The sequence below is a fragment of the Rhinoderma darwinii genome, chromosome 4, assembly GCF_050947455.1.
Source record: "Rhinoderma darwinii isolate aRhiDar2 chromosome 4, aRhiDar2.hap1, whole genome shotgun sequence".
NCBI classification, from domain to species: domain Eukaryota; kingdom Metazoa; phylum Chordata; class Amphibia; order Anura; family Rhinodermatidae; genus Rhinoderma; species Rhinoderma darwinii.
The window spans coordinates 328,173,535-328,245,623 of NC_134690.1; the positions used below are offsets into that span (position 1 = coordinate 328,173,535).

Sequence of the window (72,089 nt, forward strand, 5' to 3'; positions counted from 1 at the left end):
CGACGGTCCGCAGCTTTCAGCTGCATCGCTGGGTCTCCTAAGTGACCCAACAATGCAGCACTAGCAGCCGGGGGCGTCACTAAGGCTGGGTTCACACACCCTATTTACGGACGTAATTCGGGCGTTTTAGCATTGAATTCCGTCCGAAAATGCGTCTCAAAAGCGTTGGCAAACATCTGCCCATTCATTTGAATCGGTCTTACGATGTTCTGTGCCGATGGTTATTTTTTTACGCGCCGCTGTCAAAAGGCGGCGCGTAAAAAAGACCCCGCGTCAAAGAAGTGCCTGTTACTTCTTCAGACGTAAATGGAGCCGTTTTCCATGGACTCCATAGAAAAACAGCTCCAATTACGTCCGTAATGGACGCAGCGAAAGACGCCTGCACATGCCATTACGGCTGAAATTACGGTGCTGTTTTCTCCTGAAACCGTAATTTCAGCCGTAATGGACGCTGCTGTGTGAACATACCCTCAGGGCTTAAAATGTCAGGGAAATAGCTCCAAAACATGTGTCCGCCCAAAAAAAAGTGTGTGTATAGGAGACAGCATAGCATATCTATAGCACTACGACCCTATAAACTATGGATAGGATTAGATACAGTGGCTCAGCAGACAGTATCACACATGATAGGATTAGATACAGCAGCTCAGCAGACAGTATCACACATGATAGGATTAGATACAGCGGCTCAGCGGACAGTATCACACATGATAGGATTAGATACAGTGGCTCAGAAGGCAGTATCACACATGATAGGATTAGATACAGTGGCCCAGCAGACAGTATCACACATGATAGGATTAGATACAGTGGCTCAGCAGACAGTACCACACATGATATGATTAGATACAGTGGCTCAGCAGACAGTACCACACATGATAGGATTAGATACAGTGGCTCAGAAGGCAGTATCACACATGATAGGATTAGATACAGTGGCTCAGCAGACAGTATCACACATGATCGGATTAGATATAGGGTCCAGCAGACAGTATCACACAAGATACGATTAGATACATGGCCCAGCAGACAGTATCACACATGATTGGATTAGATACACAGCTCAGCAGACAGTATCACACATGATAGGATTAGATACAGCGGCCCAGCAGACAGTATCACACATGATTGGATTAGATACAGGGCCCAGCTCGCTCTCATTGCGTCTCCAGCGCTGGACCCAGGAAAGGTAAGAATAATAATTTTGCTTCTTTATGTGTTACTGATTATTTTTGCGTGTTTGTGTTTTTTTACAGGTTCGGTTGTTGGACTTCAGATTCGAGGACTTCAATGATGGCGTTTTTTTAATTCTCAATAAAATGGTTAATGGGGGTTGTGTTTTTTTATTTCAATAAAATATTTTTTCTATGTGCTTGTATCTTTTTCAACTTTATTATCACCGCCTTAGTAATGGCCGCGGGCTGATTGACAACCTCCATTACTAAGGCGGGGCTTAATGTTAGCCGGTGCAGAGGCTACACTAACCCCCATTATTACCACGGTACCCACCGCCACCAGTACTGGGAAGAGCCGGGTACGAACCAGTACCCGACCATCTGTAGTGACGGGCAGGCACCGGGGCGGCCGCAGGCTGGTAGTATTAGGCTGGGGAAGGCCAAAAACAGTGGCCCTTCCCACCCTTGTAATGCTGCCTGCTGCTGCTGTGTTGTATCTGGCTGGTTATGAAAATTGGGGGGGACCCCACATCGTTCTTTACAATTATAATTTATTTTTTTAAAATGACGTGGGGTCCCCCCCACTTTTCATAACCAGCCAGATACAATAAAGCAGCAGCAGCCTAGCATCACCAGGGTGGGAAGGGCCACTGTATCTGGTCTTTCCCCTCCTGATAATACCAGCCTGCGGCCACCCCAGTGGCCGACCATCGCTACAGATGGTCGGGTAGTGGATGGTACCCGGCTCTTCCCAGCAGGGTATTAGGGGTACTAGTATAGGGGGCCCGGCCAAACTTAATTGAAAGGGGGGCCCGGCAACTGCCGCGACTTGCCTTTGGTAGAAAAAAACAGGCCCCTGCCCCTTTTCACCAAAACAATGTCGTGAGCTGCGGGCCCCCCTCTCATCACCGCTGCGAAACACCGCTTGCGCGCGCGCGAACCACCACAAGCGCGCACCCGCGCACGCATGACCGCAAGCGCGCACGCATGACCGAAAGCGCGCACCCGCGCGCGAACGACCAGGCGCGCCGCCGAGAGGGAGGCGGTGCGCCCGCAACACAAGTCCGATCTACGGGGAAGGACAGCAGCGGCGCACAGTTTACTTACCTGCTGGCCCGCCTCCTCGTCCTCCTCCGCCTCCTCCTCCTTCTCCAGAGCGTAGCTGCGTAAGGAGAGGGGGAGGAGTTCAGTTCTTGCGCGGCGGCAGGAGTTCGTCGATCAATTTTCTGGAGCCTGGAGGTGAAGGACGACATCTGGACCGAAGACATCGCCTGACGAGGACTGGAGTGGGAGCAGTTCTTCTGACACAGTGAGTAAAGTGTCTCAAAGTGCTGATTATGTATGGCCCTGTTCACACAGAGTATTTTGCAGGCAGAAAAAAAATCTGCCTCAAAATTCCTTAAAGAATTTTGAGGCAGATTTTGACCTGCCCACACTATCTTGCCGCGTTTTTTTTGCTGCATTTTTTGCCTGCGGCGATTGAGGACAGCAGACAAGAAACGCAGCGAAAAATGCATTTTCTGCCTCCCATTGATTTAGATGGGAGGTCAGAGGCAGAACCGCGGCAAGAAAGGACATGCTGCTTTTTCTTTTTTCCGCGACTGGCTCCCATTGATTTCAGATTAAATCAATGGGAGGCGGTTTTGGAAGTTGTTTGGTGCTGATACTGACGCCATCATTATGACACTCTGTTTGTAGCACGTGGTGCTTTTCTGTTGTCATTCATAGTTTATACTGCTGCGGAAGTGCTGGGCGTGATTTTCACGCACCCATTGACTTCAATGGGTGCGTGATGCGCCAACAATGCACAAATATTGGACATGTCGTGAGTTTTACGCAGCGGACACACGCTGCGTGAAAATCACTGACCGTCCGCACGGCCCCATAGAGTAACATAGGTCCGTGCGAGACGCGTGAAAATCACGCATGTTGCACGGATGTATTACACGTTCGTCTGAATAAGCCCTAACAATAAGGCCCAGTTCACAGAGTTTTTGGGCCTTGATATTGACTCGGACACTGCGTCAGAATCAGAACCAAAGAACTTCCAAAACCGCCTCCCATTGATTTAATCTGAAATCAATGGGAGCCAGTCGCGGAAAAAAGAAAAAGCAGCACGTCCTTTCTTGCCGCGGCTCTGCCTCTGACCTCCCATCTAAATCAATGGGAGGCAGAAAATGCATTTTTCGCTGCGTTTTTTGTCTGCTGTCCTCAATCGCCGCGGGCAAAAAAACGCAGCAAAAAAACGCGGCAAGATAGTGTGGGCAGGTCAAAATCTGCCTCAAAATTCGGTGCGCGGTTCCAGGCGGTCGCGGGTGCGCGGAAGTTTGCGGGTGCGCGCGATCGGTCGCACGGGCGGCAGTGTTTGACGGCCCCCATGCTACCCAGGGCCGCCATCAGGGGGGGTATTATGGGTACTGATGTGAGTGGCCCGGCCAAACCTAATTGAAAGGGGGGCCCGCAGCTCACGACATTCTTTTGGTGAAAAAAACAGGCCCCATTGCAGGGGCCTGTTTTTTTTCTACCAAAGGCAAGTCGCGGCAGTTGCCGGGCCCCCCTTTCAATTAGGTTTGGCCGGGCCTCTCACATCAGTACCCATAATACCCCCCCCTGATGGCGGCCCTGGGTACCATGATATAGTGCTGGACGGAGTACCGTTAACAGGCGGTGCCACGGTAGGGGGGCCCAGAAAATTTAGCTGTAGGGGGCCCTGAAATTCATGATGGCGGCCCTGGCGGTGGGTACCGGGGTAATAAAGGGGGTTAGTGTTAGCCTCTGCAGCGGCTAACATTAAGCCCCGCCTTAGCAATGGATGCTGTCAATCAGCCGGCGGCCATTACTAAGGCGGTAGTAATATAGTTTAAAAAGAAACAGAAAGACATAGAAAAAATATTTTATTGAAATAAAAAAAAAAAACACACAACCCTCATTAACCATTTTATTGATAATAAAAAAAAAAGCTGTCATCGAAGTAGTCCTGGAATCCAACGTAGTCCAACGACCGAACCTGTAAGAAAACACACAAAAAAAACGATTAGTAACACATGTGTTAGGGGGGATTCACACGAGCGTGTATTCGGTCCGTGCGGGCCGCGTGGTTTTCACGCGGCACGCATGGACCAATACAAATCTATGGGTCAGTACAGACAGTCCGTGCTTTTTGCGCAGCGTTTGTCTGCTGCGCAAAAAGCGCGACAGGTTCAATAACTCTGCGTATTTCGCGCATCACGCACCCATTGAAGTCAATGGGTGCGTAAAAATCACGTGCACCACACGGAAGCACTTTCGTGGGACGAGCGTGATTCGCGCAACAACAGTGAAAAGGATGAATGAAAACAGAAAAGCACCACGTGCTTTTCTGTTTCCGAACATCCAAACGGAGTGTCTTTGCGATGGGCGAAGTCGGACAAGCGAACCGAACTTCACCGGGTTCGGCCGAACTCGTTTTGGCCGAACCCGGCAAAAAAATTATCGGTACGCGACGTCAGGAGATAGTCACTGTCCATGGTGCTGAAAGAGTTAAACTGTTTCAGCACCATGGACCGTGACTTCCGATCCCAATATACATGAAAAAAAAACGAAGTTCTGACTTACCGCTAACTCCCGGCTTCTTCCTCCAGTCTGACCTCCCGGGATGACAATTAAGTCCAAGTGACAGCTCCAGCCAATCACAGGCCAAGCACAGGCTGCAGCGGTCACATGGACTGGCGCGTCATCCAGGGAGGTGGGGCCCGATGTCAAGAGAGGCGCGTCACCAAGGACGCGTCACCAAGGACGCGTCACCAAGGCAACGACCGGGAAGTTCTCGGTAAGTACGAACTTTTTCTTTTTTTTCTACAGGTTTTGCAATATTGTGTTCGGCATTCACTGTCGAGGATGCTGAAAGAGTTAGCTCTTTCAGCACCTTGGACAGTGACGGCCGTTGAATAGCCTCATCTCTATGATGGCGGCTGAGCGAAAATCACGCAGCCGCGCATCAGACACGGATGACACACGCAGCTGTCAAATGTTTTTTGCGCAACGTTCGTCTGTATCTGCCCTTAGGCTTAGATACAGGGCCCATGTGTGATACTGTCTGTGGGACCCTGTATCTAAGCCTACCACAACGTAGGCTTAGATACAGGGTCCAGCAGACAGTAATCTTATACAGTATAAGATTACTGTGTGCTGGGGCCCTGTATCTAAACCTAGTGTGGTAGGCTTATATACAGGGCCCATCAGACAGGATCACACATGGGCCATGTATCTAAGCCTACCATGTGATTGGCTTAGATACAGGCCCCAGCAGACAGGATCACGCATGGGCCATGTATCTAAGCCTACAATGGGATTGGCTTAGATACAGGGCCCAGCAGACAGGATCACACAATCTGTGATCCTGTCTCATGGGCCCCCTAAGCCTGCTACATCGTAGGCTTTGGGGTTGTACAGTCCCTAAACATTGATGGCCTATCCTCAGGATACGCCATCAATAGCTGATGTGTCTCCCGGGACCCGCAAATCAGCTGTTTTGAAGGGGCCGCAGCACTCGTACGAGAGCTGCTTCCCCTTCATTTCACTACTCGCCCACACTGTGAATCGCCGACACGGATTCACAGTGTGACCGGAATGAAGGGGAGCAGTTCTCGTACGAGTGCTGCGGCCCCTACAAAACAGCTGATTGGCGGGTCCCGGGAGTCGGACCCCGTCAGTCAGGACTAACCTTACCTTCCTCTTTGGCCGCGGCGGGAGTTCTGTCGTCTCGATGCTGTGCGCGGCGCATAACGCTGTGACGTCATGCGCTGCGCACAGCGCTTGACGTCAGGACCTCCACTGCGATCCGGAACCAGTATTGATGTGGTGCGGGGGGCCGTGGGCCCCCCTGGCTTCGGGGCCCGGTCGCAATTGCGACCGCTGCGACCCCTATAGCTACGCCAGTGCGTTCAACGAATGGACACGGAATAACCGGATCTGAGAGGAGGAGGGGGGTGGGGGCACGATGTACCAATATGATCCGCTTCATTATTACTAATAGTCGTGGGTTCAACCCGTACACGACAAAACCTGATTCTGCCGCTTCACAATAGAGACAAGACGATACTGCGCTGCCTGCTGGACTGTTCTCTATCCATACGCCTATAATCAATATATTACATAATCTTGTTCTCTGCGGGGCCGGCCTCATATATGGGATTTGGATTCCCATCATTCACACAAGGATTTAATATGTGGGAACTTTCATATAATAAAAAATAAAACTACAACAACCAGGTCATGTGACGTCTGTATAAAAATAAAGACGAGTCACGTCACGCGGCGCACGTGATGTAAATACACTGAAATTCCCTTAATCCGGCTTCCGATAATCCAGAAAATCTGATAATTCAGCACTTGTTTCCAGAACAGTCTTTTATATTCACAAGACGCCTCAGGGACGCAGCAATGTTACATGACTCTGTAGTGCACAACGTATGGAAAATTCCTTTAATCTGGCATCAATGGGACTTTATAGGTGCCAGATTATCAGACGACACACAAAGGTATATGAAACTGACTTGTAAGCAGAGTCATAACTTGAAGCTCCCAATGTAAATCTGTATCAGGGACCCCCAATTATCATGTCCATGTATAGTACTGGAGTCCTCTAATGTGGCATGTCGGCCCCCCACTCTTCAGGGCCCAGCTTCACCCCCCCCCCCCCCCCGATTATTTCAGAACAACATTTCCTTAGAGGAATTTCTTCATTGGTTCCACATTATACAGATTTGTGCTGGAAACAAGAGTCAGATCATCAGACTTTCTGGATTATCAAATTCCGGATTATATTACAATGGATTTTAGTGAGTGAAAAGTCGACTAGCAAACACTATGTGCAATACATCTTCTTACACTGAGCCCAGATCTCCAACATATTCTAAAAGACACTTAAAGGCTCTGTCACCACATTATAAGTGGCATCTCTTGTACATGATGTGATCCGCGCTGTAATGTAGATTACAGCAGTGTTTTTTTATTTAGAAAAACGATTATTTTTGACGGAGTGATGACCTATTTTAGATTTATGCTAATGAGTTTCTTAATAGACAACTGGGCGTGTTTTACTTTTTAGCCAAGTGGGCGTTGTGGAGAAAAGTGTATGACGCTGACCAATCAGCGTCATACACTTCTCTCCATTCATTTACTCTGCACATAGTGATCTTACTAGATCACTATGTGCAGCCACATACACACACATTAACGTTACTGAAGTGTCTTGAGAGCTAATAGACATCACCTCCAGCCAGGACGTGATGTCTATTCAGAATCCTGACACTTCGCTAATGTTTGTGTGGGATTTACAGCACAGCACAACGAGATCTCGCTGTAAATGACAGCCCAGCGTGATCTCGATGAGTTGTGTTGTAAGTCAAACTCAAACGTTACTGAAGTGTCGGGATTGTGAATAGACATCACGTCCTGGCTGGTAGTGATGTCTATTCACTGTCAGGACACTTGGGTAACAGTGTGTGTATGTGTCTACACATAGTGATCTAGTAAGATCAAGATGTGCTGTGTAAATGAATAGAGAGAAGTGTATGACGCTGATTGGTCACTGATTGGTCAGCGTCATACACTTCTCTCCACAACGCCCACTTGGTCATATAGTAAAAAACGGCCAGATGTCCATTGAGAAACTCGTTAGCATAAAGCTAAAATAGGTCATAACTCCGTCAAAAATGATCGTTTTTCTAAATAAAAAACTGCTGTAATCTACATTACAGCGCCAATCACATTATGTACAAGATAGGGCACTTATAATGCGGTGACAGAGCCTCTTTAAAGGAATAGTCCACCAAGGCTCTCTTTTTAGCTGAAAACGTTTTGCACGCCCCTTTCTGAGTGGCCAGCAAAGTCCTTGAATAACAGATGCCCTTTTATACAGTATAGCAGTCACTGATCCCCTTAAAGGGGCAGTCCACTATTAGCAAATAAATCTTATCCCTTGTATAGTCATTTCTCCATACAGTGGCATAACTATAGGGGTCGCAGCGGTCACAATTGCCCGCGGCCCCCCGCACCACGTCTATAAAATGTTACTATAGTACCTCCTGGGGCCTATGAAATAAACTACACGGGCCCGTTACTATAGTAACTGACAATATACTGATCCTCCTCGTTCCGAGCGCAGGGGAGATCCTGGCGTCTCTTCACTTCATGATGTCGCATCGCTGTGCGCAACATCCTGACTCTGGATGGAGTCAGGACCTCCGCTGCGGCCGGAGCTGAAGAGGAGGGTAAGTATACTATTACTGCCTGCTGGGGTTGTCCAGTCCCTAAAAATGTATGGCCTATTCCAAGGATAGGCTATCAATAGCTGATGGGCCGGGACCCCCGCCAATCAGCTGTTTTGAAGGGGGTGCAGCGCTCTCACTGCGGTGTGACGGCGATTCAGAAGTGACCGGAATGAAGGGGAAGCAGCGCTCTCACTATTGCTGCACCCCCTCCAATACAGCTGATTGGCGGAGGTCCCGGCAATGATGGCCGGTACCGGGGCGGCCGCAGTCTGGTAAAGTACAAAAACAGTGGCCCTTCCCACCCTGGTAATGCTTGGCTGCTGGTCTGTTGTATCTGGCTGGCTATAAAAATGTGGGAGGGAGGGGCCCATGTCGATCTAAAAAAATTATAATTGGAAAAATCGATGTGGGGTTCCCCCATTTTTCATAACTGTTACCCCCCTCTCCTAGCTACGCCCCTGCCCAATATTCTAAAACATCTCCATTTAATTCAAGGACAACTCTGATAAGACGGGCAGGACCTCCTGCCACCCTAAGCACCCCGGTGCTTACGCCAGCGAGCAGCAGCTTTAGGTTGTCTAAATTGTTCTGTACAATAAAGTTTATTGAATAAAGAAAAAATGGCCAGCAGCTATTGGCCAGCTATAGGTTCCGCCCCGTTTCCTAAGTAACAGCAGAGAGCGGACTGGACGTGGTCGGATGTTTAGATTCAAATTGAAGAAAAAAACGTGAGACCAAGCGGCCGCGGACAGTGACACCTGCAGGACCGGCGTGAGGTATTACCCGAGAGGAGAGGCGGTTTTCTCGTGTGCTCCGCTGACAGGACGCGCTCTTTCCGGTAATGACGTTCAGTAGTGGTCTGCTCAGTGGCGTAACTACCGCCGTAGCAGCAGTAGCGGCTGCTACGGGGCATGAGGGGGCCCGTGTCGCCCGCCGGCACGGGCCCCCACCATGGCCGGAGGCTCCGCTAGCAGCCGCTATGGCTGCTACAGCGGGACGCCACTGAACACTACGGCAGAGCGGGGAGGTATCTCCCCGCTCTGCCATTAACTGGTTCCCGGCCGCTGGCTGTATTTTTACGGCCAGCGGTCAGGGTCCTTAAAAACCGAGCCATAGCGGCTCGGGTTTTAACTTGCTGCCCGCGCGATCGGGCAGCTGAATGTCGGGTCTCCGGCTGTCAGTGACTGCCGGGGACCCTGAGGAGAAGATAGAAGCAGCTTTCGCTGCTTCTGTCTTCTCTGATCACTTGTACACAGCGCTGAATGCGCGCAGTGTACAGGAATAGAGACAGCAGCAGCGGCGCTGTCTCTATTCCTCCCGGTGATCATGTGACTGGTCACATGATCGCCGGGTGCCGTTAGTGGCAGACTGCTGCTGGGTCTTACTAGACCCAGCACAGCCCTATTAGTGACAATCGTCACTATGAGAGGGCTGATTTCCCCTGTAACTGGGGCTGCTGTGCAGCTCCAGTTACAGGGGAAAATATGGTGTAAAAGAAAGAAAAAAAATATATAAAGTTCCCCAAAGGTCTTCTTTGACCTTTTGGGGGACAGACCATAGTAATAAAAAAATAATAAAGTGCAAAAAAAATGTAAATAATAAACACACATAAAATACCCACCCCAAAAAAAAAACGTCCCCGTCCCCCCGCCAGTCATTGTTGTAACGCTAGCGCTGACCCAATTACCCTAATATAGACATGTAATATATTAAAATTTACAGTAGACAATGATGATCACAAATAAAAGGTCTATTTTAGGGTAAAAATATGTTATTACCAAAAAAAATAGCTGAAAAGTAAAAAAAGCTTATTTTTTTACTATTATTTTCAAACTTTATGAATAAAAATTCTAAAATAGCAAAAAAGGATGTGTATAAAAACGATAAAAAAAGAAACCTGCATTGTCTATGGAAAAAACGTCACAAAAATCATATCGTTAGCCCAACAAATAAAAAAGTTATAGCCATTTAACTAACACGTGCTAAAAATAGCTAAACGGTGTCTGGTCCTGAAGGCGCAAAATAGAGCAAAAGACATGTATCCCCTCTCCACAGGACATGTATCCCCCCCTTCTCCACAGGACATGTATCCCCTCTCCACAGGATCTCCACAGGACATGTATCCCCTCTCCTCAGGATCTCCACAGGACAGGGGATACATGTGTGATCGCTGGCAGTGATAGGGAGAACGGGGGACTGAAACTCCCCTGAAGTTCTCCATCACAAACCTTGGACTTCCGGGGTCTGTGTCGGCAGCTCCGTAGAAATGAATGGAGCGCCGGTCGTGCTTGTTTGCATGCGTGACCAGCGCTCCTTTCATTTTTATTGAGCTGCGCAGACGCCGGAAGTCAGAGGTTTGTCATGGAGAAGTTCAGGGGGACTTTCAGTCCCCCGTTCTCCCTATCGCTGCCAGCGATCACACATGTATCCCCTATCCTGTGGAGAGGGGATACATGTATTTTGTAGGACACACTGTAGGTCGCATTTTTTTGGGAGGGGGGACGCTGTATGGCGCTCCCTACAGGGGGGGGAACGCTGTATGGCGTTCCCTACAGGGGGGGGGGAACGCTGTATGGCGCTCCCTACAGGGGGGGGAACGCTGTATGGCGTTCCCTACAGGGGGGGTGGCTGTATGGCGTTCCCTACAGGGGGGGTGGCTGTATGGCGTTCCCTACAGGGGGGGTGGCTGTATGGCGTTCCCTACAGGGGGGGTGGCTGTATGGCGTTCCCTACAGGGGGGGTGGCTGTATGACGTTCCCTACAGGGGGGGTGGCTGTATGGCGTTCCCTACAGGGGGGGTGGCTGTATGGCGTTCCCTACAGGGGGGGTGGCTGTATGGCGTTCCCTACAGGGGGGGTGGCTGTATGGCGTTCCCTACAGGGGGGGTGGCTGTATGGCGTTCCCTACAGGGGGGGTGGCTGTATGGCGTTCCCTACAGGGGGGGTGGCTGTATGGCGTTCCCTACAGGGGGGGAGCTGTATGGCGTTCTCTACAGGGAGGGCTGTATGGCGTTCTCTACAGGGGGGGCTGTATGGCGTTCTCTACAGGGGGGGCTGTATGGCGTTCTCTGCAGGGGGCTGTATGGCGTTCTCTGCAGGGGGCTGTATGGCGTTCTCTGCAGGGGGCTGTATGGCGTTCTCTGCAGGGGGCTGTATGGCGTTCTCTGCAGGGGGCTGTATGGCGTTCTCTGCAGGGGGCTGTATGGCGTTCTCTGCAGGGGGCTGTATGGCGTTCTCTGCAGGGGGCTGTATGGCGTTCTCTGCAGGGGGCTGTATGGCGTTCTCTGCAGGGGGCTGTATGGCGTTCTCTGCAGGGGGCTGTATGGCGTTCTCTGCAGGGGGCTGTATGGCGTTCTCTGCAGGGGGCTGTATGGCGTTCTCTGCAGGGGGCTGTATGGCGTTCTCTGCAGGGGGCTGTATGGCGTTCTTTACAGGAGGATGTATAGCGCTATCTACAGAGGGGGGGCTGTATAGCGTTATCTAAAGGGGGGGGGGGGGCTGTAAAAAAGGCACTATCTACAAGGGGGGGGGTTGTGTGACACCCAGGGGAGGGCGGGCCCCAGTCAAATGTTTGCTATGGGGCCCAGTCTTTCCAAGTTACGCCCCTGGGTCTGCTGCTATGTGGTACTATAACGCCCAGCATGTCTCTAGTCGCAGGTTGTTTATTCAGCAGTCTCTATGGCCGACTATTAGCGGGTGCATCAGTCGCCACTACGGGGGGCTCACTGCATACATGTGCGTACAGCTCCATTAACGTCAGTTAGCACAATATAAATACATTTGCAGTAGCTCCCCCTAGTGGCGACTGCTGGTAGCTTTCCACTGAAGTGTCATAACTAGGACATGAGTCTAAAATGTTCTTTACACAGGACGATTATCGGGCAGACGTTCATATAACGCTCGTTGCTGATAATTGCGCTGTGTAAAAAGGGCAGCGATCCGCAGATGACCGAACACCCAATCATCTGCTGGTCGTATTGTTTTAAAAAAGTGAAATATTATTGTTGTCGGCAGCACATCTCCCTGTGTAAACAGAGAAACGCGCTGCCGACATGATAACGTATAGGGACGAGCGATCAGTAACGACCGCTCGCCCTCATCCATAGCTCCGTGTCGTCCACTGCTCCGTGTCGTCCACTGCTCCGTGTCGTCCACTGCTCCGTGTCGTCCACTGCTCCGTGTCGTCCACTGCTCCGTGTCGTCCACTGCTCCGTGTCGTCCACTGCTCCGTGTCGTCCACTGCTCCGTGTCGTCCACTGCTCCGTGTCGTCCACTGCTCCGTGTCATCTACAGCTCCGTGTGACCGGAGCAAACAAGCGGATATGTCATAAATGTCAGAGAGATTGGGGTCCCACCTCTGGGACCCGGATTTACTACTATGGGAGTTACGGAAACAGATCAGACAAAGCCCGAGGTGGGACCCTCATCTATCTGACATCCTATGGATACGTCATAAATGTGTCTGATGGGAAGACCCCTTTAATGAGTATATCAGTAATAGTATCACTAGCAAGTACCAGCCGCTACCCCTCCCCCTCATTGCAACACCAAGTAAGGCCCCATGCACACGACCGTATTTTCATCTATCCCGAAATACTGTCCATATTGCATCGGTATATACGGATCCGTAAAAAAAAAGAGGGAGGATGCAAATGATGTCATCAGTATGTTGCAGAGTACGGATGCGTATCCATAGCCGCCCGTATTTACGGAAGCGCCCATAGACTTCTATGGGAGAGTCCCTGCTGTAATTACTGATGAATAATACGGTCACGTGCGTGGGGCATAAGAAACTGCAGTTGCATCCCCCTCCTCCCTGTTAACAGTTTTTCACTAGATGGAACTTGCACGATCAACGATGTATCCAGTGAGTCCCATCCTGGAACCCAGGGATATAAACAGGCTTTTCTTTACAGCTCGAGGTCTTGATGACGTCATTGAGACCGCGCGGTGATCGTGTAATTATTATAGATTGTGGGAGATGAAACATCAGGATATAGTTTTGTTGGCTTTAGCGATGGTTTGAACATTTGGTGTACTTCTTCTATTAGCCACAAGGGGCGATACATAACCTGGAAGAGCGCAGTGCGGGAGCCTTTTGGTTTTTCTTGGCTTTTATATTGTGGGGTTATTATATAATCTATACCAGTGGTTCCCAACCGGGGTACCGAGAGCTGTTCAGGGGTGCCGCAGCTCATCCACGGCAAAAAAAATAAAAATAATTAGCCATTTTTTTTGCTACAAGCTCCGCCCCTGATGTTGTAGCAGACGCGATGCGCGGACGTCTCTTACAAGCACCGCCCACCGCTTCCCACTAGAAGCCTGACGGAGGGAGAGGAGCCATTAACGCTGGGCAGGGTAAGTGGGTTTTTTCTTTACTTTCTTAGCAGTTGTGTGAGAAATGGAGCCAGGATAATGTGGGTAGTTGTAGTCCTCTCCTCTTATACCTCCTCACTGTAATGTCCTCTGATATCCCATAATAACAGTCTGGACATGCTGGTAGTTGTAGTTCTCTCCTCTTATACCTCCTCCCTGTAATATCCTCTGATATCCCATAATGACAGTCTGGACATGCTGGGAGTTGTAGTTCTCTCCTCTTATCCCTCCTCCCTGTAATGTCCTCTGATATCCCATAATGACAGTCTGGACATGCTGGGAGTTGTAGTTCTCTCCTCTTATACCTCCTCACTGTAATGTCCTCTGATATCCCATAATAACAGTCTGGACATGCTGGGAGTTGTAGTCCTCTCCTCTTATACCTCCTCACTGTAATGTCCTCTGATATCCCATAATAACAGCCTGGACATGCTGGGAGTTGTAGTCCTCTCCTCTTATACCTCCTCACTGTAATGTCCTCTGATATCCCATAATAACAGCCTGGACATGCTGGGAGTTGTAGTTCTCTCCTCTTATACCTCCACCCTGTAATGTCCTCTGATATCCCATAATAACAGTCTGGACATGCTTGGAGTTGTAGTCCTCTCCTCTTATACCTCCTCACTGTAATGTCCTCTGATATCCCATAGTAACAGCCTGGACATGCTGGGAGTTGTAGTCTTCTTCTCTTATACCTCCTCCCTGTAATGTCCTCTGATATCCCATAATAACAGCCTGGACATGCTGGGAGTTGTAGTTCTCTCCTCTTATACCTCCTCCCTGTAATGTCCTCTGATATCCCATAATAACGTCCTGGACATGCTGGGAGTTGTAGTCTTCTCCTCTTATACCTCCTCCCTGTAATGTCCTCTGATATCCCATAATAACAGCCTGGACATGCTGGTAGTTGTAGTCCTCTCCTCTTATATCTCCTCCCTGTAATGTCCACTGATATCCCATAATAACAGCCTGGACATGCTTGGAGTTGTAGTCCTCTCCTCTTATACCTCCTCCCTGTAATGTCCTCTGATATTCCATAATAACGTCCTGGACATGCTGGGAGTTTTAGTTCTCTCCTCTTATACCTCCTCCCTGTAATGTCCTCTGATATCCCATAGTAACAGTCTGGGCATGCTAGGAGTTGTAGTGCTCTCCTCTTGTACCTCCTCCTCCTGTAAACTTTCTCTATCACATAAGAGCCTGGACATGCTGGGAGTTGTTGTTCTTATACCTCCTTATTTATTCCTTCCCCAGGGGTAAGCACACTTTCTGTCTGTGATGGTCACTTTACTAGAGGGGCAGATGGTCATTTTATCGGGTGGGCGGGGGAACTGAGGCTGATGGTGGCTTTACTGGAGGGGGCTAATGGTCACTTTACTGAGGGGTCATTATACTGTGAATGGGGGCCTGATGGTCATTACTGTGAGTGGGGGCCTGATGGTCATTACTGTGAGTGGGGGCCTGATGGTCATTACTGTGAGTGGGGGCCTGATGGTCATTACTGTGAGTGGGGGGCCTGATGGTCATTACTGTGAGTGGGGGGCCGATGGTCATTACTGTGAGTGGGGGGCCGATGGCCATTACTGTGAGTGGGGGGCCGATGGCCATTACTGTGAGTGGGGGGCCGATGGCCATTACTGTGAGTGGGGGGCCGATGGCCATTACTGTGAGTGGGGGGCCGATGGCCATTACTGTGAGTGGGGGGCCGAAGGCCATTACTGTGAGTGGGGGGCCGACGGCCATTACTGTGAGTGGGGGGCCGACGGCCATTACTGTGAGTGGGGGGCCGACGGCCATTACTGTGAGTGGGGGGCCGACGGCCATTACTGTGAGTGGGGGGGCCGACGGCCATTACTGTGAGTGGGGGGGCCGACGGCCATTACTGTGAGTGGGGGGGCCGACGGCCATTACTGGGAGTGGGGGGGCCGACGGCCATTACTGGGAGTGGGGGGGCCGACGGTCATTACTGGGAGTGGGGGGGGGGCCGACTGTCATTACTGGGAGTGGGGGGGGCCGACTGTCATTACTGGGAGTGGGGGGGGGGCGACGGTCATTACTGGGAGTGGGGGGGGGGCCGACGGTCATTACTGGGAGTGGGGGGGGGGCCGACGGTCATTACTGGGAGTGGGGGGGGGCCGACGGTCATTACTGGGAGTGGGGGGGGGGCCGACGGTCATTACTGGGAGTGGGGGGGGGCCGACGGTCATTACTGGGAGTGGGGGGGGCCGACGGTCATTACTGGGAGTGGGGGGGGCCGACGGTCATTACTGGGAGTGGGGGGGGGCCGACGGTCATGAGTGGGGGGGGGCGACGGTCATTACTGGGAGTGGGGGGGGCCGACGGTCATTACTGGGAGTGGGGGGGGCCGACGGTCATTACTGGGAGTGGGGGGGCCCGACGGTCATTACTGGGAGTGGGGGGGCCCGACGGTCATTACTGGGAGTGGGGGGGGAGCCCGACGGTCATTACTGGGAGTGGGGGGGGGGCCGACGGTCATTACTGGGAGTGGGGGGGGGGCCGACGGTCATTACTGGGAGTGGGGGGGGGGCGACGTTCATTACTGGGAGTGGGGGGGGGCCGACGGTCATTACTGGGAGTGGGGGGGGGGCGACGGTCTTCAAGTGGTTTCCGTCTCTGACCTCCCATTGAAATTAATAGGAGGCAGAAAAAACCAGCGGCGCTCGTTTGGTGCTTTTTTGTCTGCGACTTTTGCATTCGCTTCAACGGCTTAAAAAAAATGTGGGCAAAAAAAAAAGTCAAACAACGCTGTCAATTCAAAATCTGCCTCAAAATTCGTAAATGAATTTGGAGGCAGATTTTTAGTTTCTGCCTTACAAAGAAACGCTGTGTGAACATACCCTAAGAGTGTACTGCTTGTTTTTAGCCATTTTTTGTCGTTTTGTAAACAATTTTTGGTAGGGGTGCCCTGAGAATTATTTTTTTCCTTGGGGTGCCTCGAGCCTGAAAAGGTTGGGAAACTCTGATGTATACAGTCGTCCTGGTGTATCTGGCAGTTTTATAGAGTTCAGTGTATAATCATTGATAGATACGGTGACGCTGACATCACGCCGGGCAACACGTGCGTCCTCATGAATTATACAGGATACAGACAATATTATTAAAGAGGAGCCGTCACTTCTCCTGACGTGTCTGTAAGGCTCTGTTCACACGCAGTGAGCAAAAACGTCTGAAAATATGGAGCTGTTTTCAGGCGAACACAGCTCCTGATTTTCAGATGTTTTTTTAACAACTCTCGTTTTTCGCTGCGTTTTTTACAGCCGTGTCCTGCACTTCTTTTGACGAGCCGTCATTTTACGCGCCGTATTTTGACAGCGACACGTAAAATTAAGGCTCGTGCGAACAGAACATCGTAATTCCCATTGAAAGCAATGGGCAGATGTTTGTAGGCGTATTAGGGGCGTTTTTTCAGCCGAAATTCGAGGCGTAAAATGCCCAAATTAGGTCTGAAACCACTGCGTGTGAACATACCCTTATAGTAAATACCTGTATTCCCCATGAAATAACTATTCTGGAGCGTATTTTCTCAGATCTGTGGCTTGTGCCGTTCCTCTGTTGTTCCTCCTAGAAATTTATGTATTAATAGATAACTTGGTGTTGCCATTCTCCTCATCAAAGGTCGTGTCCCTACAGTCTCTCTGTCGGCACTGATTGGACGTTGTCAGTTTGTGTAGGGACACACCCCCAACTGGTAACACACATCTGTCAATTCTTACATTTCCAGGAGGAATAACAGAGAAACGGCACAAAGCAGAGTCCTAAGAAAAGTTGCACTCGACTGAATGTTTCTTCTCCTTGTCTATCGTGTGTGTTGATTTTATACATTTTCGCTGCTGCGTGTCTAGAGATCATATGGATTATTAGATGTTTTATTTCTGTATATTTGTACTGCATTGTTGCAGCTCATCGTCCTCCAGCTGCGGCCTTTCATTTCCATGACGACTGCTCCACTTTTCCTTTGCTCCAGTTTTAAATTTCCCACCTTTGTCTGGATTACGGATTCTCTGTAAGGTTCTGTGCACACGACCTATTTTCACGAGTTTTACGCCTCGAATTACGCCTGAAAAGACGGCTCCATTACGTCTGCAAACATCTGCCCATTGCTTGCGGGATCTGCTGCGGGTAGCTCTTTTGTTGCCGCATTATTAAATAGATCATTGATGTCGCTGTTCTGGTAATTGATGCCACGAGGATCTATTGTATTCATTGATGCAGCGTGCGTTAATTACTGACATCCGGCAATCTCATATCTTCACCGTCAATGTCATCACTTTCTTGTTACTTGCATTGGTGGCATCAGTCAGTATATACGTATAGAAGTCTAGCGCTCTGTGGCGACTTGGATGCAGTAAAATCGACCTTCCCGACACCTGAATGTTTTGGTATTGGGAGGGGGGGGGGGCGGGAGTTGTGTAAGAATGATGGGGAATGATAAAACCGCTCATATCCTACGTCGCCTGTGATTCTGCTGAATTGTCACCGTCTCTTATCCGCTTAACTGATTGTATGTCTCTCAGCAGCGTTTTACATCATCATGAAACCACCCCAGAAAAGCTCGTCCCGCAGGAAGTCGGCGCAGCCGCAGAAGAAACCCGCAGCTCCTCCTCAATCTCCGCCAAGTAAGAGAAAGTTGCACCTTGATCATCTTATCACTCTCATTATATATTTTATTTTAAAAAATGAATTCCAGATAACCTCGGGTCGTGTAATACTAGATTGTAATCCGTTTCTCAGCTTTATATCTTAGAGGGTTAGTTTCTATGCAGGTAAAAATCTGTTACATACACAAATTTCTGTCGCACAAGGCCGCCACTAGGGGGAGCAAACTGAGGACTGATTTATATAGGCACAACAGGAGCTGTATGCATGTGCACAATCGTCTCCCCCTAGTGGTGGTTGCAGGAAGCACGTTACTCTATGGCTCTGGGAAGGGAATCTGAGAACACAGCTCACACCCATGAAGATATATTATGAAATGAGGGATCTAAGAATTTCCAACCTGCAGTCCGACTGCTCTATTCATTCCCTATGGGATCGACGAAAATAGTCAAGTACAATGCTCGCTGTCTCCCTCAGTCCCATAGAGTAGTGATCCCCAACCACCGGGCAGTGGTTCACTTGATACCGGGCCGGGGTATCTGATATCAGCCCCAATGGCCTCAGGGAATTTTTGGCGAAAAATCCCACCAAACTGTGGTGCAGTTTTTCGCCCCCGGAATGTCCGCTGCGAAAAACTGCTGAGCAGGCCTCCTGGGATGACGTTTCATCGCAGGAGACCACTGCAGCCTTTGATTGGCTGCAGCGGCAGTCACATGGGATGAAACGTCCTCCCAAGAGGCTGGTCCTCTAACGTCATCCAGGCCGGCCTCCTGGGATGATGTTTCATCCCATGTGACTGCCGCTGGTCCCAGTTCCAACTGCATCTGCATCCTTATGATGCAGATACAGTTGAATGCTGGAGCCAGATTGACTGCTCCTTGCCCAATCATGCACTCTGCCGTGAGCGGCTGGCGCGATGTTGTGACGTCAATTTCTGAGCCTTTTTTCTACTCCGTTTACGCAACGTGTGGATGAGACTTGTTTTATCTCATCCACTTTGCTGCTACTGTATTATGCTGATGATTTTCCACAGCATAATACAGGTATTATAATACAGGTATACGCCGTATTTACGCAATGTGTGAACTGACTCTAACCCCCCCGCCGGTCCACGCAAAAATGTTCTTGCATCAAACCGGTCCTCGGTGCAAAATAGGTTGGGGACCACTGCCATAGAGAATGAATTGAGTGACCACCACTCTGGGACCCGCACTCTTGTTAACAACCCGCAGCGATCCGGCATTTATCACCTATCTTGTGGATAGGTGAAAAATTATTTTCGTGATACAACCCCCCTTTTTAATCCGGTATCAATGGGACTTGATGGACCCCAAATTATCAGTCATAGAAAAGTATCTAAAATTTGAACGTCCACATTTATATCCTTTTTAGGTCCAACATTCTGTGCTGATTAATTTCTTAACCCCTTCAAGACACAGCCTGTTTTGGCCTTCAGGACACAGCCAATTTTTTTCAAATCTGACATGTTTCACTTAATAACTTCGGAATGCTTTTACCTATCCAAGCGATTCTGAGATTGTTTTCTCGTGACACATTGGACTTTATGTTACTGGCAAAATTTGCTCAATACATTAAGTATTTAATTGTGAAAAACACCAAAATTTAGCGAAAAATTAGCATTTTTCTAAATTTATATGTATCTGCTTGTGAGACAGATAGTAATACCACACAAAATTGTTACTAATTAACATCACCCATATGTCTACTTTAGATTGGCATCGTTTTTTGAACATCCTTTTATTTTTCTATGACAACACAAGGCTTAGAACTTTAGCAGCAATTTCTCACATTTTCAAGAAAATTTCAAAAGGCTATTTTTACAGGGGCCAGTTCAGTTGTGAAGTGGATTTTAGGGCCTTATATATTAGAAACCCTCTAACTCACCCCATTTTAAAAACTTCACCCCTCAAAGTATTCAAAACAGCATTTAGAAAGTTTCTTAACCCTTTAGATGTTTCACAGGAATTAAGGCAAAGTAGATGTGAAATGTTCAAATTTCTTTTTGTTTTTTGCAGAAATTCATTTTTCATCAATTTTTTTTGTAACACAGAAAGTTTTACCAGAGAAACGCAACTCCATATCTATTGCCCAGATTCTGCCGTTTTTAGAAATACCCCACATGTGGCCCTAGTGCACTTATTGACTGAAGCACAGGCCTCAGAAGCAAAGGAACACCTAGAGGATTTTGGGGCCTTTTTTTTATTAGAAAATATTTTAGGCTCCATGTCGGATTTGAAAGGCTCTTGCGGCACCAAAACAGTGGAAATCCCCCAAAAGTGACCCCATTTTGGAAACTATACCCCTTGAGGAAATTATCTAGGGGTATAGTGAGCATTTTGACCCCGCAGGTTTTTTGCAGAAATTATTGGAAGTAGGCAGTGAAAATGAAAATCTACATTCTTTCAAAGAAAATGTAGGTTTCGCTTACTTTTTCTAATTTCCACAAGGACTAAAAGGAGAAAATGCACCACTACTTTTGTAAAGCAATTTCTCCCGAGTAAAACAATACCCCGCATGTGGTCATAAACGGCTGTTTGGACACACGGTGGAGCTTAGAAGGGAAAGAGCGCCATTTGGCTTTTGGAGCTCAAATTTAGCAGGAATGGTTTGCGGAGACCACGTCGCATTTACAAAGCCCCTAAGGGACCAAAACAGTGAAAACACCAAAAAAGTGACTCCATTTAGGAAACTACACCCCTTGAAGAATCCATCTAGGGGTGTAGTGAGCATTTTGAACCCACAGGGGTTTCATAGATTTTATTAGAATTGGGCAGTGAAGATAAAAAAAATCCTTTTTTTCCAATAAGACGTAGCTTTAGCTCAACATTTTTCATTTTCTCAACAAATAAAGGAATAAAAGAACCCCAACATCTGTAAAACAACTTCTCCCGAGTACGGCAATACCCCATTTGTGGTCATAAACTGCTGTTTGGGCATACGGCAAGGATCAGAAGAGAAGGAGTGCCGTTTGGCTTTTGGAGCACAGATTTTGCTGGATTGGTTTCTTGACACCATGCCACTTTTGCAAAGCTCCTAAGGTACCAGTACAGTGGAAACTCCCCAAAAGTGACTCGATTCACTAAACTACACCCCTTGAGGAATTCATCTAGGGGTGTAGTGAGCATTTTGACCCCACAGGTGTTTCATAGATTTTATTAGAATTGGGCAGTGAAAATAAAAAAAATCCTTTTTCTTCAATAAGACGTAGTTTTAGCTGAAAATGTTTCATATTTCAAATGTTTCATATTCTCAACAAATAAATGAAAAAAAACAACCCAACACTTGTAAAGCAACTTCTCCTGTGTACGGCAATACCACATATGTGGTAATAAACTGCTGTTTAGGCACAGAGTAGGGCTCAGAAAGGAAGGAGCGCCATTTGGCTTTTGGAGTACAGATTTTTCTGGATTGGTTTCTGGTCGCTATGTCGCATTTGCAAAGTCCCTGTGGGACCAAAACAGTGGATCCCCCCCAGAAGTGACCCCATTTTGGAAACTACACCCCTCAAGGTATTCATCTAGGGGTGTAGTGAGCATATTAACCCCACAGGTGATTAGCAGAAATTGGTGTGCACGCGATGTTGCAGAATGAAAATGGTTTTTCAATAGATATGCCAATATGTGGCGCCCAGCTTGTGCCACTGGAGACACACACCCCAAAAATTGTTAAAAGGGTTCTCCCGGGTATGGCGATGCCATATATGTGGAAGTAAACTGCTGTTTGGGCACACTGTAGGGTTCAGAAGGGAGGTAGCGCCATTTGGCTTTTGGAGCGTGGATTTTGCTTGTAGTAGTTTTGTTTAGTGTCTTACTGGTGTTTCCGTTTATAATGTGGGGGTACATGTAAGGCGGGCGGAGTATATAAGGGGCATAGTCAGGTGATATAGTGGGGTAAAAAAAAAACAATAAAATAATCCATAGATGTGTGTTATGCTGTGACACAATCCTTTCTGCACAGGCCGGTGTCGCACTAATAAATGGTCTTTACTTATTCCCCTTTTGGTCCACACTCCGCACCTTTGTAGTTTGGGGGATTTTGCAGGAAAGTGTTGTCCTGGTATAATACGGGCGCCCTCACTTCCAGCAGATATGTTTGGGCCCTCCCCTTCCTGGTTCCCTAATTTTAGGGGCCTTGATAATTCGCCACTTGAAACAGAAGAAATGTTCCTCTCGGGCCGGCACAACTGCATATTTTTATTTCCTGGCTTATTGGTGCCTTGACTAATTTTATTTTTTCATAGACGTAGCTGTATGAGGGCTGTTTTATTTTTTTTTGTGTGACGAGCTGTAGTTTTTATTGGTACCATTTTGGGGCACATGCGACTTTTTGATCACTTGTTATCCTTTTATTTTTTGGGAGGCAAGGTGACCAAAAAACAGCAATTCTGGCATATTTTTTTAGTTCTTTTTATACTGCGTTCACCATGCGTTATAAATTACATGTTACCTTTATTCTGCAGGTCAGTCCGATTCCGGCGATACCTAATTTATAGCACTTTTTATGTTTTACAACTTTTGCACAATAAAATAACTTTTGTTAAGAGAATGGATTTTTTCTGTCGCCAAGTTGTGAGAGCCATAACGGTTTTACATTTTTCGTCGACGGAGCTGTATGAGGGCTTGTTTTTAGCGAGACGAGTTATAGTTTTTATTGGTACCATTTTTAGGTACATGCGACTTTTTGATCACTTTTTATTTCAATTTTTGGAAGACAAAGTGACCAAAAAATATCAATTATGTTAGTATTTTTTAGTTATTTTTTTTTACGGCGTTCACTGTGCGGAATAAATAACAATATTTTTATAGTTCAGGTCGTTACGGTCGCAGCGATACCAAATATGTATGGCTTTATTATTTTTTTCAATAATAAATGACTTGATAAGGGAAAAAGGGCGATTGTGTTTTGTGTTATTATTTGAAACTTATTGTATTTTTTACAACTTTTATTTTTACTTTTTTTTACACTTTTCTTTAGTCCCACTAGGGGACTTGAAGGTCCAACTGTTTTTTTGATGTTCTAATACATTGCACTACCTATGTAGTGCAATGTATTAGAACTGTCAGTTGTTCACTGACAGCAAGCCGATCAGGCTCCGCTTCCGGGCGGGGCCTAATCGGCTAACGTAATGGCAGGTAGGAAGCCATTGTTAGGCATCCTGTTGCCATAGTAGCAGTCACCAGCCTTGCCATCGCATACAAACCACTTTGATGCAGAGATTGCATTGAATCGCTGCATTGAAAGGGTTAATGCCAGGAATCGGAGCTAGCTCCGGTTCCTGGCGTTAGATCGGGGTGTCTGCTGTAACATACAGCGGACACCCACTGCTGATGACGCCGGTTCAGCTTCTGAGCCGGAAGCTGAGCCGGCGCCATCTTGCCGATGGTACCGGAAGCCTCCTGGGCCCCGCCGACGACAGGGCATAGGAGGATTCCGTTACTGGCGGACCGGGAGGTAAGTATTACCCCTCCGATCACATTTGCAGCCACCGGCAACCCAGCGATCACGTTGCTGGGGTGCCGGTGGCTATAAACTCCTCACATGCTGCGATCTCTATTGAACGCAGCATGTGAGGGGTTAATCGGTCGGATCGGAGGCTAGCTCCGGTCCTGGCCGATACCTCAGGGTGCCAGCTGTAACATACAGCTGTCACCCGGCGGTGATGTCACTGGCTCCTGAGCCAGCTTCATCTCCATCACGTACAGTTACGTGGAGATGCGGGAAAAGGCCATCTCCCATCACGCAACTGTACGTGAAATGGCGGGAAGGGGTTAATGTAGTTTACAGCTCTAAATCTCCTGCGTAGACAGTTACATGGTATAATTTTGTCTCCTTGCAGCCACCACTAGAGGGAGCTCACTGCATACTGTTTTATTACCAAGTTCAATGTACAACCATATACAATGAGCTCCCTCTAGTGGTGGCTGCAGGTAGCATGTTATGTTTTAAATCTGTTTACCTGATGTTCCTTGGGGGACATTAAGGTAATAGGCCATGTTCACACAGGGCAGATACGCGGCGTAAAAGGACACAGCGTATTGTCCCTGGGCACCAGAGGTAATTCTGGCTGAAAAAGTGCAGTTTTTCAGCTGGAATGTCCATAGAAGATAGAGAAAAAACAAAAAACCCATACTTGCCCGTAGCCATGGTGACGTGTCCCTCTGATGTTCTGCAGCAGTCATATGGGATGAGACATCATCCCTGGAGGCCCGGTTGAACGCAGGAGCAGAGAGATCTGGGTAAGTTTGGCGGGTTTTTTTTCCGCTGTGTCTGGATGAGATTTGTTTGAATCTCCTCCACTCTTCTCCTTCTGTATTACGCTGTGGAGTTTCCGCAATGAAATCCGTTGCAGAAAATCCGCCGTGTTTACGCTACGTGTGAACCCGGCCAGACAGTGAATTTCCATGTAGCGGGAGATTCATTTTCAGCTGTGATTATGGATTTCTTTCTTACAGGTAGAGGGGAAACAAGTCACAGACCGAGCACGCAACGAAGAAGACGCTACCGTCCAGGAGCCCGTGCGCTGATGGAAATAAGAAAGTACCAAAAATCAACTAATCTGCTCATTCGGAAAGCCCCGTTTTGCCGTCTGGTGAGTGGATGTGTCCTCTGCGGCTGCTCCTCTTTATTGTCGGTGATATTCCCCTTTTATTCTTGCAGGTGAGAGAGATCTGCCTGAAGTATTCCCGCGGCATGTTTTACTACTGGCAAAGCACCGCACTTATGGCTCTACAAGAGGTCAGTATCTCATACAATGCACTGTCCATGTAACGCATGGGTCAACCAGAGGGGGAGCTGCTCTTTGCAGTGGTTCACTACTCAGCCCCCGCCCCCTCTAACACATCCATATGCCCTAGCTGGACATTTGCATAGGGGTTGTGAAGCATTGCGGGAGTTCCAGAGGCCAGACCCCCCCCCCCCCCACACCATCACTCTAGCTAACAGCTCATAAAAGTGAAATCTGTTCAGTCCTTCGAGCTGTGTAGTAAATTATACCGGGAGTGCTGTCACTTTAAGAGGGACTAATGCTCTTCTGTATCCACAGTCAGCTGAGGCCTTCCTCGTGCGTCTCTTTGAAGATTCTTACCTCTGCAGTCTCCAGGCCAAGAGGGTCACTCTCTTTGTGAAGGACGTGCAGCTTGCACGGAGAATCCGAGGCATCCCGTATGGACTGGGATAACGCTGCCGTTTTATCTCTCAAGATTTGATGAAGAATGATCACGTGTAAATAGTTTTATATTAATGGAGAAAATCTATTGGGAAATACAAGTTTTACCATTGCGTAAAAGATCCAGTTTGGAAGAGTAAACCGGCTTTAGCGCCCCCTCCTGACATTGGTTACAGTGGAGGTTTTTTTTTTTATCTATTTGTTCATGGGAAAGTTGTTACAACCAATATGGCTGCCACTGCAGTTTGCAGGGTGGTAGTGTAGTAGTTTTTCTGTCCAGCTATGTAATGGGTTGTAGGGGTCCAGGATGTAGCACAGAAAATGACCACAAGGCGGCATTGCTGGACAAAACCGCTAACAAAGACGCTGGACACAACCGCTAATGAAACCTCTGACCTGGCCGACCTTCTAATTGTTCTGCTGAGTTTATGATCCGCTTCCTGTTTTTATTCTGTAAAGATTTGTTAATTTTTTCAAATTAAAAAAAAAATGTACATTATAACTTTGATCTTCATCATTTTAGACTAATCTTGATAAGGACTTGGATATGATCAATGACTCCAGCCTCGCTGTAGTTCAATACTCTTGCTCTGTCCCCCCCCCCCATTCTTTACACTGCAGCAATGCTTGTTCAGAGTGTTTGCTGTGTGGGTTGGGTCCAGAATTATTTGGGCAGTTACACAATCTTCATGATTTGGGTTTTGCTGCCACCACGTTGGATTTGAAATGAAACAACTGAGATGCAATTGAAGTTTAAACTTTCAGGTTTATTTCAAAGGGTTAAACAAAAATCTCCTGTGAAAAGTTTAGGAATTGCCACCATTTTTCTACACAGCCTCCTCATTTCAGGTGATCAAAAGTGATTGGACAAATTAACATTACCATAAATGTTTTTTTAATACTTTGTAGAGAATCCTTTGCAGGCAATGACGGCCTGAAGTCTGGAACCCATGGACATCACCAGACGCTGGGTTTCCTCCTTTGTGATGTTTTGCCCGGCCTTTACTGCCGCGTCTTCAGTTGTTGCTTGTTTGTGGGTCTTTCTGCTTTAAGTTTTGTCTTAAAGGACGGGTGTCACGAAATTTTATTTTTTTATATAATATTGCTTTTAGTATGTCATTAAAATAAATTTTATTTATTTGTGTTGTACTTTTTATTTTTATTTTTTTTCTTTCTTTTACTCTATGGGGGCTGCCATTTTTTAAAAAAATCTCTGTATGTGTCGGTTAACGACACATACAGAGATGGAATACGGCAGCTACAGGGCATAGGAGTCCATGAACGGGAGCCGTTCCTTTGACTCTGCTCTCTTGCTCTGTACTGCGCAGACGCAGGTCAGTCACACAGCAGAGCAGCTGTTTGCAGGGAGAGAGCAGGCGCCATACTGAAGACCAGCTGCATTGCAGGTAAGGTGTGTTTCTCTCTCTGTCCCACTCTCTATCTCACAGACCCCCGCTCTCGTGACCCCCGACGGGCCCCCCCCCCCCTTGTATGAAGGACACATGATGCAACTGTACTGGGAAAGCCCTGAACGATAAATCTCTCTAGTTGTGCTGAGACTGTTTGGGAATGTGACTAATGAACCTCTCAGTCTCAGCACAACTAGAGAGATTTATCGTTCAGGGGTCTGGGAAAGCTGGGTGACCACCATTACCCCTCCTACTGGAGTGTGAAAGGTTCATTAGTCACATCCCCAAACACACTCCAGTAGGAGGGGGTAATGGTGGTCACCCAGCTTTCCCAGACCCCTGAACGATAAATTTCTAGCTGTGCAAAATCAAGTGTAATCAAGCATTTTTTTTAATGTGCTTTTTGGCACGTAAAATGTGCAAAAAATACACGGCGTGTGAACCGGTCAACTGAAAAGTCATTCACTTCACTTTCATCATTCTAAGGGTATTTTCACACGCAGTGTTTTCAGCTGAAAAATCGGAAGCAGGACGCCGGCAAGTGTCTGCCCATTGGTTTCAATGGGAGATACGGCGTTCTGTTCCGACAGGGCGTTTTTTACGTGGTCGTTTTCCAAAACCGGCACGTAAAAAGACGCCCGCCAAAATGAGGTGTACATCACTTCTTGGGACGTTTTTGGAGCCGTTTTTAATTGACTTTATAGAAAAACGGCCGTAAAAACGTGAGTTAGATTAAAAAATGGCTGAAAATCAGGAGCGGTTTTCCCTTTGTTTAGTAAGCGTGTGAACATACCCTTAGCCTTTTGGTGTTTCCTATAACTTCTGCCAGATGCAGAATCACACCCAAAATGGCTGCCGGATACTGCTTAGCAATTTGAAGACACCTTTTCCTGACTTGTGGGAGGGGGGGGGGTGAGATTCCCTCCCACATTTATGGCAGCTGTGAGTCAGGTTGCTTTGCCTTATTCACCTTGCTGTAATTCTGGGAAGTTCTCCCCCTGGTGGCCAACATAGGAAAACATGTCAAATTATTATTTCATTTTTAATACTTTCCACCATATGGAAGAAAAAAAAAATACAGCAAAAAACGTAAAAAATATAATAGCAATAAGTAACAACACTTAAAAAAAAAAAAGGTTTAATTCGCGACACATTCCCTTTAAGGCAGCAGAATAGGCTAGTAAAGCTCTGTATATTGGCACACACCTCACACTCCATTACGGACCATAATTGCAGATAAAAATACTCATCCATTAATTTCTATTGCAAATGGACACCTATATTTACAGGGCCACCTGATCGCATCCTGCAATATTGACACAGATTAAAGAGAACCTTTAATCGTTAAAGGGAACGTGTCGCACAAATTTTATTTTTTTATTTGTTATTGCTTTTAGTATGTTATTAACCCCTTAGTGACCACCAATACGCCTTTTCACGTGAGTCACTAATGGGCTTTAGGCTAGGCTGACGCCTTTTCACGTCAGCCTAGTCTAAGTCCTGCACGGGTCTCCCGTGCAGGCAGGAGCCGGGGCTCTGCTGTCTGATAACAGCTGAGCTCTTGCTCCAACGCCCGCGATCGAAGTTTACTTCGATCGCGGACGTTTAACCCGTTAAATGCCGCCGTCAATAGCGACCGCGGCATTTAACTTTGTTTACAAAGGGAGTGCGCTCCCTCTGTCACCCATCGGCGGCCCGCGAATACAATCGCGGGTCTCCGATGGGGTGTCATGGCAGCCGGGGGCTTGATAAAAGCCCCCAGGTCTGCCCTGGACATATGCCTGTTAGGACGCGCCGGAGGCACGTCCTAACAGATTGGCTGTCAGATTTACACTGACAGGCAATAATGCTCTGGTATACGAAGTATACCAAAGCATTATAGCAGCGATCGGAACATCGCACAGTAAAGTCACCTAGTGGGACTAATAAAATAAGTCATCAGTGAAATAAAGATTATTAATAAAAAGTACAGTAAAAAAATAAAATCAGTTTTTCCCATAAAAAGTGGTTTTATTTAGTAAAAGTGTAAAAAAAAAAAAAAAAGTACACATATGTGGTATCACCGCGACCGTAATGACTCCATTAATAAAGTTAATATGTCATTTAAACCGCAAGGTGAATACCGTAAAAAATAAAACGCAAAAAACCATGGCGAAATTGCAATTTTTTTCCATTGCCCCCCAAAAAAGTCATAATAAAAATGAATCAATAAGTCCCATGCACCCCAAAACAGTACCATTCAAAACTACGTCTTGTCCTGCAGAAAACAAGCCCAAAAAATCACTACATTGATGGAAAAATAAAAAAATTACGGCTCTTGCAAAGCGATGATGCAAAAACAAATAATTTTAGTTCAAAAGTGTTTTTATTGTGCAAAAGTCGTAAAACATAAAAAAACCTCTACATATGTGGTATCGCCGTAATCGTACCGACCCATAGAATAAAGGTAGCATGTTAATTACGTCGCACAGTGAACGGCGTCAATTTAAAAACGCATAGAACAATGGCGGAATTTCAGGTTTTTGTTATAATCCCCCCCAAAAAGGTTAATAAAAGTTAATATAAAATTTATATGTACCCAAAAATGGTGCTATTAAAAAGCACAACTAATCCCGCAAAAAACAAGTCCTCATACAGCTATGTAGACGAAAAAATAAAAACGTTATAGCTCTTTGAATGCGACTATAGAAAAACGAATAAAATAGCTTTGTCATTAAGGCCTAAAATGGGCTGGTCACTAGGGTTAAAATAAATTTTATTTATTTATTTGTGTTTTTGTGTTGTACTTTTTTATTACTTTTACTTCGCTTCACTATGTGGGCTGCCATTTTATTTTCATCTCTGTATGTGTCGATTAACGACACATACAGAGATGGAATACGGCACATACATCCCCATAGAGAATGCGAACGGGAGCCGTTCCATTCACTATAGCGTACGCTGTCTGTGTGGGAACGGCGCATGCGCTGCTCCCACACAGTCCAAAAGGAAGGTCTTCGGCCGAGCGACATCCGGCGCCATTTTCATGTGGACCGGAAGTCGCGGCCGGACAGTAAGATGACTACTTCCGGTCGCGGCTTCCGTCCATATGTTCAGAAGCAAGGACTAGGAGCGGCGGCGGCAGCAGGAGCAGGTAAGTTATGTTTGTGTATGTTCGTGTTATACTGTGTATTTACCACTGTATCTAATCCTCATACACTATACATTCGCTCAAAAAATGGCGACACAGTGTAGGAGGTTTGAACATTCAACCCCCTCCTTTCTCCTGGCACTAGCCAGGATAAAGGAGGGGGGATTGTTTGAGGACGCTAAAGCGAGTGTGTCTTCTCCAATTTTGCAGCATAAAGCAATGAGGTTGCTTTACCACATGCCAATGCTGCAATTTTGGGAATTGCTCCCTCTAGTGACCAGCACATGGAAATGTTATAAATTAGAATCTAATTTATAATATTTCCTGACTTGTGAAAATGTAAAAAAAAATTAGAACAATGTTTGATCATTTATATACTAACAGTTTAACTTAAAAAAAAAAAAAAATCATTTTTCTAGCGACACATTCCCTTTAAGCTAAAGAAATGCAGCTCGATCGGGTTGAGATCTGGTGACTCGGTCATTGCAGAATATTCCACTTTTTTGCCTTATATACTCGTGGGTTGCTTTCGCAGAATGTTTTGGGTCATTGTCCATCTGTCCTGTGAAGCGACGTCCAATCACCTGCTGCATGTGGTTGAATCTGAGCAGAAAGTAAATCCCTGAACACTTCAGAATTCATCCGGCCGCTTCTGTCTTCAGTCACATCATCAACAAACACTAGTGACCCAGTGCCAGGCAGCCATGCATGCCCATGCCACCACACTGCCCCCGCCATGCCACCACACTGCCTCCACCATGTGTTACACAAGATGTGGTGTGCTTTGGATCATGAGCCGTTCCGATCCTTCTCCATACTTTCTTCCTCCCATTCTTCTGGTGCAGGTTGATCTTAGTTTCATGCTGTTCCAGAACTGGGCGGCTTCTTTACTTATTGTTTGGTAAAGTCTAATCTGGCCTTTCTGTTTCTGAGGCTGATTAATGGTTTTCACCTTGTGAACCATCTGTATTTGCTCTCATGAAGTCTTCTCTTTATGGTAGACTTAGATACTGATCCACCTACTTCCAGGAGAGTGTTCGTCACTTGGGTAGATGTTGTGAAGGGGTTTTCTTCACCATGGAAAGGATTCTGCGATCATCCACCACTCTTGTTTTATGTGGACTTCCAGGCCTTTTGGAGTTCCTGAGATCACCAGTGCGCTCTTTTTTTTTAAGAATATACCAAACTGTTGATTTGGCCACTCCTGACATTTGTGCTTCTCTCTGATGGTTTTCTTCATTTTTTTTTCAGCCTAGCGATGGTAGGTTTCACTTGCATTGAGAGCTCCTTTCACCTCATGTTGTGGGTTCACAGCAACAGCTTCCAAATGCAAATGCCACACCTGGAATCAACTCCAGACCCTTTACCTGCTTAATTGGTGATGGAATAACGAGGGAATAGCCCATGCAGCCCATTAAATAGCTTTTGAGATAATTGTCCAATTACCTTTTGGTCCTTTGAAAAAGAGGCAGCTACTTATTAAAGAGCACACGGCCTATTTTAGGTATTTTTTCGGGCTGCATAACACATTGCCTTGTTGTGCCAATCAAGATTTTCTACACCCGCTGTAAACCATTTTACCCGTAAGTCACAGGCTACAGCGGGGGTTCCCAACCAGTGGCTCATGAGCCACCTATAGCCTGCTGTATGGCTGACCATAGGAGTCCTTCGTAATGACCATGTGAATCGGCAATTTACATTGTTCCAGCAGAATGGGTGCTGGTCTCGGTGCAAGTCGCCTTAAAGAAGTGACCACATCTAATGCTTGGCGCACTGGTCGTCACTTTTTTAGTGCCAGTGTCATTTTTATTATTTATAGTTTTAGAAGTAAAGCAGTTTTAGTAATAAAATACCACAAAACCCGGACCCTCACATACCTTTACCCCAGAAGCTGAGACGATAGATGGGGCTGTATTTCTGGGCCAGGCGCATGAAATGTCGAGGAAGATCACTGCGCCCCAGATCCATCAGATTCCCGATGAAGGGCAGTGGTGCGGGACGCGGAGGGCGCTGGTTCTGGTCGAGTCCTGACAGGTGACACTTGGAGTGGGAACATCTTAAGTATAGAAAGAAGAGGACGACGAGGGCAGGCAGCAGCAGAGGGACCATAGTGAAGCTGAAGACTTAGGCCTCATGCACACGACCGTAGCCATGTGCACGGGCGTGAATTTCGGGTCGGCTGGCTGCGGACTGTCAGCCGCGAGCCGCCCGCAAATCGCGGGACATGCACATGGCCGCGGCCATTATTTTCAATGAGCCCAGACCGCAGAAGACAGCCGTAATAAGACAGGTCCGTTCTTTCTGCGGTGCGGGCTCCCGGGCCATGCACAGACCGTAAAAACTACGGTCGTGTGCATTGCCCCATAGAAATGAATGGGGCCGCAATTCTCCCGTGGATTTTCTGGGGAATTGCGGCCGCAAAAGCACGTTCGTGTAGATGGGGCCTTAGGAGATGCTGGGTGTATATGTAGAGACACTCGTAGCCTTGAGGACAGGAAATATACAGGGGGAGGCATGGAGATTGATAGGAGAGGAGGCAGCGGACGCAGGGTGAGCACTCAGTGTGGAGAAGACACATTTTATGCACAGCCATAAATTGAGTGGAATTCCCCTTTAATAACCTCACCAGGTGGCAAGGCCCTGGCATGCTGGGAGTCGTAGTTTCACAACCGCTGGAGAGTCTCCGCTCTAGAGGATCACAAGCTTCAGGCTGCACATGCCCAGTACAGTGGACTCCTCAGCCTGGGATCACTGCAAGTCCAAATTACATTGGCGGCAAGATTTGGGGGCTCTGAACTCCTCTCTACAGCAATCTACAAATTATATCACATCGCCTACAGGTCCCAGGTGCTGTGCGGTTTATCTATAGGGTGGATGGGGCCCTTTAAATGATGGAGTTTCTATTCACAGCTCAAGATCCTGTGACCGTGACCTTCCCCTGTGTTTTATCGCTTCATCTAATGAATGACAGGACTGTACTGACCTTGGGCGCAGACGGAGGGTGAGCGGAGAATAAGTCAAGGAGAGATGAATGATGGATAAGACAAATTAAACGAGGCCTCCGTGTGTGTAATATAATATGCAGTGTTTGTATGTGTGTGTGTGTATACACATACACACACACACACACACACACATATTATACATACACACACATATATATATATATATATATATATATATATATACAAACACATATATATACATATATTATATATATATATATATAACATACACACACACACACACACACACACACACACACACATACAGTATATATACACATACATATATAAGTATATATATATACACACACATATATATATATATATATATATACACACATACATATATATATACACAAATACACTAACGTTCGAAAGTTTAGGGTCACTTAGAAATTTCCTTATTTTTGAAAGAAAAGCACAGTTTTTTTCAATGAAGATAACCTTAAATTAATCAGAAATACACTCTATACATTGTTAATGTGCTAAATGACTATTCTAGCTGCAAACGTCTGGTAATGCAATATCTACATAGGTGTATAGAGGCCCATGTCCAGCAACCATCACTCCAGTGTTCTAATGGTACATTGTGTTTGCTAACTGTGTTAGAAGGCTAATGGATGATTAGAAAACACTTGAAAACCCTTGTGCAATTATGTTAGCACCGCTGTAAACAATTTTGCTGTTTAGAGGAGATATAAAACTGATCTTCCTTTGTGCTAGTTGAGAATCTGAAGCATTACATTTGTGGGTTCGAATAAACTCTCAAAATGGCTAGAAAAAGAGAACTTTCATGTGAAACTCGACAGTCTATTCTTCTTAGAAACGAAGGCTATTCCATGCGAGAAATTGCCAAGAAACTGAAGATTTCCTGCAACGGTGTGTACTACTCCCTTCACAGGACAGCACACACAGGCTCTAACCAGAGTAGAAAGAGAAGTGGGAGGCCCCGCTGCACAACTGAGCAACAAGACAAGTACATTAGAGTCTCTAGTTTGAGAAATAGACGCCTCACAGGTCCTCAACTGGCAGCTTCATTAAATAGTACCCGCAAAACAAACGCCAGTGTCAACGTCTACAGTGAAGAGGCGACTCCGGGATGCTGGCCTTCAGGGCAGAGTGGCAAAGAAAAAGCCATATCTGAGACTGGCTAATAAAAGGAAAAGATTAATATGGGCAAAAGCACACAGACATTGGACAAAGGAAGATTGGAAAAAAGTGTTATGGACAGACGAATCGAAGTTTGAGGTGTTTGGATCACACAGAAGAACATTTGTGACACGCAGAACAACTGAAAAGATGCTGGAAGAGTGCCTGATGCCATCTGTCAAGCATGGTGGAGGTAATGTGATGGTCTGGGGTTGCTTTGGTGCTGGTAAAGTGGGAGATTTGTACAAGGTAAAAGGGATTTTGAATAAGGAAGGCTATCACTCCATTTTGCAACGCCATGCCATACCCTGTGGACAGCGCTTGATTGGAGCCAATTTCATCCTACAACAGGACAATGACCCAAAGCACACCTCCAAATTATGCAAGAACTATTTAGGGAAGAAGCAGGCAGCTGGTATTCTATCTGTAATGGAGTGGCCAGCGCAGTCACCAGATCTCAACCCCATAGAGCTGTTGTGGGAGCAGCTTGACCGTATGGTACGCAAGAAGTGCCCATCAAGCCAATCCAACTTGTGGGTGGGGCTTCTGGAAGCATGGGGTGAAATTTCTCCCGATTACCTCAACAAATTAACAGCTAGAATGCCAAAGGTCTGCAATGCTGGAATTGCTGCAAATTGAGCATTCTTTGACAAAAGCAAAATTTGAAGGAGAAAATTATTATTTCAAATAAAAATCATTATTTCTAACCTTGTCAATGTCTTGACTATATTTTCTAGTCATTTTGCAACTCATTTGATAAATATAAGCGTGAGTTACCCCAAACTTTTGAACGGTAGTGTATACAAAAAAGATAAGGCTACATGTCTATATTTTCCCAGTGATCTGCATGTGAGTGTAAAAGCCCTTTAGGCCTCTTTCACACCAAGTTTTTTTTTAACTGCGGTTTTTAATATACTTATATTACTTATATACCGTTTTTCCCCGATAGTAAGACACCCCCGATTGTAAGACGTATCGGGGGTTTCAGGGGGGTCGGCTAATATAAGCCGTACCCCGAAAGTAAGACATATGTCTTACTTTCGGGGAAACACGTGGGTATTGCCGCCTCCTGCCCACTTCCGGATATATCCGTCCTCAGCAGCTGCTAGTTCGCGCAGGAGGACGGATATATCCGTCCTGTGATGGCGCGGGTACTGAGACTGTACCCACGCGATCAGCGGCAGGAGCACGGCTGTTATACACAGCCTGGCTCCTGCTGCAACTGCCGGAATCGAAGCGCGCGCCGATTCCGGCAGTTTAACCCATTAAATGCCGCTGTCAATAGTGACAGCGGCATTTAATGTGTTTGACAGAGGGGGGAGCTCCCTCTGTCACCCGATCGGCGCCCCCGCAAACAAATCGCGGGTCGCCGTCGGGTTTCCATGACAGCCGGGGGTCTAACAAAGACCCCCAGGTCTGCCTTCAGCATCTGCCTGTTAGGCGATGCCGGAGGCATGACCTAATAGGTTGCCTGTCAGTTTTACACTGACAGGCAATAATGCTTCGGTATACTAAGTATACCAAAGCATTATATATGCGATCGGCACATCGCATAGTGAAGTCCCCTGGTGGGACTAAAAAAAAAAAATGTAAAACAGTTAAATAAAGTTTGTGAAAAATAAATAAATAATAATTCGACAATTTTTTTCCAATATAAGACATACCCCGAAAGTAAGACATAGTGGGGCTTTTGGGGATAAAAAGAAAGTAAGACACTGTCTTACTTTCGGGGAAACACGGTAGGTCAGGTCTCTATGCTCTATTTTCTCATGAACTTCTCAGAGGGGGGTTACCAGGAACTAGGAAACCCCCCTAGGTCTATTCATGCTCAGGGCCGACCTTATGGGTGTGGACCTGTGCCATTTCACAGGACTCCATTCCCCTGCTTGTGTTTCAGAAGCACCCGGGCCTGGCGAATCAGCAGCTGCATTTCCGTCCGGTCGCTTCTTCGGTCAGTGGCGTCACTACCGTTGTAGCAGCCAAAGCGGCTACTAGTGGCAACACTGGGCATTAGGGTGCACGTGCCTCCCGCCTTGACGGCACCCCCATGTTATCTCCCTGCTCTTCTATCTACTAGGCCAGTGATTCCCAACCAGGGTGCCGCGAGAACACTTCAAGGGTGCCGCAACATTCCTCTGAACCACGGCCATGCTTTCTCTCCTCCTCCTCACAGAGTGCAGTGCATGGGAGGAGAAGGGGATTTTTTGCAGCCTCTGTAGATGGCACCCCCCACCCCACCTTCCTGTATATAGCACCCCCCCTTCCTGTACATAGCTTTACTGTAGCTCCCTGAAGGAGCGGAATCCCCCTGTGGCCGGGGATTATATGGACAGTGACATCAGGGGCAACTCGTGAAGTGGAATCCCCGCCTACAGCGTTGCTGGCGCAGTGATTTGGCTCCAGGCGAAGCCCCTGACGTCACTGTCAATAAAAGGACAGAGACGTCAGGAGCTTCTCATGGAGTGGAATCCCCGGTCACAGTGTCGTCAACGCTGTGGATGAGGATTCCGCTTCAGGAGTTGCCCCTGATGTCACTGTCCATATATGGACAGGGAAATCAAGCTCTCCATCCAGGAACGGAAACCTCAGCCACAGAGGGATTCCGCTCCTTCAGGGAGCTATAGTGCCGCTATCTACAGAAGGGGGGTGCTGCCTACAAGGGGGCTGTGTGGCACTACCTACAAGGGGGCTGTGTGGCACTACCTACAAGGGGGCTGTGGGGCACTACCTACAAGGTGGCTGTGGGGCACTACCTACAAGGCGGCTGTGTGGCACTACCTACAAGGGGGCTGTGTGGCACTACCTACAGGGGCTGTGTGGCACTACCTACAGGGGGCTGTGTGGCACTGCCTACAAGGAGAAGGTGGGGGATTATGGCACTGTCTACAGGTACGGGGGCACTATCTACAGGGGGACACTATCTACAAGGGGGGGTGGCTGTGTGTGGCAGCCAGGGGAGGTGGGCATTATACTGTATGGAGGCCACTAGGCGGACATATTATACAGTGTAGGGGCACTACAGGGAGCAATATACTGTGTGACACTTAGGGGGCATAATACTGTGTAGGCAGAATTAGGGGACAAAATACTGTGTTCTTGAATAATATATATTATTAAATATTATTATACTGTATGGGGGCACTAAAGGAGCATTCTACTGTGTGTGGGGCACTAAAGGGGCATTATACTATGTGGGGGCACTATATAGGGCATTACACTGTGTGGGGGCATTATACTTATTTATGGGGCATTTATTTATGATGGGGTGGACCGCCGAAAGATAATTTCGCATGGGACATCATCTATCCTATGGCCGACTCTATTCACGCTAATAGGATATATAGAAGGAGATTGTTATCAAGAGGCATCCCCTTTAATGGAAGACATAAAATTACAAATCTGCACTATTTCTATTCATTTCTTCTCTTTTCTCTATTAAGTAAAAATTTAATAAGCATAATAATAATCACAGGCACTCTACAATAGTTATGTGATTTAAGTAAATAATAACATGTCATTAATGTCATTTTGAAAAAATTAAAAGGAAAAGGTTCTATCGTACCACCCGCATGCATGCCTGGTTAAAATATGGTCACTGTATGTGGTCTACTTTGTTACCAAGTCAACCTCAAGTGTTTGACTGATTCTGATTTAATGTAAATATATTTATGGGCCTACTATTATAACTGAAGGCTTGTATGAATTGTGTTTCAGTTTGTACTGAATTTACATAATGTAGCTATTAGTATGTAGTACATGTTATTTATCATACTAAACTTTCTGAATTTGCATGGTGCTCATGTATAACAAAAAAAATATTCTACTAATTTAATGCATTATATTATCATTGGTGTCATTATAATATACTACAAAATAAACTCAAGCAGGAATAGATTTTTTCCTTTTAGACAGTAGAAGCTTCATATTACTAAGATCTCTGTAAAGCACTATTTATTTCATTGTTTAAGTATCGCCTAAAGAAGTCTGTTTGCTTTTGAGACAAATACTACATAAATTAGACATTATATTAGACTCATAAAAAAAATGATCACTAATTTATACAATTATTGCCTTTCCTATATTATCTTGGTCTCTAACACAGGAAATAGATTCCAGATGACAACTAGTGATGGTAGCCATTACAGCTCTGCTCAGCTGACAAACTCAGCATCGCTAATGTACGTACACGACTGTTCAAAAGTTTGGGGTCACCCAGACAATTTTGTGTTTTCCATGAAAACTCACACTTATATTTATCAAATGAGTTGCAAAATGACTAGAAAATATTGACAAGGTTAGAAATAATGATTTTTATTTGATATAATAATTTTCTCCTTCAAACTTTGCTTTCGTCAAAGAATGCTCCATTTGCAGCAATTAAAGCATTGCAGACCTTTAGGGTATGTGCACACGCTAGCTTCCTTTTACGTCTGAAAAGACAGACTGTTTTCAGGAGAAAACAGCTGCGTCGTTTCAGACGTAAAAGCTCCTCCTCGCATTATGCGAGGTGTCTGTGACGCTCGTAAATCTTGAGCTGCTCTTCATTGACTTCAATGAAGAACGGCTCAAATTACGTTGCAAATAAGTGTCCTGCACTTCTTTGACGAGGCAGTCATTTTACGCGTCGTCGTTTGACAGCTGTCAAACGACGACGCGTAAATGACAGGTCGTCGGCACAGCACGTCGGCAAACCCATTCAAATGAATGGGCAGATGTTTGCCGACGTATTGTAGCCCTATTTTCAGACGTAAGACGAGGCATTATACGCCTCGTTTACGTCTGAAAATAGGTCGTGTGAACCCAGCCTTAGCATTCTAGCTGTTAATTTGCTGAGCTAATCGGGAGAAATTTCACCCCATGCTTCCAGAAGCCCCTCCCACAAGTTGGATTGGCTTGATGGGCACTTCTTGCGTACCATACGGTCAAGCTGCTCCCACAACAGCTCTATGGGGTTGAGATCTGGTGACTGTGCTGGCCACTCCATTACAGATAGAATACCAGCTGCCTGCTTCTTCCCTAAATAGTTCTTGCATAATCTGGAGGTGTGCTTTGGGTCATTGTCCTGTTGTAGGATGAAATTGGCTCCAATCAAGCGCTGTCCACAGGGTATGGCATGGCGTTGCAAAATGGAGTGATAGCCTTCCTTATTCAAAATCCCTTTTACCTTGTACAAATCTCCCACTTTACCAGCACCAAAGCAACCCCAGACCATCACATTACCTCCACCATGCTTGACAGATGGCGTCAGGCACTCTTCCAGCATCTTTTCAGTTGTTCTGCGTGTCACAAATGTTCTTCTGTGTGATCCAAACACCTCAAACTTCGATTCTTCTGTCCATAACACTTTTTTCCAATCTTCCTCTGTCCAATGTCTGTGTGCTTTTGCCCATATTAATCTTTTCCTTTTATTAGCCAGTCTCAGATATGGCTTTTTCTTTGCCACTCTGCCCTGAAGGCCAGCATCCCGGAGTCGCCTCTTCACTGTAGACATTGACACTGGCGTTTTGTGGGTACTATTTAATGAAGCTGCCAGTTGAGGACCTGTGAGGCGTCTATTTCTCAAACTAGAGACTCTAATGTACTTGTCTTGTTGCTCAGTTGTGCAGCGGGGCCTCCCACTTCTCTTTCTATTCTGGTTAGAGCCTGTTTGTGCTGTCCTCTGAAGGGAGTAGTACACACCGTTGTAGGAAATCTTCAGTTTCTTGGCAATTTCTCACATGGAATAGCCTTAATTTCTAAGAACAAGAATAGACTGTCGAGTTTCACATGAAAGCTCTCTTTTGCTAGCCATTTTGAGAGTTTAATCGAACCCACATATGTAATGCTCCAGATTCTCAACTAGCTCAAAGGAAGGTCAGTTTTATAGCTCCTCTAAACAGCAAAACTGTTTACAGCGGTGCTAACATAATTGCACAAGGGTTTTCAAGTGTTTTCTAATCATCCATTAGCCTTCTAACACAGTTAGCAAACACAATGTACCATTAGAACACTGGAGTGATGGTTGCTGGAAATGGGCCTCTATACACCTATGTAGATATTGCATTAAAAACCAGACGTTTGCAGCTAGAATAGTCATTTAGCACATTAACAATGTATAGAGTGTATTTCTGATTAATGTTATCTTCATTGAAAAAAACTGTGCTTTTCTTTCAAAAATAAGGAAACTTCTAAGTGACCCTAAACTTTTGAACGGTAGTCTATATGAATGCGTACGTATATGAACAGACAGGTGAAGTACATAGAATGGCACCTGTCAAGCGGTGGATTATATTAGGCAGCAAGTGAAGAGTAAGTTCTTGAAGATGAGGTGTTGAATTTAGGAAAAATGGGTAAGTGTAAGGATCTGAGCGACTTTGACAAGGAAGAGATGGCACTAGGGAAGACTGCAAGCTGGCGGATGCAGAATAATACTCTGGCAACGTTCTGCTAGAACACCTTGATTTTATGCATTCAAGTGGATGTTACTTTGGCACGTGCCACTTCTTCATAGCAACGGTATTCCCTAATAGCAGTGGCCTCTTTCTGCAGGATAATACTCCCTGCTACACTACAAAAATTGTTCAGGAATGGTTTGAGGAACATGAAAAAGAGTTCAAGCTGCTGACTTGGCCTCCAACTTCCCAAGATCTCAATCGGATTGAGCACCTGTGGGATGTGCCAGAAAAAGAAGTCCAATCCATGGAGGCCCCATCTCGCAATTTACTGGACTTAAAGGATCTACTGCTAACTTCTTGGTGCCAGATACCACAGGATACCTTCACAGGTCATGTGGAGTCCATGCTGCAAGGGTCAGAGCCATTTTGGCGGCATGAGGGACCTACAATATTGGACAGGTGGTTTTAATAATGTTATCTCTGAATGGTGTATGTATACTTACAGATTTTGTAATAATGCACCAAGATTAGTTGTTAAATCCTTATTCTTCAACCAGGGTTCCCGGCAGCCTTGTCAGGGGTTAGGTTACCCGAACACAGCAGCAGCAAGTGATGTCATTTTTAAAGTAGTGATGGCCAAATGATTTTATCTTGCTCAAAGAATCTTGTCATGGAGGCAAGCAAAGCAGACACTGCACACAAGTCACATACTGCACACAAGCTAATCACTCACTGGATACATACTGCACACACACCACTAGCTATAGCACATTGAAAACATGCAGCACATGCCACTGGACACATGCAGCACACGTCACTAGCACACTGGGCACATGCTGCACATGCTACTAGCACACTAAAAACATGCAGCACATGCCACTGGACACATGCAGCACACGCCACTAGCACACTGGACACATGCAGCACACACCACTAGCAAACTGGGCACATGCTACTAGCACACTGAAAACATGCAGCACATGCCACTGGACACATGCAGCACAAACCACTAGCACACTGGACACATGCAGCACACACCACTAGCAAACTGGGCACATGCTGCACATGCTACTTGCACACTAAAAACATATAGCACATGCAGCACAAACCACTAGCACACTGGGCACATGCTGCACATGCTACTAGCACACTGAAAACATGCAGCACATGCCACTGGACACATGCAGCACACGCCACTAACACACTGGGTCCATGCTGCACATGCCACTGGCACATGCAGCGCATGCCACTAGCACACTGGACACATGCAGCGCATGCCACTAGCACACTGGACACATGCAGCACATGTGCTGCCGACAACAATAATATTTAATGCTGCAATGTTTTGTCGCTCATCAGCTGGTTGTTACCCTTTTTACAGAGGGCAATGATTGGGAACATGAACTCTTGTTTTCATACCTGGCATAGTGCGCATAGTGCGCCACGGCAATTTTTTCCCCCTGATAAGCTATGCCTATAACCCCGCCCACTCTCTGCCCATTTACACCCAGTTCAGCCCACACAGTATCATGCTCCCATAGTGTCTCCCCACAGTATAACGTCCCACACATTATAGAGACCCCATAGCTGCCTCCCACAGTATAATACCTATAGTGCCCCCGCACAGTAACATGCTCCCATAGTGTCTCAATAGCTGCCCATACAGTAGAATGCCCCCACAGCTGCCCCCCATGCAGTCTAATGTCCCTATAGCTGCCACCATACAGTATAATGTCCCCTTAGCTGTCACCATACAGTACAATGCCCTCACAGTTGCCCCCAAACAGTATAATGCCCCCATAACTGCCTCCATTCAGTATAATGCACCCTTAGCTGCCACCATGCCCCCTTTGTTGCCCTATACAATATAATGCCCCCTTAGCTGTCACCATATGGTGCAATGCCCCTTTAGCTGCCACCATACATTATAATGCCCCATAGTGCCTAATGAAAAAATAATAAAATAAAAACACACCTAGCCCCGTTCCCATGACAAGTGTAGGAGATCCTTCTGCTCCTCTGATCTGTACTATGAGTGGCTTAGCGCAGACCGGGGTGATGATGTCATTGCACTGTGCCTGTCTGTGCCGAGCCGCTCACGGCTGGCGTTACACAGTGAATGCTGAAGCAGAGAACATGGATTGCATTCATGCATTGGATTCAACTGTATTTGCATCCTGAGGACGCAGATACAGTTCAAACCGAGACATACCACAGGCCACAACGGACAGCGGGTCACCTCAGAGAATCCGGGACTGTTCCAATGATTCTGGGATGGTTGGGAGGTATGTCGTTTGCCGGAACAATGGCCCGCGTAAAAGGGCCTTTAGAAAGGAATGTAAATCTATCCTCACTTCTACTCATTTCCTTATCCTATTACAATGACTTGTAAAAGCCCTCCTGCACCTCCCAATGTGGTGCAAGAAGATAAACTAACTTGAAAGAATTAAGGAATTATCCTTTTTGCAAACCATTGTCTCATGTTCCCTTCCTTCCCTTAAAGAGGCTCTGTCACCAGATTTTGCAACCCCTATCTGCTATTGCAGCAGATAGGCGCTGCAATGTAGATTACAGTAACGTTTTTATTTTTTAAAAACTAGCATTTTTGGCCAAGTTATGTCCATTTTTGTATTTATGCAAATGAGGCTTGCAAAAGTACAACTGGGCGTGTTGAAAAGTAAAAGTACAACTGGGCGTATATTATGTGCGTACATCGGGGCGTGTTTACTACTTTTACTAACTGGGCGTTCTGATGAGAAGTATCATCCACTTCTCTTCAGAACGCCCAGCTTCTGGCAGTGCAGATCTGTGACGTCACTCACAGGTCCTGCATCGTGTCGGCCACATCGGCACCAGAGGCTACAGTTGATTCTGCAGCAGCATCAGCGTTTGCAGGTAAGTAGCTACATCGATTTACCTGCAAACGCCGATGCTGCTGCAGAATCATCTGTAGCCTCTGGTGCCGATGTGTCCTCGCTCGTCTGACACGATGCAGGACCTGGGGAAGTGACGTCACAGCGTGATCTCTCGAGAACACGGCTGTGTCTGCACTGCCAGAAGCTGGGCGTTCTGAAGAGAAGTGGATGATACTTCTCGTCAGAAAGCCCAGCTAGTAAAAGTAGTAAACACGCCCCGATGTACGCACATAATACACGCCCAGTTGTACTTTTACTTTTCAACACGCCCAGTTGTACTTTTGCAAGCCTCATTTGCATAAATACAAAAATGGTCATAACTTGGCCAAAAATGCTCGTTTTTAAAAAATAAAAACGTTACTGTAATCTACATTGCAGCGCCTATCTGCTGCAATAGCAGATAGGGGTTGCAAAATCTGGTGACAGAGCCTCTTTAAGGTCAAGATCACACACAGTTTTGATGTAGTTTTTGGCACCGTTTTTGGAGTTAAAGCCAGAAGTGGATCCAAAAGATAGAAAAGGTATAAAAAAAAAGACTGATGCATCTCCTTTTTCTTGTCCACACCTGTGTTTGGCTAAAAGAAAATAGCCAAATACTACATTAAAACTGTGTGTGTGACCCCAGCCCATGTGAATTTTAACCTTCCCACATCATGTCAAATTAATATAAATTCCTCATGGTTTTCAAGATCTCTGCTTTCTGTCATTCAAAGGGAACATTCATAGTTTACGTCCACGGGATAAAAACCAGTCCCAGTCATGTGATGATCACACTTTCATAGCTTATTAGGGTGAATCCACAGTCGGCGGATTTATTGCAGAAATTTCTGCAAATGAAAATCCAATCCCATACATTTAATGGGGTTGTTTCTGCAGTATTTGCATGGATTTCTGCAAGCCCCATTCAGATAAAAGGGGCAGTCGCAAAACTTTCTGCAACAAAATCTTCCTTGTGTGGCTGCACGCTTAGGGTATATTCCCACGGGCCGGATATGCTGCGGAATTTCAGAACCTATTTTCCGTGAAGAAATTCCGGAGCATTTACAAAAGCAGCAAAATTGATGAGATTGTATCAAATCTCATCCACATGCTGCAGAAATTTTACATACAGAATATGTACATAAATAGACCTTCAGTGTGGATTATAAATCCACAGCATGTCAATTTATGTTGCAGAATTTGTTGCAGAATTTCCCCATTGAGTTCAATGGAGTAGTCAAATTCTGCAACAAATGGCAATAGTGCAGCCAGGAGAGCAGAGACGCATTGCTACGGCAGCGCCAGGAGAATTGAGTATATGTCTTTTTTTTTTGGTCGGCCATATTGCGCAGTGGACAATCAGGAAGAATATCCGCACCAAATTAAAGCAACATTTTTACATAGTTACAGATGTAGACCTCTTTATCTTGACTTTTAACAGTGGCTAGATCCCTTATCTTGACTTTTTCAATTACTTTTCAATGGCTTTTGTTCTGTGATATCACGCTGCAGCAAGTCATCAGAGTCAAGTTAAAGATGGCTACATCTGTACATAGTTAATAACGTTGAAAAAAGACACAGGTCCATTAAGTCCAACCTATAATCCTACCGTGTTGATTGAGAGGAAGGCAAAAACCCCGATGAAGTTGATGACAATTTCCTCATTATGTAAAAAAAATCCTCCCTGACTCCAAATATTGCAGAATAAATCCCTGGATCGACGTCCCATCACCAGAATCTTGTACTCATAACCTGTAATATTATATTTTTTCAAGAAAGGCATTAAGGACTTTTTGGAACTTGCTCTAAGAACCAACCATCATAACATCCTGTGGCAGAGAGTTCCATAGTCTCACTGCTCTTACAGTAAAGAAGCCCCATCTGTGATGATGGTGAAACCTTTTTTCTTCTAGAAGTAGAGGATGTCCCCTTGTCAGTGTTACAAGCCTAGGTGTAAAAAGATTATTAGAAAGATATCTGTGCTGTCCATTTATATATTTGTACATATAGTCAGTTCAGAAAAAGTGTAGGAAAAAAAACTATGGGAGTAAATCTCGCCATGGAAATTGAAACCTTTGTCAATATTTTTGGCCAATAGAAATAAAAAAATCTCAGATGTAAAATTGAAAAAAACTTGGTTGTTTGTAACATAAACTACAGGGTATGACCCACTGTGGGTATACCACATGGCAGATTATTATTTTATTTAAAAAAAAAAGTATATCAGCATGTAAGGTGTGCCCCGAGCCCACTTATGTATATATGTTAAGCACCTAATGTTACGTTATATAATGCAACTGTATTTGTATTGGGAGAAAATATTATTTTCTATAAAGCCCTATATATTTTGTACAGATGGGACTCTATGAAGACACATTAGCGTCAGAGATAAGTTGTGGCGTGCGGGACCTTTAAAAAAAAGATGAGAGGAGCCTAGTTTTTAAAAATAATAATAAAGATTTTGAAATAGTTGGTGAGTGATGGAGAAGAGAGTAAGAAAAAGTGTGATGCGTGTGGGATAAGCAGGAGAGAGAGAAAGACGTCAGTACAAAGTGGGTGGATTTGTCAAGCGGGGCGTTAGCCGCTGTTGGATTGCCGGGCAGGGCGAGAGCTGCCAGTAGGGACTGCCAGGTAGGGAGCAAGCTACCAAGTGACTTATCCACCAAAAAGACCTTGTATTGCTAGGCTGAATGGCATATTGCTAGCTCAGCACTTCATACGAGAACGAAGATCCCCTGCATTAAAAGTTTGTGGTGAGAACCGGACATCATCTTGGCTATGGTTCAGTCTCAAGTTAGAGGCGTAGCTAGGTTCACCAGCACCCAGGGCAAAGATTACGATTGGCACCCCCACCCAAACCTCTTTCCCGATATTTCCCTCCCCCTCGCCATGTTTGTTTTCTCTACCAATCAATGGGGTGTCATTTTTTTTCCACATTTTTTTAATTTAACTCGAGCATAAAACCATTTGTACATTTTACAAGCAATATAGTTCTATATACAGCACCAGAACAAAGCTCATTATACATATACAGCACCAGAACCAAGCTCATTACATATATACAACACCAGAACCGAGCTCAGTACATAAATACAGCACCAGAACCATGTTCATTACATATATACAGCACCAGAACCAAGCTCAGTACATATATACAGCTCAAGAACAAAGCTCAGTACATGTATACAGCACCAGAACAAAGCTCATTACATATATACAGCACCAGAACAAAGCTCAGTGCATATATACAGCATCTAAACCAAGATCACTACATATATACTGTCCCAGAACAAAGCTCAGTACATATATACAGTGCCAGGACAAATCTCAGTACATATACACAGTGCCAGAACCAAGCTCAGTACATATATACAGTGCCAGAACCAAGCTTAGTACATAAGTACAACAACAGCACAAATACAGCTCTATTTAGTGCAACCCCTGCCGTATAGGTTTGCACTAAATTGTATACAGATGCCAGCATGGCCCACACAACGGTAAGGGTATGTTAGGAGTTGCTGTTTCACAAAAAAAATCATACCACCCATCATCTCACTGCAGATCATGACTACAGTACTGATTAGAGGCAGAATAAACATTTACATTAAGTGACTCACAGGTTACATCAGATTTCAGTTGTTCTTTTTCTCTTTTCTTCTCCATCCGGTCCAGACCTCTATGATGACTTCTCCCGGCCACTGATCATTTCTGCAGTTTGCTACTCAGATGTCTTTAGCTTCTCACTTTTCAAATATTTCTGCACCTATAAACAAATATAAAGTTATCATGGTGCCAGGCACTGTGCCCCTAAATATAATAGTGCCATACACTGCACCTCTAAGGCTGGGTTCACACAACATATTTTCAGACGTAAACGAGGCGTATTATGCCTCGTTTTACGTCTGAAAATAGGGCTACAATACGTCGGCAAACATCTGCCCATTCATTTGAATGGGTTTGCCGACGTACTGTGCCGACGACCTGTCATTTACGCGTCGTCGTTTGACAGCTGTCAAACGACGACGCGTAAAAATACAGCCTCGTCAAAAGAAGTACATGACACTTCTTTCAGACGTAATTTGAGCCATTCTTCATTGAACTCAATGAAGAGCAGCTCAAAATTTACGGCTGTCAGAGAAGCCTCGCAAAATGCGAGGAGGAGCACTTACGACTGAAACGAGGCAGCTGTTTTCTCCTGAAAACAGTCTATCTTTTCAGACGTAAATGCCTGCTATCGTGTGCACATACCCTAATTATAATAGCACCATACACTGTGTCCCACACACACCGTGTCCCCTGTAGATAGTGCCCCTATAGATAGTGCCCTACATAGATCCCCCTGTAGATGGTGACCCCCATAGAGCCCCCATAGATATTGCCCCATACACAGCCCCCTGTAGATAGTGTCCCACATATAGTCCCCCTGTATATAGTGCCCCATATATAGCCCCCTCTGAAAATAGTGTCCCACATGTTGCCACGCCTGTAGATAGTGCTCCACATATAGCCCACCCCTGTATATAGTGTCCAATATATGGCCAACCCCTGTGAATAGTGCCTTACATATATCCCCCTATAAATAGTGGTCCACATATAGCCCACCCCTGTATATAGTGCCTCACATATAACTCCCCCTATAGTGATCCATATATAGCACACTCCTCTATATAGCCCCCTGTAGATATAGCCCACCCCTTTATATAGTGTCCAACATATATCCCACCCCTGTAGATAGTGCCCTGCATATATCTCCCCCTATAAATAGTGCTCCACATATAGCCCACCCCTGTATATAGTGCCTCACATATAGCTCCCCCTATAGTGCTCCACATAAAGCCCACCCCTGTATATAGGCCCCCCTGTATATAGTGCCTCACATATAGCTCCCCTATAGTGCTCCACATATAGCCCACCCCTGTATATAGGCCCCCCTGTATATAGTGCCTCACATATAGCTCCCCTATAGTGCTACATATATAGCCCACCCTGTATGTTGCCGCCATGTAGATAGAGTGTCCCCTGTAGATAATGTCACATTTTTATTACAAAAAAAAACATAAAAAGGACCCAGGTAGCTGGTGGGCTAAAATACAAACAAAACACCCCAATATTGCCAAAGGCAAAAAGATTAGCCCTTGTTTCCCGGGTACCTATTGAATGCTTACTAATATTGAGAAAGTACTTCAAATATCAGGCCACATTCAAATTTAAAAAAGAGAGGAGGGGCTTCTCTCTTTTTTAAAATTCAATGTGGCCTGATATTTTAAGTCCTTTCTCAAGTGGACTCCAGCCACTGATTATTATTATCTCATACAGGCAGTGTGGTCATTAGAGGTATTGCTTTGACCCTGCACCTTGACAGTACAGACTGTTGAGCAATACTAGCATGACTATATAGGGACTTTAAGTTCACATTGTGCTTTTAATCTTAATTGTAAGCTTAATATTCAGTTACAATAAAGTTACGTGTCATAATATTAGTAAGCATTCAATAGGTACCTGGGAAACAAGGGCTAATCTTTTTGCCTTTCATATTTTTATTAGGATATAAAAAAAAAACCTCTACATACTCACCTTAATCCCGTTCCCGTGCCGTCCGGTGGCAATACTGACCTGCTCTCTTCTGAGCAGGTGTGCTGTTTTTTTTCAAGAGTTCCGATCTGCATCAACATGAGAAGAATAGAATAAAATTACTTTAGTACTCTTTACTTGAGAAACCATACAATAAAATCAGTGTGTTAGTAAATGTATCTTTTTAATTCCATGGTATAATGTAACCGCATTTGTATCAAGTAATAAACTGTACAGCAATTCAAGGCTTTTTTATAGCTTTTGTAAGTGGAAATAATGTCCATGTAAACATGTTCAAAATATACCTCTGTCAGCTATGATTGTCTTGCCTACAAAAGAGTTGAAAGCTAGCAATTGAAATTATTTTAGCTTTAAGAAAATAAGAGCAGTGGCTTTTGTCTAAGAAAATAGTTATGATCTTTTGTAAAAGTAGCGATTAAAATGAAATAGGTATTTGTTCTTCTGGAAAGTAATATTTCAATGGAGGTTTCTAAAAGCTACAAAATTGATGTTACATTGGAAGGAAAATAATTGTATCAACGCGAGCATTTGGTCATTGACATGAGCATTTGGTTACATAACCATATATCTTAGTGTAAATAAAATTGTACAAATTGTATTCTATTATTACCATCTGACATAAATTTGTGTGTGTGTATATGTATGTATATATATATATATATATCTATATATATATATATATATATATATATATATATATATATACGGTATATATATAATAGGTACTTCAAAAATTTATAAAGCTTAAAGCAACGGGTGCTATGCGAATCCGACCATAATCCAAAACGGTCCTCTACATATACCAAATATGAAATAATCGCAGCACTCCAGAAAGTAATTTCAAAAACAGAAAATAGTTGTTTATTCCATGTCAGATTCTGTGTTTCAATCCTATCACAGGATTCAATTGCTTGAGAAAGGTCCTGTGATAGGATTGAAACAGACAGAATAAACCACGATTTGCTATTTTTGAAATTACTTTCTGGAGTGCTGCGATTATTTCATATTTGGTGTATGTAGAGGACCGTTTTGGATTATGGTCAGATTTGTGTGTATATATATATATATATATATATATATATATACAAAAAACTTAGCAGAAGTAACAGCACCAGGACTTCAGAGTAGATAAGAAGATGTTGGTTTAATCACCAAAAAGTGAGCGGTGTTTCGGTTCACATCTGAACCTTTCTTAAGCAGTTACAAAGTGCCAGATATATATAGGTAGTGCATACTGTACAATGATACATAAAAGAAATATATTAATATATGATTCATAATTTGTACAACATTTTAAACATATGTATATCAAAATGTGCCCACATCAGATACATGAATATACACCCATTCAATATGTAGCAAAAGTGCCATAAAAAGACCCATGTGTAAAAAATATATACTATAATTCATATTAAAAGTACTTAAATTAGGAAGGGGTAGAGGTCAATCATAAATGTAATTGATGAAAACAAACACATCGCTGTACTAGAATGAATGGTCATATCGGCATCCAAAAATTGGTCACTGTGGATGTCCAAAATGGGGCCGCGACCAGAAATGTGTCACTGGAGCGCATACAATGCTGAGATTGCAACTGCGCATGTGCGAAATCGGCATCACAGCTGTGCATGTGCACGGCTAATATCAATTACTAATGCACATGACAGGGGACATTCTCTAACAAGCGTTAGTCACTAGCTCCAACCTCCGCACCAGGGGGCTAAAAACTTTAGCAACATCTATCTTTTTGTATTAAAGGATACCGAACTTTAGACACAATATATAGCCATATAATATCATATAAAATGGTGTTTAAAGATCATCTTAACAGCAAAGCAAATATTTAGAAATATATGTGCCAATCCATCATGTAAGACCAAAAGGATGGATAAGCCCAACATATGTGCACCCCGAAGGGTGCCCATAGGACCCCCATGGATGGAGTGAGAGTAACCACTGGGTTCCGTGTCTCCCCTTCTCAGGAAGAAAAACGAAACCCCACAGATCACGGGGGAAACCACATAGAGGGCAAGGCCATTTAAGCATTGAGATCTCTCAAATGGTCACCAGAGAAGCGAAGGCGCACAAAAGGGTATACATGACGGATAGCGCACTAAAATCAAAGTCCCAAATGTAGAAGATACTCAGCAATGTACACGTTTGCAAAAATGCAGGAAACTTTTTCAAGAAAAAAAGGAAATAATAAATAGCAAAATATGAACCACGCTCTAGAAAAATTTTAAGAAAAGTGATGATATATAAAAAATACAGTTTTTTTTTTTATATATACAATAGAAAATTTTAAAAACATTGTTCCATGACCGCCTTTGCTACTTCACAATAAAGGTCCCTTTCTTTCAGAGTGTATAAATATCTTTAAAAAAACATACACATATAAGATATAGTGCAAACAAGGACCATAAAAACAAATATAACAATCTAGCCTATACCCAAGCGAACATACAAGCCTGACATAAACACGGACCTATGGCAAGTCACCCCCCACTGTATTAAATATGTGGGGTGTACCCTGTGCACTTTTGGCAACTTACAGATCGGCATCAATAACATATCTGAAGGATGGGGGCCCGATCTGTGAGTTGCAGAAAGTGCACAGGGAGTAAAGGGGGCCCCCTCCATCTGCCGCACGACTGCCGATCTATGCGCACAGCGTTTAGGGCAGCTGAGCGGCCCCCACCCCCTCCAGGCCCCTGTGCAGCTGCACCTGCAATAAGTACACCCCCGCCCTATTTCCTCCTTTTCTATTGTGCACAGAATCAACAATTCTAAAACGCAGTTGAGATATACTATGTTTGCAATCTAAAAAAGGTCTTGAAACAGGTAAGTCTCATCACTTAGTTTTAATGTTTTATTTATGGTTTCTCATTCTTAAAGTTACTTCAGTAGTGGTCTCTCCTACATAATGTAGACCATAAGGACAACTCAGTAGGTAAATAGCAAAGGAAGTATAGAACCCTCCAATTTTAATACCTTTGCCCATTTGAGGATGGCAAAAGCTGTCCCCTTTAATTATATTTTTACATACTAGTAAATTACATCCCAAGCAGGGGTAACATCCCTACTTGGGGGAAGCCAAATAAGTCTTGCTATTATCTAAGCCATTAAACAGAGGGTGTGCTCTTCTGTTGCCCCATTTGCCCCTCGCGACGTGAACACTGGGTGCCGGTGGTTATCATGGCAGCTGGGTGCCCCCAGGTCTGTCATTTTAGATATTTCTCCTATTAAGTCTTGCCAGAAGCAGGGCTTAAAAGCACAATGCAATACAATACATGAGCAATCCCTTATATTACTTTTATAAAATAAAAACAAAGTGTTAAAAAAAATAAGTTTTGTGTTGCCATATTCTGAGAGCCATAACTTATCCGTTGATGTGTAAGAGCTGTTTTTTTGAGGGGCGATCTGTAATTTTTATTGGTACCATTTTGTGGTATATATATATATGAGTTTTTGATCACTTTTTATTCCATTTTATTATTAAAGCGTTTTTTTTTTTTTCAAGGCATTCACCAAATGGATTAAATAGTAATAATAGTTTTAATAGTTTCGATCGTTACAGGCATGGTGATGCATATTTTAAGTAAAAAAAAATGGCAAAAGGTTTTTCTTTTAACTTTTTATATATGTTTTTGTATATTCCTAAAAACTTTTTTGTACCATTATGGGGCTTAGATAGCAGAGACAAGAACTTACATCACTTTGATGTATTAACGTATTTTTTGGACTATTAGGCCTCATTTACACGAGCGTGTGCGTTTTGCGCGCGCAAAAAACGCTGCGTTTTGCGCGCGCAAAAGGCACTTGGCAGCTCCGTGTGTCATCCGTGTATGATGCGCGGCTGCGTGATTTTCGCGCAGCCGCCATCATAGAGATGAGGCTAGTCGACGCCCGTCACTGTCCAAGGTGCTGAAAGAGCTAACTGTTCGGCAGTAACTCTTTCAGCACCCTCGACAGTGAATGCCGATCACAATATACACCAACCTGTGAATAAAAAAAGATGTTCAAACTTACCATGAACTGCCTGCTTCCTCCAGTCCGGTCTCCCGGCCGTTGCCTTGGTGACGCGTCCCTCTCTCGTCATCCGGCCCCACCTCCCAGGATGACGCCGCAGTCCATGAGACCGCTGCAGCCTGTGATTGGCTGCAGCCTGTGCTTGGCCTGTGATTGGCTGCAGCTGTCACTTGGACTTAACTGTCATCCCGGGAGGTCGGACCGGAGTTATCGGTAAGTCAGAACGTCTTTTTTTTTTTACAGGTTCATGGATTTTCGGAGCGGAAGTCACTGTCCATGGTGCTGAACCAGTTTAACGCTTTCAGCACCGTGGACAGAGACTGTCTCCTGACGTCGCGTACCCGAACATTTTTTACCGGTTTCGGTGAAAACGAGTTTTGCCGAACCCGGTGAAGTTCGGTGCGCTCATCTCTAATTTGACACTCCGTTTGGATGTTTGTAACCAGAAAAGCACGTGGTGCTTTTCTGTTTACATTCAGGAGTTTGACAGCTCTTGCGTGATTTTCGCGCATGCAACGCAGGACCGTCAGTGTGGCATGCGTTGTTTTCACGCACCCATTGAAGTCAATGGGTGCGTGTTGCGTGAAAAACGCAAGAATATAGAACATGTCGTGAGTTTTACGCAACGCACTCACGCTGCGCAAAATTCACGCATCGTCTAAACAGCCCCATAGACTATTATAGGTGCGTACGACACGCGTGAAAAGCACGCGCGTCGCACGCGCGTATAATACGCTCGTGTAAATGAGGCCTAAGACTCAGTTTTTAGCAAGAATAAATTTTGCTAAAAAGTCCCTTCGTCTTAGGCTGGGTTCACATGACCTATTTTCAGGTGTAAACGAGGCGTTTTACGCCTCGATTTACGCCTGAAAAGACGGCTTCAATACGTCGGCAAACATCTGCCCATTGCTTTCAATGGGTTTGCCGACGTACTGTGCAGACAACCTTTAATTTTGCCCGTCGCTGTCAAAAGACGACGCGTAAAATGACTGCCTTGGCAAAGAAGTGCAGGACACTTCTTGGGGCGTAATTTGAGCCGTTTTTCATTGAATCCAATGAAGAGCAGCTCCAAATTACGCCCCTAATTTTCTCCTTAAAACAGCTCCGTAATTTCAGACGTAATGGTCGTTATCGTGTGCACATACCCTTATAGTCGGCAATCAAGGGACACGGCAGCGCCGAGCCCCCTGAACGCTCCTTACTTAACCCCTTCGCACTGTTCCTGGTTGTTTAACTAGTTTTATAGTTTATACATTTATAGTGGTTTTCCCATGAAGGACATCTATGACATATCCACGAGATATGTCATAAATGTCAGATAAAGGCGGGTCCCTCTGGGAACCGCATCTATCACTAGAACGGGGCCCCCTAAACCACGTTCTATCTTACCCGGCTCCGCTGTCTTCCGGCCATTTCACTTCCTGGTTACATGGTCGAGTTACGCAAACAGCGTAACTCGCTGAGCTACGCAGTTTCCCTAACTCCCATAAAAATGAATAGTAGTTACGGAAACAGCGTAGCAAAAATGTTTAAAAGTTTTAAAAAAAGCCTTTTCCCATTTTCCCCAAAGCACAATGTAAAAATAAAAAAAGAATAAAAAAATTGGGATCGCTGCATCCGTAAAAATCTGAAACTATTACAATAAAGCATTATTTGACTCACAGTGAACGGCGTAAAAAAAATAAATGTAAAACCCCAGAATCATTATCTTTTGGTCACCATAGCGCTAAAAAGAATGAAATAAAAAGTGATAAAAAAATCGTATGTAACAAAAAAATGGGACGAATAAAAACTACAGCTCGCCCTGCAAAAATTAAGCCCTCTCACCGTTCAAACGATGGAAAAATATAAGTTATGGCTCTCAGAATGTGGTGAAACAGAACAAATTATTTTTTTTAACCAATAGTTTTTCTTTGTAAAAGAAGTCAAATATGAAATTTTTTCCTATTTTCTGTTGTCTAAAACCTGGGCGCGTCTTATAGTCAGGTGCATCTCATAGTCAGAAACATACGGTACTTATATGGTCTGCGTGTATAGAACTGGTATCTACCACTACAAGGTCACTGTATGGTGGTAAAATGACCATCAGCCCCCACTCACAGTAAAATGACCATCAGACCGCCACTCACAGTAAAATGACCATCAGCCAGCCACTCTCACTAAAATGACCATCAGCCCACCACTTACAGATTTCTCCTGTAGATAGTGCCACACAGCCATTTGTAGATAGTGCCACACAGCCCCCTTGTAGATAGTGCCACACAGCCCTCTTGTAGATAGTGCCACACAGCCCCCTTGTAGATAGTGCCACACTGCCCCATTGTACATAGTGCCACTCTAACGTCTATGGCCGAGGGCCGTCGTTCAGACATACCTTCTGACGGCCCCGGCCATGGACATCTGTGTTCTCTGCAACATCTCCCTCCAGGGAGACGCCGGCACTCACTTCCCGGTTCTGGGACTGTTTCCCGCAGGGCGCGCGTGCCCGGCCTTAAATGCATCAGCTGTCATTATTTAATAATTAGCCCAGAATGCTGCTGGACTATAAAAAGGGCTCTGCCCACTTGATCCTTGCCTGAGCATTGTTTTATACCTGAAGTTTGCATTGCAAATGGTCTCCCAGTGTTTTCCAGTTCCCAGTGTTACCCGTTCCTGCTGCCTGTACCCTGTATCCCATGCTATCGTATCCACAGTGAGAGTCAAGTCATGTCTTCCGCTGCATCTGCTGAACCATCTACAGTGAAAGTCAGGTTGTGTCTCCGCTACTGTCTACATTGCCTCAGGTACCCGTTCTGGACTATAGATATTGTTTTGTACCTAGTTGGCTAGCTGCTATACCGCTACACGGTACGGCCCAGTGGGTCCACATCCTGCGCCGTGACAGTACGCTCAGGCCATGGACCCTGCTTGTCAATTCAAGGGCATGTCAACCTCCCAAGCCATACAGGCGGACCTGCAGGATCTGCGAGCACGACAGGTTCAACTCCTTGTGTCAGTAGACTCCATGGCTCAGCAGTTAGGGGCACTAGCTACTTCCTTTACTGCTCCTATTCAAGCTCCTCCGATCGACCCTTCCTGCATCTATTCTGTTAACCCTCTGCAAGTTAGAGACATTCCTCGGGGAAGGACTTTTGTACGTCTGGCAGACAGAGGAAGAATCCTTCGCTGGGATCACAGTTCCAAGCTGGCAGGTCACGCGGGTGCCCGTAAGACCCGAGACCTAATTGCCCATCAGTTCTGGTGGCCCACGCTGCCCAAAGATGTCATGGACTTTGTCTCCTCCTGTACTGTGAGCGCAGCAAGCAAAGTTGCCCACTTCAGACCAGCCAGTCTGCTCCAACTACTGCCTGTGCCTGATGCCCCCTGGCAGCATGTTGCTATGGACTTTGTCACAGATCTGCCTCTCTCTGCGGGATGCAGTGTGATCTGGGTGGTGGTGGATCTTTCTAAAATGGCTCATTTTGTTCCCCTGACTGGTCTGCCTTCTGCTGCTCATCTGGCCGACCTCTTTGTTCAACACATCTTCCGTCTGCACGGCTTGCTACTGCATATTGTCCCGGATCGAGGGGTCCAGTTCACCTCGAAGTTCTGGAGAACACTCTGCAGCCTCCTCAGTGTAAAGTTGGACTATCTGCAGCACTTTGTCTCCAGACGGCATGATGACTGGGTACAGCTGCTCCTCCTATAATAACCATACTAGTGAGTCCACCACCTCCAGTCCGTTCTTCGTCTACGGCCAACATCCTCGTATACCTCTTCCTGTCTCTACTATGTCCCGTGTGCCTGCAGCTGACTCTACCTTCAGGTACTTTCTGTAGATCTCGCAACAGACACGATCTTCTATTCTGCTGGCGGTGGACCGCATGAAGAGAAAGGCAGACACTAGAAGACGAGAACCTACCCAATTTCTTTCAGGTACGAAGGTCTGGCTGTCTTCCAGGAATATCCGGCTGAGGGTGCCGTCTTGCAAGTTTGCTCCCAGGTTCCTCGGAACCCTTCGAGATTCTGCTACAGATCAATTCTGTGTCGTACAAGCTTCGGCTGCCTCCTACCCTCAAGATCCCTAACTCCTTCCATGACTCCTTGCTGAAGCCCGTGGTCCTGAACCGCTACTCCAGGACTCCTAGTTCCGCAGTGGCACCTGGCGGTTCGTCTGGGACTTTCGAAGTGAGGGAGATCCTGGCCACCAAGAAAGTGGGAGGAAGGACGTTTTATTTGGTGGATTGGAGGGGATGTGGTCCAAAGGATAGGTCTTGGGAGCCAGAGGAGAACATCGATGCCCCTGTCCTAGTAAAGAGATTTCTCTCCCGCTCTGGTCCCAAGAGGGGGAGTAAGAGAGGGGATACTGTAACGTCTATGGCCGAGGGCCATCGTTCAGACTTACCCTCTGATGGCCCAGGCCATGGACATCTGTGTTCTCGGTGACATCTCCCTCCAGGGAGACGCCGGTACTCACTTCTGGGTTCTGGGACGGTTTCCCGCAGGGCGCGCACGCCCTTAACCCCTTAACGCTCCATGACCTACTATTAGGTCATGCTAACTGTAGCGTTCGCGCTCAGTGATCTAATAGTAGGTCATGGAGTAAACACGGCGCCGTTCGCGCGGGGCGCGTTCATGAGCTGTGATAGCTGCTGTTTCCGACAGCAGACTATCACTGCTCAATGTGCCGGGACCGATCGCGGAGCTCCCCCGCCGATTAACCCCTCAGAAGCCGCGTTCAATAGCGATCGCGGCTTCTTAGGGGTTAATCCGCCATCGCCGGCCTGCTACACGATAGCGGCCGGCGATGGTGACTATGGCAACCGGACACCAAACAATGGCGTCCAGCTATGCCATAGACGGAAGCCTAGTGGGTCCTGACAACGTCAGGACCCACTATGCTTGCTGTCAGTGAGTAGCTGACAGTTCTAATACACTGCACTACGCATGTAGTGCAGTGTATTAGAATAGCGATCAGGGCCTCCTGCCCTCAAGTCCCCTAGTGGGACAAAGTAATAAAGTTAAAAAAAAGTTAAAAAAAAGATGTGTAAAAATAAGAAAATAAAAGTTTTAAAAGTAATAAAAGTAAAAGTCCCACTTTTTACCTTATCACTCATTTATTATTAATAAAAATATATAAACAAACAAATAAACTATAGATAATTGGTATCCGTAACGGCCTGAACTACAAAATTATTTTGTTATTTATCTCGCACGGTGAACGCCGTAAAAAAAAATATTAATAAACCGTACCACAATCACAATTGTTTGGTCACATCACCTCCCAAAAAATGGAATAAAAAGAGATCAAAAAGTCGCATGTACCGAAAAATGGTACTGATCGAAACTACAGTTCGTTACGCAAAAAATAAGTCCTCGCACGGCTTTATTGATTGAAAAATAAAAACATTATGGCTCTTAGAATAAGGTAAGGCCTCATTCACACGGCAGGGTTTCCCGGCCGGGTGCCGGCCGTTCATAAATCGGCCGGGACCCGGCTGCATTAGGAATAATAGACCCCTAATGGGGCTATTCACACGACCGATTTTTTGACGGCCGGGAAAACCGGCCGTCAAAATATAGGACATGCTCTATCTTCGCCCGGGTACCCGGCCGCCCGGCTCCCATAGAAGTCTATGGGGCCGGGTAATACACGGCCATCACCGGGATGTGTCCCGAGTGATGGCCGGGTTTTCCGGAGCTTGCGCTCTATCTCCTCCTCCTCACAGCGCAGAGTGCATGTGAGGAGGAGGAGTTGATGCCATTCTGACGAATGGCATCGCTGTACACTGTGTGGCAGGGCCGGGGTGTACAGCAGGCGGAAGGGAGCGCTGCGCTGGCTCCCTTCCCCTGCTTGTTTTAAAAGCACCCTGGCCCGGCTACACCTTCGATGGCGCCGCTAGCAGCTGCAGCTGCTGCTGCGGCTGCTACTACTGTAGCGACGCCACTATAGCAGAGCGGGGAGGTATCTCCCCGCTCTGCTATGTGCTAGCCGCACTTTAGCTCCTTGAAGGAGCGGAATCCCCGTGTTTTCGGGGATTCCGCTCCTGGACAGAGCGCTTGATGTCTCTGTCCATATCTGGGCAATGACATCAGGGGAAACTCCTGAAGCGGAATCCCCGAACACATGGGGATTCCCCTTCAGGAGTTGCCGCTGATGTCACTGTCCGGATCTGCCCGGCCCGGCACGGATGCAAAACTTAATGCAAACCGGCCGGGCAAAATGGCCGATTTTACCGGCCGACACTCGGGCTCGGGAACGACCCGGTCGTGTGAATCCCGCCTAACACAAAAAGTGAATGATTGTTTACAAAACGTATTTTATTGTGCAAACGCCATAAGACATTAAAAAAAACTATAAACTTAGGGTATCGCCGTAATCGTATCGCCCCGCAGATTAAAGTGAATATGTCATTTATAGCGCACGGTGCACGCAGTAAAATAATAGAATAAAAAAACAATAGTAGAATTGCTGTTTATTAGTCACCACGCCACCTAAAAATAGAATAAAAACTGATCAAAAAGCCACATGCACCCCAAGAAAACTTCAATGGATTCCTCAAGGGGTCTAGTTTCCAAATTGGGGTCACTTTTGGGGGGTTTCTAATGTTTTGGCACCACAAGACCTCTTCAAACCGGACATGGTGCCTAATAAAAAAGAGGGCTCAAAATCCACTAGGTGCTCCTTTGCTTCGGAGGCCGGTGCTTCAGTCCATTACCGCACTAGGGCCACATGTGGGATATTTCTCTAAACTGCAGAATATGGGTAATACGTATTGAGTTGCGTTTCTCTGATAAATCCTTTTGTGTTACAAAAAAAAATGGTATAAAGAGGATTTTCTGACAAAAAAAAAAAAGTACATTTCACCTCTACTTTGCTCTAAATTTCTGTGAAACACCTAAAGGGTTCATAAACTTTCTAAATGCTGTTGTGAATACTTTGAGGGGTCTGGTTTCTAAAATGGGGTGTTTGATAGGGGTTTCTAATATATGGGCCCCTCAAAGCAACTTCAGAACTGAACTGGAACCTAAAAAAATAAATAAATGAGGCAATACTTCGCTTCTCACATTATACTGTCGTGCCCACCCCGAGATTACCCCAGTTTTTTACCGTTTGTATAAACGGAGACCCCTATTAGACCGTTTCAGTGCCCGGTTTTCCCAAGCATACACCCCCGAGAAGTGTTTTTCTATTGATGAGTCCCTGGTACATTTTAAAGGGAGGGTTCAATTCTGCCAGTACCTGCCGGGTAAGAGGGCAAGGTATGGCGTGAAGATGTATAAGCTGTGCGAGAGTGCATCAGGGTATACCTACAGATTTAGGATATATGAAGGAAAGGCCACCCCCAAACCAGACTGCATCCTGGACTACAATAGGTACATGGGAGGGATGGACTTGTCAAATCAAGTCCTGAAGCCCTACAGCGCCATGCGGTGTGGTATAAGAAGCTGGCCGGGCACATCATACAGATGGCTTTGTACAATGCGTACGTGCTACGTCGATGTGCAGGCCAGAGGGGAACTTTCCTGGAATTTCAAGATCTATTCTTTAGGGACCAGGAAGGGGGGGGGCACCCAGTACTTCTGGAGGCGAGGCCACACGCATCGTACCAGGGCAACACTTTCCAGGAGAAGTTCCCCAAACCGGTGGAAAGGGAAAGAGTCAAAAGAGGTGCAGAGTCTGCTATAAGAGGGGGATAAGGAAGAACACAATATACCAATGTGACACGTGTCCCAAAAAACCAGGGCTCTGTATAAAAGATTGTTTTAAAATGTATCATACATCCCTTGATTTTTAATTTACCCTGATGCACTCCGCACAGCTTACCCCCCTCATCTTTCCCTTCTGAGCCCTGCCGTATGCCCAGGCAGCTGATAACAGCCACATGTAGGGTATTGCCGTACCCAGGAGAACCCACATTACAATTTAAGGGGTTTATATCTCCGGTGGCGCATGCTGGGCACAATATATTGGACACTGAAATGGCATATATATATATAAAATTGCAAATCTCACACTGCACCATCTGCTGCACATTATCTTTTACACAGTACCTGTGGGGTCAAAATGCTCACTACACCTCTAGATGAATGTCTTAAGGGGTGTAGTTTTTAAAATGGGGTCACTTCTCGGGGGTTTCAACTGTACTGGTACCTCAGGAGCTTCTGCATACATGACTTAGCACCAGAAAAGCTCCAGTAGGCCAAATGGTGGTCCTTCCCTTCTAAGCCCTGCCGTGTGCCCAGGCAGCTGATAACAGCCACATGTAGGGTATTGCCGTACCCAGGAGAACCCACATTACAATTTAAGGGGTGTATATCTCCGGTGGCGCTTGCTGGGCACACTATATCAGACACTGACATGCCATATATGTATATAAAATTGCAAATCTCACTCTGCACCATCTGCTGCGCATTATCTTTTACACAGTACCTGTGGGGTCAAAATGCTCACTACACCTCTAGATGAATGTCTTAAGGGGTGTAGTTTTTAAAATCGGGTCACTTCTCGAGGGTTTCAACTCTACTGGTACCTCAGGGGCTTCTGCATACATGACTTAGCACCAGAAAAGCTCCAGTAGGCCAAATGGTGGTCCTTTCCTTCTGAGCCCTCCCATGGGCCCAAACGGCAGTTTATCACCACAAATGGGGTATTGCCGCACTAAGGACAAATTGGGCAACAAAATGGGGTATGTTGTTCCTTGTGAAAATAAGAAATTTTGATCAAAAATGACATCTTATTGGAAAAAATATAATTTTTTTCATTTCACAGCCCAATTCAAATAGGTGCTGTGAAAAAACTGTGCGGTCAAAATGATAACAAAAACCATAAATGAATTCCTTGAGGGGTGTAGTTTCCAAAATGGGGTCACTTCTGGTGGGTTTCCATTGCTTTGATACCTCTGGGGCTCTGCAAATGCGACATGGCACCCGAAAACCAATCCAGCAAAATCTGGACTCCAACAAACACATAGCGCTCCTTTTCGTCTGAGCCCTCCCATGGGCCCAAACGGCAGTTTATCACCACAAATGGGGTATTGCCGCACTAAGGACAAATTGGGCAACAAAATGGGGTATGTTGTTCCCTGTGAAAATAAGAAATTTTGATCAAAAATGACATCTTATTGGAAAAAATATCATTTTTTTCATTTCACAGCCCAATTCAAATAGGTGCTGTGAAAAAACTGTGCGGTCAAAATGATAACAAAAACCATAAATGAATTCCTTGAGGGGTGTAGTTTCCAAAATGGGGTCACTTCTGGTGGGTTTCCATTGCTTTGATACCTCTGGGGCTCTGCAAATGCGACATGGCACCCGAAAACCAATCCAGCAAAATCTGGACTCCAACAAACACATAGCGCTCCTTTCCGTCTGAGCCCTCCCATGGGCCCAAACGGCAGTTTATCACCACAAATGGGGTATTGCCGCACTAAGGACAAATTGGGCAACAAAATGGGGTATGTTGTTCCCTGTGAAAATAAGAAATTTTGATAAAAAATGAGATCTTATTGGAAAAAATATAATTTTTTTCATTTCACAGCCCAATTCAAATAGGTGCTGTGAAAAAACTGTGCGGTCAAAATGATAACAAAAACCATAAATGAATTCCTTGAGGGGTGTAGTTTCCAAAATGGGGTCACTTCTGGTGGGTTTCCATTGTTTTGATGCCTCAACACCTCTTCAAACCTGGCATGCTGCCTAAAATATATTCTAATAAAAAAAGAGGCCTCAAAATGCACTAGGTGCTTCTTTGCTTCTATGGCTTGTGTTTTAGTCCACGAGCGCACTAAAGGCACATGTGGGACATTTCTCAAAACTGCAGAATCTGGACAATACATATTTAGTAGTATTTCTCTGGTAAAACCTTCTCTGTTACAGAAAAAAATTGAATAAAATTGAAATTCAGCAGAAAAAATGAAATTTGCAAATTTCATTTCCACTTTGCTTTAATTCCTGTGAAATGCCTGAAGGGTTAAAAAACTTTCTATATTCTGTTTTGAATACTTTGAGGGGTCTAGTTTTTAAAATGGGGTGTTTTATGGGGGTTTCTAATACATAGGCCCCTCAAATCAACTTCAGAACTGAACTGGTACCTTCAAAAAAAGGCTTTTGAAATTTTCTTAAGAATATGAGAAATTGCTGTTTATGTTCTAAGCCTTGTAACGTCCAAGAAAAATAAAATAATGTTCAAAAAACGATGCCAATCTAAAGTAGACATATGGGAAATGTGAACTAGTAACTATTTTGGGTGGTATAACCATCTGTTTTTCAAGCAGATGCATTTAAATTCTGAAAAATGCTATTTTTTGTAAATTTTCTCGAAATTTTGCAATTTTTCACAAATAAAGACTGAATATATCGACCAAATTTTACCACGAACATGAAGCCCAAAGTGTCACAAGAAAACAATCTCAGAATCGCTTGGATAGGTTTAAGCATTCCGACGTTATTACCACATAAAGTGAAATATGTCAGATTTGAAAAATGGGCTCTGAGCCCTAAGACCCAAACTAGGCTGCATCCTTAAGGGGTTAAAGGGCCAGTACGCGTCCAGCTGTCAATATTTAATAATTAGCCCAGAATGCTGCTGGACTATAAAAAGGGCTCTGCCCACTTGATCCTTGCCTGAGCGTTGTTGTTTACCTAGTTTGTCTTTAGGTATACAAAGACGGTTTGTCTTTAGGTTTAGGTATCTTATAGTCAGGTGCGTCTTATAGTCCAAAAAATGCGGTAATTTAAAAAAAACTACAAAACCTCATAGATTTGTTATTTTACTTTACTATTTTTAAAGCAATGTTTACAATTCCTGTATAATTGCATAAATAAATGGGGACAATTATAAATGACACAATACTTTTTTAAAGCTTTGTATTTTAGTATGCTCTAAAATGTTGCGCTGTATGGGAATTACTTCTTTAATGCACGCTGTACATTCAAATCTGCTTCCAAAATAGTTGACAAATAAATTATTTTGCAGAAGGCATTTTTCACCATAGTAATATTATTGCTGGTGTTAATGCATTTGCTCTTTAGTTTTTATGTCTCACTATAACATTTTTATGATACTATAAATTAGGATTTCAAGTGCCAATATCGTTTTCCAAGCATCTGAGCCACAGGCCTTCTTTAATTGTGTAGGTAATTCCTATGATATGTAATGTACTTTAGACGAACTATATAAGATTATTTCATCTGCTTCCAATGAGACTTTACAGCACTCTTATTTTGCTGGTTGCCATTTCTAAATAAAAACAATTATTGCACATCGCATCTTTTTTATCACAACAGTCTGTAAAATATTTCAGTTTCTTCTTTTCTTTACAATATTTATGGTTTAAATATCCAAATGTAACTATCGGATGGAAATTTGCAGAGGTGTATTTAAAGAGGTTGATTCAGAACTGCTTGGGACCTCCCTTTATGTGCCAGAACGGAGAGCTGCTACATTAGATTGCCTACCACTGCGGACCCAGCGAGTGCATGCATTACATGGGTGGCCATCTGCTGCAGACTAAATCTATGCCTGACAAAGCTTCTTCCTGCAACCACTTAAATGCTCTGAAGCCCTGGTGAAAAAGTTGTGCATGGAACCTCGTTCAACCAACTCAACAACCACAGAGGCTTAGCTAGGTTCTCCAGCACCCGGGGCAAAGATTCAGTTTGCCCCCCCCCCAACCTCTTTCCCGACATCTCCTTCCCCCTCGCCGTGTTTGTTTTCTCTACCAATCGACGTGTCATTTCTTTTTATGTAACGCGAGCATAAAATTATTTGTACATTTTACAAGCAATATGGTTCTATACACAACACCAGAACCAAGCTCGGTACATATATACAGCCCCAGAACAAATACAGCTCAATTTAGTGCAACCCCTGCCGTATAGGTTTGTACGGCGTAAAACTACAGCTCCCAGCATGGCCCGAACAATGATAAGGATATGCTGGGAGATGCCGTTTCACAAAAAATAAATCCTATCATAATCATACCACCCATCATCTCGCTGCAGATCATACAGTGACTACAGTGCTGATTAGAGGCAGAGTGAACATTTACATTGAGTGACTCACCGGTGACGTCTCAGATTCTAGTTATTTTTCTCCATCCGGTCCAGACCTCTATGACGACTTCTCCCGGTCCATTTCTGCAGTTTGCCGCTCACATGTCTTCAGCTTCTCACTTTTCCAACATTTCTGCACCTATAAATAAATATAAAGTTATCATTATACCACACACTACGCCCCTAAATATAATAGCGCCATACACTGCACCTCTAATTATAATAGCACCATACACCGTGTCCCACACACACACACTGTGCCCCCTGTAGATAGTGCCTGCCATAGAGCCCCCTGTAGATAGTGCCTGCCATAGAGCCCCTGTAGATAGTGCCCCCATATAGACCACCCCTGTATATAGTGTCCCACAAATAACTCCCCCTATAGTGCTCTACAGATAGCCCACCCCTGTATATAGCCCCCTGTAGATATAGCCCACCCCTGTATATAGAGCTCTACAGATAGCCCAACCATGTATGTAGCTCCCCTCTGTATATAGTGCTCCACATATAGTCCACCCCTGTATATAGTGTTTCACAGATAGCCCACCCCTGTATATAGCCCCCCCTTGTACATATAGTCCACCCCTGTATATAGTGCTCCACTATGTAGTCCACCCCTGTATATAGTGCTCCACAGATAGCCCACCCCTGTATATACTATATACAAGGGTGGGCTATCTGTGGAGCACTATATACAGGGGTGGACTATATGTACAAGGGGGCTATATACAGGGGTGGGCTTTCTGTGGAGCACTATAGGGGGAGCTATTTGTGGGATACTATATACAGGGGTGGGCTATATCTACAGGGGGACTATATACAGGGGTAAGCTATATCTACAGGGGGACTATATACAGGGGTGGGCTATCTACAGGGGGACCATATCTACAGGGGGACCATATCTACAGGGGAACCATATCTACAGGGGGACCATATCTACAGGGGGACCATATCTACAGGGGGACCATATCTACAGGGCTGGGCTATATCTACAGGACTGGGCTATACACAGGGGGGCTATATCTACAGGGGTGGGCTATACACAGGAGGGCTATATCTACATAGGGGGGCTATATATAGGGGTGGGCTATATCTACAGGGGTGGGATATACATAGGGGGGCTATATACAGGGGTGGGCTATATACAGGGGGAATATATCTACAGGGCTGGGCTATATCTACAGGGCTGGGCTATATACAGGGCGACTATATCTACAGGGGGGGCTATATACTGGGGTGGGCTATCTATGGAGCACCATATACAGGGGTGGGCTATATCTACAGGGGGCTATATACTATATAGCCCACCCCTGTATATGGTGCTCTATAGACAGCCCACTCCAGTATATAGCCCCCCTGTAGATATAGTCCCCCTGTATATAGCCCCCCTGTAGATATAGTCCCCCTGTAGATATAGTCCCCCTGTATATAGCCCAGCCCTGTAGATATAGTCCTCCTGTATATAGCCCAGCCCTGTATATAGCCCCCCTGTAGATATAGTCCCCCTGTATATAGCCCAGCAGATATAGTCCCCCTGTATATAGCCCAGCCCTGTATATAGCCCCCCTGTAGATATAGTCCCCCTGTATATAGCCCAGCAGATATAGTCCCCCTGTATATAGCCCAGCCCTGTAGATATAGTCCCCCTGTATATAGCCCAGCCCTGTAGATATAGTCCCCCTGTAGATAGACACCCCCCGTAGATAAAGTACACCGTGTAGACAAAGTCCCCCCCCCCCCGCAGATACAGCCACACTTCTATTACAATTTAAAAAAAATAAAATAATTCAAACTCACCTTATTCCCGCTCCCACGCCGTCCGGCAGCCATGGAGACCTGCTCTCTTCTGTGCAGGTCTCCAGGGGGTTGAATGCGGCGTCTATGAAAGGCGCTGATTGGCTGGGCAGGATGACTTTCCCAGTCAGTCAGCGCCTTTCATCGACGGAAGCGTGACTGGTACAAAAGGTACCAGTCGCTTCATTCGTGGAAAGGCGCTGAATGGCCGGGCACGAAACGTGCCCGGTCATTCATTGCTTCTAATTGTACCTGTGTCCTTGCGACACAGGTACAATTATAGTGCAGGAGGAGGGGGCGCTGGCGCCCCCCTCTGAACTGCGCCTGGGGCATATGCCCCGCTTGCCCCCCCCCCTAGCTACGCCCCTGACAACCATAAAACTGTGACACTAAACAAAGCCAGATGTAACATTGTCCAGCATCAAATGAGCTTCACACCACTGCAATTCCTCAGCCATGCTTGGCTCTACTCCAATATCATTTAATTTTCACTATGTCTCATATATTTTCTTCTTTTTGATCCAGAAACCTCAAACTTGGCCTTATCCTTCTATAATCATCTTTTTTTCACCTATTCACCATGTAATACCTGTATTGATATGCCAAATTTTACTTTGATCTCTCTTTTCCAGTGTTATTTTATAAGGCCATCATTCTGGGGTGACCTTTTCACCTATGACACTGGTACGTGGTATCTACTATTTAAGGATGGCAGTACATGTCTGGTAAAAGAAAATATTCTTGCTTTATTGAAACAGAAGAGCATTAACACCTTAATGACCGCCTATACGTGTTTTCACGGTGGCCATTTAGGGTACCTATGCCAGAGCGCCGCCTTTTCAAGGTGGCGCTTTGGCATGGGATAGCATCCCCGGAAGGCGCTTAAACGCTGTGTACTTAGCTACGGAGGTAGCTGAGGCCTCGGAGTACAGAGCGAGGACCGTTTTGTCCTGTTCCCAGTCACGTGATCGCCGTTCTTCACCAAATAACGGCAATCACTGTAAAAACAGAGGCGGTTTGTGCTCTCTCTTCTCTCACAGCATATATTCTGTAAGAGAAGAGAGAAATAGTGAACATAAGGGCCAGCACCCGCTATTAGACTCCCCCCCCGATCCCCCGCCCATCCCTGATAATCAAAATGGTGCACGCATGCGCCGTTAGCATATTGCCAATGCTGCCTGTGGCAGCATATGGCAAATAGTAACAGGCGGGGCCCAAACTGAGTGGTCCCTGCTGACATAGTCACTGTGAAATACCTATCACAGTGATCTATGTTATTATATTTATAAAATAAAGCCAGGACATGAGCTGTGTCTTCCTCTCCCCTCAGTGTAGTTGATCTGTGAGAGGAGAGAGAGACACTATGACCAACTCCTGAGTATTATAAGATGAAGTGAAGAAAACATGACACAAACTTCAAGTCTGTGTCCCCTGATCACCTCGTTTGTGCCCCCTCATCCCCTGTGTGAGCAGAAGTGATCTGTACGTTTTCTGGCAGCGTCAGGTTATTTCCTGTTGTTAGCCAATTTTACATCATTTCTGCGCTGCTTTTAGGAATCTATTTATCTAGCTAGTGATAGGCAGGGTATCCATTTTTTTTTCTTAGTTTGAAAGCAAATAAAAAATAAAAATTAAAAAACCGTTAGTAGCCTAAAGGTTACATTTCTACCTAAATAATGGCTCGGATAATGAGAACAAATAGAGAAAAAGGAGCCACAACGCCACAAGTATTGAAAATTGATTACAAAACTTTATTGAAATTTAAACACACAATATTAAATAACACTAATTTAAAAATTAAGGATCTAACATACCAGTGTGGTTAATTAAAGACAGATGATTTGACCACAAGTATCCTACGTTGAAAAGTTTTAAATGAACATATATGCCCATAGTAATGAACAGAGACCAGTATCAGTATTGCATAACCGCAACGTCTATATATCCCATATAGGGCAATGTAGAGGTGGCAAAGTTTAAAGGACACACAAAGTCAATAGGGTCCTAATGCCAAAAGTGAAAAGTGTTTTGAAAAAAGACGTTAAAAAAGATACAATAGAGAACCGGCTCAAATTCAACGGTAGGTCAAGGGGAGAGATATCCCGGCATATGTAGTTCTATTGCAACAAGCAAAAATCTGCTTGAACTGACAGGTAGAAATGTAGGCTTACCCATGGAGATGAATGTAGTCAGACGGCCCACACCACAAAGCCTGATATAATTGCGCCCCAACGCGCGTTTCGCTAACGTAGCTTTCTCAGGGGGTGATGTTTACAGAGTGAAAATAACCTGTTTATATAGCTGGGCCATGATGAGCGTAGGAATGATGATGAGCCGGTGTGTTCTTCCGGTCCGGTCTCCGGCGCATGCGCGGGAGTTCATCCTGAGCCGCGAGATCCCCGTCGCCCATCGTCACACTCACACTGCGCCTGCGTGCCCCCAAGGACGCGTGTCCAAGGAGACAGAGCAGGCGCAGTCCCAGCGTCTAGACGAAAGGAGAACGGGGCGGGGCTCCCAAACTCACCGCCGCTTGCACAACCCCGGAACGGAGGATATCAGTATGGATTGGTCTGTAATCAGTTAGTAGGATAGTGTAGGTAAATAATGACTAGTAAAAGCCGACTTATCTCTCCCATTTGCTTTATATTGAACATGAAAAAGAAAAAGAAGAAAACAGAAAAACAGGTAAGGAATAATATTCAATTATAATAGATATCTAGTTTATGTTTTCTAGTATACAATGGGTGAAACAAGTGAAAGGTGATGAAATAAAAAACAATAATATGGTAATATCGATCAGAGAGTTCGCATTGAAGTGAAAATAGTACAGAACATATTAAAATACAAAATCTCAATATATTATAGTGTATATGCAATATTAGAAAAGCGAAAATAATAAAAAAAAAAAAAAAAAGTGAAAGAAGAACATGAATAACATGTAAGGAAGACGCAAACCTAAAGTTGCGAATGTGAACACAAGACACAAAAATGTTATTTATATAACAAGGGAAAGAATGACAGCTTATTCAGTCATAATAAAATAACATATGTTTTACTACAAGACTGAGGTTACAGAGATCTCAAGTAGAGCAGAATCCTCCTGAATCCTGCTAGATAGTTCTTCTATCTGGTATGTCTCCAAGGATACATCAACAATGAACAGAGACTATGTCCACCCAGCAATATCTAAACATGAACATAAAACAGGCAATTAATAACACATATTATAGTTTAAAAATTCGGAAGACACTTCAACAAAAGGACAGTTTCTAACCGCTTTAGGCAATACTCAGAACAGAGATAGCCCTATAAAAAGGCCGCGAAGCTTAAATTCTCATTGAGACCATGTGGAGTCATGGTGCCCAATGTGACAATCCACCTGCATTCTTTTTGTGCAAGTGTCATCTTCACATCTCCACCTCTGACACCACAATGTATCCGATCTATGCCCCGTACAAGGAACGTTTTGGGATCACTTCCATGGTGCAATTTAAAGTGTTTAGGAATTGTTTTCAGGGTCGTTAAATCATCTATATCCTTTGCGGAGGATATATCCGGTACGTGTTCCCGAACACGCATTCTCAATTGCCTCGAGGTTAGGCCTACGTAGACCTTAGGGCATCCACATGTTGCATAATAGATAACATGGGTTGTGCTACAGGAGATGTATTGTAAGATTTTTAATCGTATTTCATCCTTGATGGAATCAAAGAATGTCGTACGTAGTACATTGGGACACGCCACGCAGTCACCGCAGGGGAAACAACCCTGGACAGGACCTCTAGTTGAGAAGGGATTTTGTTGTTTGGGTATGTAGTGAGTTTTTACTAACATATCCTTTACATTTTTACATCTTCTCGCCGTCTTTTGAGGATTGGATGGTAGGGCTACAGTCAGAGTTGGCTCTAATTGCAAAATGGGCCAGTGTTTTTGCAGTATGTCCCTCATTGTCTGCCATTGAACTTGGAGGTAATCAACCTATCGACACATATCCTCTCTGACACACAATGTGACATCTTAGGCAAGGGACTTACATTCTCTCCAAGTAACTCATTAGATTTCTTTACAGCGGTTAAAAGATCTTTTTTTGTTCTCACGGAAATTGGTTCTGAAAAAAACTGCACGGTAGGGGTGACATTGATGTGGGTCTGAATAGCTCAATAGAACAAGAAACTTTGTCAGCCCTGGAAGAACTTCTGCGTGAACAAATTCCCTCAGAACAAGGTGGGTTCCCAAACACGATTGTTCCCAAATCTAGGAGGTTCCCCCCCTTGTCCCTATGCCCACAAGTGGAAATTTTTACCAAACTAGTAATGGAGGATTTTAAACAAATACCCATCAATAAAAAATATGATGACTTCACAGCTGCACAGCGTGCAGCACTGAAAATATTACAATCGTTTGATGATGTGGTATACAAAGCAGCGGACAAGGGGGGTAACATCGTGATTTGGCCAATCAAATTATACGAAAGGGAAGCCTTCCCGCCAGCTGCGAGATAGGGAGACTTATCAAAAACTTAGTTACAATCCTATAGGCCCCTTCTCTCAGGAGCTGGAAAAAAATCCTAAATACGGCCTTTAAAAAGGGGGTTATCCCGAAAAAAGTGCTTGACGGTCTCACAGTTGAATACCCCAAAATCCCCACTTTCTATCTTCTTCCAAAGATCCATAAAAATATTATGGATCTACTAGGTCGACCCATTGTGTCAGGGATTGGGGGACTGTGCGAACCAGCATGCAAGTTCATCGATTTTTACTTGAAACCCCTACTAGAGTGCCTACCGTCATATGTGAGAGACACCACCGAGGTACTCACAAGAATTGACGGAATATCCTTAGAGACTGATATGCTTTTAGTCACAGCCGACGTGGAGTCTCTCTACACGAGCATTAGGCACCGGGACGGTATCAATGCGGTCCGCTTCTTCCTGGGAATGAGCTATCGGGACAGCCAGTTGTGTGATTTGGTGATTTAACTCTTGGAGTACATCCTCACTCACAATTTGTTTGTCTTCAAGGACGCTTTTTACGTTCAGAAACAAGGCACTGCCATGGGGGCAGCGTGCGCG

At 45.2% G+C, this 72,089-nt stretch overlaps 1 protein-coding gene across 4 annotated transcripts; it reads left to right on the plus strand.

The window, feature by feature from the left end:
* Window positions 1-9,071: 9,071 nt before the first annotated feature.
* LOC142759978 (histone H3-like centromeric protein A) lies at window positions 9,072-26,108 on the plus strand. 4 transcript variants are annotated; one of them, XM_075862818.1, is made up of 5 exons: window positions 9,072-9,266; window positions 18,339-18,440; window positions 24,894-25,030; window positions 25,099-25,176; window positions 25,484-26,108. In XM_075862818.1, exons 2-5 carry the CDS (start codon window positions 18,356-18,358, stop codon window positions 25,616-25,618), a joined length of 435 nt encoding a protein of 144 aa, XP_075718933.1. In that variant the 5' UTR covers window positions 9,072-9,266; window positions 18,339-18,355; the 3' UTR covers window positions 25,619-26,108. The 4 variants fall into 4 exon arrangements, with proteins under 4 accessions (XP_075718933.1, XP_075718934.1, XP_075718931.1 ...); XM_075862819.1 differs by having other exon boundaries at window positions 18,342-18,440; XM_075862816.1 differs by having other exon boundaries at window positions 9,073-9,204.
* The last annotated feature ends 45,981 nt before the right edge of the window (window positions 26,109-72,089 follow it).

Coding starts and splice junctions, on each gene's coding strand:
- LOC142759978 (XM_075862818.1), top strand. CDS start 18,356: ATGAAACCACCCCAGAAAAGCTCGTCCCGCAGGAAGTCGGCGCAGCCG. Junction 18,441..24,893: donor TCCTCCTCAATCTCCGCCAA/GTAAGAGAAAGT, acceptor TCTTTCTTACAG/GTAGAGGGGAAACAAGTCAC. Junction 25,177..25,483: donor CACTTATGGCTCTACAAGAG/GTCAGTATCTCA, acceptor CTGTATCCACAG/TCAGCTGAGGCCTTCCTCGT.